Source organism: Liolophura sinensis, chromosome 6 (genome assembly GCF_032854445.1).
Source record: "Liolophura sinensis isolate JHLJ2023 chromosome 6, CUHK_Ljap_v2, whole genome shotgun sequence".
In the NCBI taxonomy this organism is placed as follows: domain Eukaryota; kingdom Metazoa; phylum Mollusca; class Polyplacophora; order Chitonida; family Chitonidae; genus Liolophura; species Liolophura sinensis.
Window position 1 is genome coordinate 73783386 of NC_088300.1, and position 72089 is coordinate 73855474.

General features: G+C 40.1%; 3 protein-coding genes across 4 annotated transcripts; 2 read left to right on the top strand and 1 right to left on the bottom strand.

Moving 5' to 3' along the window:
• Positions 1–2714: 2714 nt before the first annotated feature.
• On the top strand, positions 2715–10139 carry LOC135468581 (aldo-keto reductase family 1 member C1-like). Of its 2 annotated transcripts, XM_064746918.1 has the most exons (10): positions 2715–2870; positions 3435–3602; positions 5023–5139; positions 5417–5503; positions 6238–6354; positions 6744–6853; positions 7677–7758; positions 8348–8431; positions 8879–8961; positions 9489–10139. In XM_064746918.1, exons 1-10 carry the CDS (start codon positions 2745–2747, stop codon positions 9523–9525), a joined length of 1011 nt encoding a protein of 336 aa, XP_064602988.1. In that variant the 5' UTR covers positions 2715–2744; the 3' UTR covers positions 9526–10139. The 2 variants fall into 2 exon arrangements, with proteins under 2 accessions (XP_064602988.1, XP_064602989.1); XM_064746919.1 differs by lacking the exon at positions 5417–5503.
• A 3180-nt stretch (positions 10140–13319) lies between these two features.
• Positions 13320–30570, top strand: LOC135467612 (DNA topoisomerase 3-beta-1-like). The gene is made up of 17 exons (XM_064745388.1): positions 13320–13672; positions 14532–14609; positions 14940–15053; positions 15686–15853; positions 17403–17537; positions 18063–18175; positions 18943–19034; positions 19434–19542; positions 20050–20133; positions 20632–20752; positions 21243–21425; positions 21636–21845; positions 22378–22595; positions 23303–23483; positions 24033–24232; positions 25178–25283; positions 29028–30570. The coding sequence occupies exons 1-17, from the start codon at positions 13439–13441 to the stop codon at positions 29232–29234; spliced, it is 2553 nt and encodes an 850-aa protein (XP_064601458.1). The 5' UTR covers positions 13320–13438; the 3' UTR covers positions 29235–30570.
• Positions 30571–38440: 7870 nt separating this feature from the next.
• LOC135468452 (putative aminopeptidase W07G4.4) lies at positions 38441–55607 on the bottom strand. The gene is made up of 16 exons (XM_064746718.1): positions 55499–55607; positions 54915–55047; positions 49572–49637; positions 49168–49250; positions 48856–48964; positions 48321–48445; positions 48029–48128; positions 47681–47756; positions 46744–46829; positions 46012–46116; positions 45031–45106; positions 44326–44444; positions 43249–43332; positions 42619–42726; positions 41589–41720; positions 38441–39473 (listed from the first exon to the last, which is right to left on the bottom strand). The coding sequence occupies exons 1-16, from the start codon at positions 55504–55506 to the stop codon at positions 39330–39332; spliced, it is 1554 nt and encodes a 517-aa protein (XP_064602788.1). The 5' UTR covers positions 55507–55607; the 3' UTR covers positions 38441–39329.
• Positions 55608–72089: the final 16482 nt, after the last annotated feature.

Genomic DNA, 72089 nt, shown 5'->3' on the forward strand with positions numbered 1-72089 from the left:
AGCCTGCATGAGGTACGGGACAGGAATATCACAGCCTGCATGAAATACGGGGCAGGAATGTCACAGCCTGCATGATGTACGGGACAGGAATGTTACAGCCTGGTGAGCTACGGGGCAGGAATACCATAGCCTGCATGAGGTACGGGACAGGAATGTCACAGCCTGCATGATGCACGGGACAGGAATATCACAGTCTCCATGAGGTACGGGACAGGAATATCACAGAAGGAAATGAGGTACGGGACAGGAATGTCACAGCCTCCATGAGGTACGGGACAGGAATATCAGACTGAATGAGGTGTTGAAGGGCAACACAGCAGTCTTTATGAGGTTCTGGATATCAAGATTACAACGTGTATGAGCTGCTGAATGGTATAATTAAAACCTCTTTGAGGTGCTGGATAGCAAGATCAAGATTTGAATGAGGTGCTGAAAAGTAGAGCAAAAATTTGTACAGTCTTTGGTACGAGATTTGCATATGAGCTGCCTGATTCAAGATTACGGTCTGTAAGAGCTGTTGAGGTGTTGGCTAACAAGACCACTGCATCAGGTGCTGGATAGCGAGACCACGGTCTACATGAGGTGTTGGAGAGCAAGATCTTGGTCTGTGTGAGGTGTTGACCAAGAAATGGGTGACAGAATGTATGAGATGCCGACAGTAGCGTTTCAGCCTGGATGATGTGCTGGACATTTAAGAGACATGCTTGTGGTGCTAAAAAATGACGATACTACAGCCCGTTGGCCTACTAAATAGTAGAATCACAAGCTGGATAAGATGATGTACAATACCATTACAGACCATAGGAGGAGCTAGATAGCAGTCGGACGCCTAGTGTCGTCTAGTGTTCCGTACCTCATGATAAGATTTATTTATTTATTTGATTGGTGTTTTACACCCTACTCAAGAATATTTCACTTATACGACGGCGGCCAGCATTACGGTGGGATGAAACTGGGCAGAGCCCGGGGGAAACCCCAAGACCATCCGCAGGTTGCTGTAAGACCTTCCCACTTACGGCCGCATATGATAAGAGGCTGAAGGAAGTGCTGGATAGCATGGACGGCCTGCGTGACCAAATAAATAGCAGGATAACAGCCCGTATGAGGTGCTGGAGGGGTGCAGAACGATTCACTTGAGGTGCAGGAAATGACGATAATAGCCAGTATGTAGGTACGGGAAAGGGCAATCACATAGCCTGTATAGGGTGATAGGAGGTGCTGAGGGGCTGGATCGCCTGTATAAAAAAAAATGGGTAGTAACATGACAGCTGGTATAGTAAGGGGACAGTCTTAGTATCGTATTAGTAATGCTCAAGGTAAATATTGTGGAATATTAGGTAAATGGGCACAACCATGCATTTGATTACTAGCCGTGTTAGTTATTTTACGACGTTGCCAGGGTGAGGCTATAATACATGTTCCTTACATCGCATGCGTCACTCTCCACATTCGTATCACACCACTGTCGCCATTAGCAATTCTGTACACAAATCTTGGACAACGTTGAGGTCAATGGGGTTGAGCCAGGAAATAATGTCATGAAACGTAAAAACTTTGTATCAACCTTTGTTTCTAATTATACATTATACACAAGCGTTCTCTTCATCTGAGCCTTGCACAACATGATTTTAACCAATACCTGAAACAATTTTATCGATGAATGCTGATTACTTAGTTTCATGAAAGGACACCAGCGTTAAGGTAAAGCCTGAGCAAGCCTATGTGCATCGGGCAGAACCCGAAGATCAAGCTTGTCTAGTGGCTGGAGTGATGTAAAGCGGCACATGCGCTGTAAAGAGTGTGGCTATCGTATTGGTAACACAGCGTCGTGTATAGCATTATCAACAAGCAGTTGTCGAGGTCTGGTTTCCAGGTCTATACTGCTTATCGCCACTTATGTTGATCTCTAACTGCATGCAGTCTTCAAGAGATTTTCCTCCATAACGATATCCACTGTTTATCTATTGAATCTTTAAACTACTTACAGGTTTAGTACGAAAAACTTTGTTCTCCTTTCCTCGGCAATATGTAAAGACCGAGCATTTAACAAATGGAATATATATAGGTACTTTCAACTAATGTGACGATTTAATTGCCTTTTCTGGGGCCTCCGTGGCCGAGGTGGTTATGCAGGGCCGTGGCACAACGGCACAGAAGCCTCTCACCAAAGTGGTTGCTCTTAGGGTCCAGTTCAAGCTGGTCTCCTCTCCTGCGGATTCGTGGTTTCTCCCGGGCTCTGCCCGGTTTCCTTCATAATGCTGACCACCGTCGTATACAATAAAAAAATTAATCTGCTAATTTGAACAGAAAGCCTGTTGCCATAGTGATGCCAGAATGTGTTGTATTAGTACCCTGTACCCTGTTAATGTAACACAATCTTTTGGATGAATTAACAGAATGCGCGCGTTATACTAGAGTATTTAACAGGACATTCTGCTGCAATAGCAGAATACATTCTAGCATCACTCAGACAACATACTTTCTGTTAAAACTAACAGATTAAATCTTTGGGTGAAAGTGAAATATTCTTGAGTGCGGCGTTTAAACACCATTTAAATAAACAGATAGACAACTGCGTCCTTATTGTACGTAGTCTTTCTCATCATGTTATTGTGACCTATCTATTTTGGGACAGTGTGTTCTATCTGCCGCTCCATACATCACCAATACGTAAGTGGGTCACGTCATAACATACATATGTGTGCCCTGTATAATCGCCGATAAGGCTTGCCTTTATAACGTACATGAAGCGCTGTCTCACAGATCACTCTGTCCTGGCCAGGATGTCGACTTCGGGAACGAATCTACGCTTACACAATGGTGTAGAGATGCCTCTTGTTGGATTTGGTACATTTCAAGGATCGTATGAGGTTTGAAAGTTTTGCATGGGATGAACGGTTAATGTTAGAATGAGAGCAGCTTAGCTTGTCTGTAATGTATGACCCGATGTGTATTGCCCATGATACGAGCACGTACTGCATAGCTTTCCACAAACCCATGGTTCTATGTCCAAATCTGTTGTACGGAAGCCCTTTCCCACACCTGTCTCAGTTACTTCTCTTGGTAACTGGCCGGAGGGGAAGCCAGCATGCACACAGGTCTATTGTCTTGAGAATTAAAAGTATCTCCCCTTCCTGGTGACTACTTAATGACGCTTGAAAGCAAAGGAACATAAGTATCTGGTGTTTTATAACGAGACTATTAATTTGATATTTAAATTTGAGAAGAATTAAATGTGAGATTTATGTTTTAAGTTTACGACAGATCAATCATATCTTCAAGTTTATAAATATAAGGTATGTCCCTGTCGTTGAGGTACATACACTGGTTCCTTGTCGTAAATGACCCACTTGTACCTCGTCTGTGACGGTGGTATATCATATTACGTTCCCTGTTATCCCCGTGTTATCTCTCTTGCATCCCCGTGTTGACAGTGTGACCAGAATGTCGTGGTCAAGGCTACTAAAGAAGCTATAGATGCCGGTTATCGCCATATAGACACTGCCCAAGTGTACAACACAGAAACTGGGGTGGGACAAGCCATTAGGGAGAAGATAGACGAGGGCAAGGTGACACGGGCTGAGCTGTTTGTCACTACCAAGGTGAGACAGAGATGATGGTGTTGCATCGTTGTAGTAGTAATAGTAGGGGCAACAGTAGTAGTGCTTGCAGTAATGGAAATAACATTAGTATTAGCAGCGGTACGTAGTAGCACTAGTAGAAACTGTAGCCTTAGCGGCAAAAGTTGTAATAATACTATTAGCAGTAGTTGTAACAGTAGTAGTGACATTACTATTCAGGACCATTAGTAGTAGTAGGAGCAGTAGTACTTGTAGTAGTAGCACCGACAGCTGTATCGTTTGTAATAGTAGCAGTAGTAGTTATAACGGTAGCAGGAGCAGTAGTACTTGTAGTAGTAGCACCGACAGCTGTATCGTCTGTAATAGTAGCAGTAGTAGTTATAACGGTAGCAGGAGGAGTAATACTTGTAGTAGTAGCACCGACAGCGGTATCGTTTGTAATAGTAGTAGTAGTAGTTATAAGAGTAGTAGGAGCAGTAGTACTTGTAGTAGTAGCACCAACAGTTGTATCGTTTGTAATAGTAGCAGTAGTAGTTATAATGGTAGCAGGAGCAGTAATACTTCTAGTAGTAGCACCATGAGCTGTATCGTTTGTAATGGTAGCAGTGGTAGTTATAATAGTAGTAGGAGCAGTAATACTTGTAGTAGTAGCACCATGAGCTGTATCGTTTGTAATAGTAGCAGTGGTAGTTATAAGGGTAGTAGGAGCAGTAGTACTTGTAGTAGTAGCACCAACAGTTGTATCGTTTGTAATAGTAGCAGTGGTAGTTATAATGGTAGTAGGAGCAGTAATACTTCTAGTAGTAGCACCATGAGCTGTATCGTTTGTAATGGTAGCAGTGGTAGTTATAATAGTAGTAGGAGCAGTAATACTTGTAGTAGTAGCACCAACAGCTGTATCGTTTGTAATAGTAGCAGTAGTAGTTATAAAGGTAGTAGGAGCAGTAGTACTTCTAGTAGTAGCACCATAAGCTGTATCGTTTGTAATAGTAGCAGTGGTAGTTATAATGGTAGTAGGAGCAGTAGTACTTCTAGTACTGAGCTGTCGTTTGTAATAGTAGCAATAGTAATTATAATGGTTGTAGCAGCAGTAGAAGTAGTAATTATTCCGGGTATGACAGCAGTAGTACTAGTAGAAGTACTAGTAGCAATAGTAGTAGAAGTTGCCGTTGTAGTCATAGTTGTTGTAGCACTATGGCTGTGTCGCTTGTAGAAGCAGTAGAAGTAGAAGCAGTAGAAGTAGAAGCAGTAGAAGTCGAAGCAGTGGCAGTCTTGGGCAAAGTAGTAGCCGTAGTAACTACTTTAGTTGTGATAGTAGATTTAGTTGTTTAAGAAATTTGAAAACAAAAAAACTGTCCACATGAACCTGCAATAGTGACACTTTCATGTTTTCTCTTAACCAATCATTTAGCTATACCACTTTCTCGCTGCTTCTTTCCAGCTATGGAGTCACGCCCACAGACGTTGTGACGTTATACCCGCCCTAAAGAAGAGTCTGCAGACGATGGGCCTAGATTACGTGGACCTGTTCCTCGTACACTGGCCAGTAGCTCTCAAGGTATGATCTGAACGAGGAGGTTATCGTGCTGAAATCCTGTTATAATCTTGTTACTGGATTATTGGTCTGGATATAATCATATATTAGCTGAAATTAAAATAACTTGTATTTAAAACCAGCCTAAGTGAAAACATCTTTTTAGAATTAAAGTAGTTGTATATGTAAATGAAGCTATCACTGTAGATGGTTCGGTACCCAATTTCAGCTATGTGAAGTCATTTGGCTCTTCTTTACCGTGATGGCACCATGTATATTTCCACTTTAAACTTTATCTCAGGCGTCCTTGGATATTTTTTTCCCGCGAGATGAAAACGGGGAGCTTATTTTTGCTGACAAGGATATTGACTATGTTGAGACTTGGCAGGTATGTTGGTATTCATACGCACTTGATCAAGACTTGGCAAGTACACTAGTGTTCATACGTACTTGATCAAGACTTGACAGGTACGCTGGTATTCATACGCACTTGATCAAGACTTGGCAAGTACACTAGTGTTCATACGTACTTGATCAAGACTTCACAGGTACGCTGGTATTCATACGAACTTGATCAAGACTTTGTAGGTACGCCGGTATTCATACGCACTTGATCAAGACTTGGCAGGTACTCTGGGGTTCATACGCACTTGATCAAGACTTGCCAGGTGCGCTGGTATCCATACGCACTTGATCAAGACTTGGCAGGTACGCTGGTGTTCATACGCGCTTGATCAAGACCTGGCAGGTGCGCTGGTATTCATACGCACTTTTGATCAAAAGATCCCGTCACTACTATTATGTTGGGGGTTTCCATGGCGGGGGGGTGGGGGTGGGAGTGAGGGGTGAGCCCGCCAGCACGGCGCAATGACCCATGCGGTCGCTGTGAGTTCAAGCCCAGCTCATGGTGGCTTCCTCTACGGTCATGCGTGGGAAGGTCAGCCAGCCAACTGGATGGTCGTGGTTTTCCCCCGGGCTCTAGCCGGTTTTCTCCCACCATAATGCTGGCCGCCGCCGTATAAGTGAAATATTCTTAATTGATTACGGCGTAAAACACTAATCAAATAAATAAAAAAAACTGTTGTGTTCACATAATCATGAACACCTTCTGAATGCTCCTAGGGTATGGAAGACGCTTTGGAGGCCGGATTGACAAGGGCTATTGGTATTTCAAACTTCAATGAACGACAAATAGCGAGGGTCTTGAAAAACTGCAAGGTGAAGCCCATGAACCAACAGGTACGTGACCAGAAGCAGAGTAAACAGGTGCTCATACAGTTTGGGTCCACGCTGCCTGATCAATCTAAACAATAATATTAGAGATCACTAATGGCTTCTGGCTTCCAATCCCGTTATGATGAAAGGCGAATCGACAGTAAGGCTAACATGAGGGGTGAAATGTCTCTGAGTAAAACACCACGGAACAACAATTAAATTTCAAAGAATAGATTTTCTTGCGTTATGTTTTCAATTTTTTAAACTATTTTGGCGTCTGTGATAGAAGGTTTGAATGAATGATGATATACTGAAGACCTTATAAATTGTTAGATTTGTTTTTTTATTATTATTATTATTTACCTCGTTGTTGTCTGTTACCTGAAGGAAAATTGTCTGTGTCCCTTCCGCAGATAGAAAGCAATCCTTATTTCAACAATAATCAGCTGATACAGTTCTGTCAAAGTCATGGTATTACAGTAACTGCATTCTCACCACTGGGCAAGCCAGGACGAACGTGGCAGTGAGTACAATAAAGCTTTTCAGGAATGTTCATTTATTTATTTATTTGATTGTTAGTTGACCCCATACTCGAGAAGTTCAGGAATACCAGTGTATATATATTCAGTTTCTTATGTAAGACCGCACTTTGTTGAAGGTGATATATATACGTTATTAAATTACAACTGTATAAAGACTTGTACTTTGTATTCTAATTGCTACCCTGGATGTCTTACAAGCTCCAGTCTTATAATTTCAAGCATATTTGTATACAAACCAAAGAATAACCTGTTTGTAAGATCGTGTAATATCCTCGTTGGCATTTGAACCCGCTTTGTTGTCTGTCAGTTATTACTAGCATATTGTCCCATTGACGAGTGAACTGAATACGCCATGTGCTAAACGTTGAACTTGTCATTACGTGTATTTATGGTAAATGTCACTCGATCTATGTTAGAACATGGTTGACATATTTAATATATGTATATGGACGTGAGGGAAACATGCCCTTTACTACAGAAAAGTTGTGCTTGTGCATTTTTCTTCTAATTGCTGGTTTAACATCAGATACAAATGTACTAGAAGAATCCACCAAGGTGGACGATCGACTTTGCCTTTCTCATCAGAGCCAAGATGATAATAGGCTACCCTTACCGATAAGCTGTTATAACGCCTTTATCCTATTAAGTCAAATATTACCAAGTCTTATCATACTAAGTCAAACGTTACCAAGCCTTATCATACTAAGTCAAATGTTAAAAAGTCCTATCATACTTAGTCAAATGTTACGAAGTCCAACATTCCAAATGTTAAGCTTCGTGTTTGGTTTCATCTGCATTTGATAGGAACAACCCTGATGACCCTTATGTGGCCACAGATAAGGTGTTGATCTCGATAGGTGAAAAATATGGGAAAACTCCTCAACAGGTAACAGGTTGCACTACACCATTATACACGCAATACTAAAAATCTGTAATCTACGAATATGTCAGTCTATATCTAACTTGGAAAGAGCGATAACATAATATAGAAATGCATTCACTATGGCGCTGTCCTATAGTCTGCATGTTCAAATGTCACCAGGGTCAAAGTAAGCTCTACTATACACAGGAAATTGTGAGCTAATTTGCGGCCCAATTAGTAGTTTATAACTTTTTTTTTAATTTTTCAATAAGGCAAATCAATATTCATGATAACAATGCATGATACGGTGACTGCGCAAATGACGCTGATAAATATTTGGAATTTTTGTTAGATTTGTGTTCACAGCTGAGCCTGTTATATTTTCTCAAAGGCTCTTTTCACCTATTATCATTATCTTCAGCGAATATGCGTGTTTTGGGTTTGATTATCAGCCATCCCTTTTTGACGTTGATAAAATTAAGATTAAGGAACCTTTTCTTAAACGTGAGCTGACTGAGTGTAACAGAAGCAAACCTTCATTGGTGTGCAACAGACACCTAACTATTCTCGAACATAAATCAAGTTGATAGAAATGGAGTCTTCTGTTTTACAGATCGCTCTAAAATTCCAAGTTCAGAGAGGTGTGGCAATTATTCCTAAGTCTAACACACCGTCCAGGATCAGGGGCAACCGAGAGGTAATACAAGGCTCAGGGCAAAAGTGATTCCGAAAAAGAACTATAATCTTGACCACTTCCTTTTCTGGATACAGTTCTGTAGGCACAACGATCGTCTTCATTATTGATAACTTTGCAAGCTCTAAGCACAAGATGCACAAGCACTAAGGACATGCTTAACTTGATGCATGAAAACAACATTGAGTGTCAAAACTGCGCCATTGTCTGGTAAACTGTTCTTCCAACTTGATGACACGTTTTCACAGTTCAAAACCCCCGTAGGGTTTTTTGCAAACTAATTCTTTTAGACTGGCTTGAGACTGTTGCGTGGAAGTTGAAAAGAGTCCACAGAATGAACCAGCACATATTAAGCATATTTGGACAAATAGTCATGTCCTAAACCAGCCACCTCTCAACAAAATCTGTTATACTTTACGGCTGAAAATCTAAACACCATCTCATTTGCAGCTGTTCGATTTCACATTGACTGAAGAGGAGATGAAACAGATAGAAGGCCTGGATCGAAACTTCCGAATTTTATGGATAAATTTGTGAGTAAATTTCTGTATTTTCTTGAGCAGATTTCTATTATAAATTTGTACATAGAAAGTTTTCCAGAAATATATTAATCAAGCATTATTTCAATATCACCATAACGCTGGCCGCCCTAGTATAAGTGAAATTGTCTTTAGTGGGGCGTAAAACACCAATGAAGTAAATAAATAAATAAATAAATGTTTAATTATCTTGATGTTTTGCGATAGAGACTAATCAAGAATATTTCAGATTTATGGGAGAAAACTCCTCAACCTAGTCATATCTGCTAAATTATGTAATAAACAAAATTTTTGCTTTCAGATTTAATTTTGGGACTAAATGCTATAACTCAAAGAGATTACCATAGGCACATGTACCAAATATGTATAAAAACAGAACAAAATAAGGACTGCTAGGTTGACAGTTTAAAACAAAAATGATGTAAAAAAAATGTATTATTTGCCTATGTACGTAACAACTGACAACTTCGTTTTCAACCATTTTTATTGGGATCATTGTTTCTTGTTTTTCTCGATTTCAGCTTCCGTCCAAGTCGAGAGTACCCTTTTACAAGTTGACGTTTAAGTGATGTCGTGAATGTCAATCTAGTCCCATATTTTATGGCCAATATGCTGCTCCATATTATATCCAAACTAGAGTATATATGTTTATATTTACATGTCAGTATCAAAAAGCACGTGACACGTAAGAAACTGTGATTCATTTGACTGATAATTGATTTTAAAATCTAATGATAATCCTATGAAATGGTTGAATCGTTATTAGATAGTACAGGAAGAAACTTCTCTAGTGTTATTTGTCACAAGACCAAAAAATATATAGATATATAAAGTGAAGAGATATATGGCATATATCTGTTCACTATAGCATTAGTCATGAACTGGTGAAGTAAATGTATCCACGAACATTGGGTTTGTCAGACATAGAAGTCGATGTAGAGGCGTACTAATGGGAATGAAGATCGTGTAACTAAAACGTGATCACTTCAAAAAATACCGAATGTTCGGTCTAACTGACGCACCAAGGCAAGGATAGATTTACAACTTGGCGCAAAGTCGCAAAGGTTGTAATTGCGTAAGATCATAAAATTTGCATTGTAAAATGAGAACAATATACTCAGTAAAGATAATCTTCCTTCTCAAGATGAATAAATATAAAGCACAACTATTCCGTAGAGAATTGTATTGTTTATTGTTCTGATTTCTGTCTGTCTGTTCTGATTTCTGTTTCTTGCAAACATAGTTCAGGTAAACGCTGTCGCCATATACCTGTCCAGTCCTCTTGCTTTTTATCTGGATATATTTTTGAACAAGTGGGCCCAGAAGACACCGTCATATTCAGTGTCGACTGAGACAATGATAACTATCAGCATATACTGCACGAGGTAAACTTCCCAGTATAACACCACATAGCCGAGTAGCGGTAAAGCGTGGGCTCTATTCGAACGCACGACCTCCTTCGGAAGGTCTATGGTGAAGCGCGTTTGATCTACCCTTTGAAATAGGCTCGTGGATTGCGGGAGTTTTGTGAAAACTATAGATAACTCTTTTGCCAAGCTTTGGCGGCATGTACTCGCCCTGCCACAAGACACAGTATATGCACACACACCTAATGCCTCCTCGTCGTGATATGACTGAAAAATTAAGAACGTTACATCCTTTTACCAAGTTCAGGTGTACGCACACAGCGACACTGAAGACATCTATGTCTTAATTCTGTACACAGACCGTGTTTCAAACTCACGTAGCGTCATACGCCCACACAGCTACGATGCCGACGTTATGCCTTCAGCCCACAGACCCCGTTTACAAAACTCACGTAGCGTCATACGCCCACACAGCTACTATACCGACGGTATGCCTTCAGTTCGCAGACCCCTTTTACAAAACTCACGTAGCGTCATACATCCCCACACAGCTATCATATCCACGTTATTCCTTCAGTTCACAGACCCCTTTCACGAAACTCACGCAGCGTCATACCCCCCGCACAGCTACCATACCAACGTTATGCCTTCATTCCACAGACCCCTTCTACAAAACTCACGGAGCGTCATGCGCCCACACAGCTACCGCATACCCACGTTATGCCCTCACTCCACAGACCCCTTTATAGCCCTCTTTATACATAGCTGTCATACAAAGGTTATATCTCCACTAGAGAGGTCAGTTTTTCAAAGCTTAACCTACGTAGTTTTACGTGCACATGCAACATATCTACCGTGACAAAGCTGTCTTCAGCACAGAGATCGGTTTTACAACACTTAAGTAGCGTAACGTGCACATATAGCTGCCGTAATGACGTTATGCCTTCATTACAGAGGTCGTATTTGCAAAGCGTGTGCACATACAACTGTCTTCAGTACAGAGATCGGTTTAACAAAGTTTACGTCGCGTGTACAAATATAGATGCCATAAGAACGTGCCATAAGAACGGTTTTGATACACAAGTCGGTTGTTTTACAAAATTTACGTCGCGTGTGTACATATAGATGCCATAACGAAGTTATGCTTTCAGTACACAGGTCGGTTTCACAAAGCTTATATGTCGCGTGTGCACATATAGATGCCATAAGGACGTTATGGACAGAAGTCGGTTGTTTTACAAAACTTACGTATCGTGTGTACATGTACATATAGCCGCAATAGTGACCTCGTGCCAACAGTAGAGAGGTCGGTTGTAGAAAATTTACGTAGCGTGTGCACATGTATATAATATAGGGCCTATCGATTCCGTAACGACGTTATGGCTGCAGCATAGGCCCCGGGGTGATGAAGTGATCTTAGACTTAATTCAAAATTTCAAATGACTTTAAAATTGTTATTTCTTAAGCTACAAGGGCAAAATATTGCTTGATAACCTAAATTCTGGGTAAATTATTGTAAAACAAATTTCAGCTAAAATTAGGAAAAGGAACATACCAAGATTATTGATTAAAATTTTGACTTAAGTGTAAGATCGCTTCGTGATCCTGGGGCCAGAGGTAGCGAAGTTTTACAAAGTTTACGTAGCATTACGTGAGCGTTACGTGGGCATTGTAACATTACTGAACCATGCGTCCTTGCAGCATATGTCATGCTACCTGATTGAAAAGGTATGCAGGCACAGCTTGTGTTTGTGTCTGTAAGCCTGAACCAGCCGGTACCGGTCAGTATAGCCCGTGTAGCCAACATTTAGGCTATCTATTTGATCTAATATTTGTTTTTCCGCTTGTTTAACCGTGAAAGACTTTCACAAAATTTCGCACCCATTTCGGATGTTGCCGGGTGTAGCAAAGATATCAGACGTAACGATCGACATGGAGTTAGTTCTGATATCATGTATCGCTGAAGAAATTATATAAATGAGCATGTTGCGGTACCGGTACTATAGCTTTCCCTAACAAGCTACTTTGTCAGATAGCCTATATGGGTCGGGGTAAGTAGGACAGCAGAAATCAACCGCTATTCACAAACGTCCTCCTCGGATCAGCGAGATCTGGCGGATTCGAACTTGCAACTTCATTGATTGGGTGGCGATTGACAGCGTGACGAGAACAGTGGTTTGTAGGTAAACCCTTACTGACTCAGGGAGATTGATGTTGTATCTTTAAATAGCCATTTAAATTTGTTTTTCTTATCATTATCTATTTTCCTTACTATTCCCATATATGGCCTACGACATAACAAAAAAATGGGTCACCATAGTTTAAAGTGATGTTACAGGCCTACCGGTACCGGAGATTTTGTGAAAAGTCGGTATTTGCTAAACAATCAAAATGTCTGTACCAGTATTTTACCAAGAACAGCTCACAATTACTGCATTTCAGTAAATACCACACTCCCATCAGTAGGCCTACTATTAAATATTGTGAGAATGATTGGAAAAAGTTATAGGCTAATATGCGACCATCTTTATAAATTTTGGGAACTTTATTACCTCTTTTGAACGATGACACGTACACTGATATTTTGTTAAAAGGGGCCTTCCGTGGCTCAGTTGGTTAGGTCGCAAGCGCAGCATAATGGCCCAGGAGACTCTCACCAATGCGGTCGCTGTGAGATCAAGTCCAGGTCATGCTGGCTTCCTCTCCTGCCGTACGCGGGAAGGTCTACAGCAACCTCCGGAACTCTACCCGGTTTCCTCCCACCTTAATGCTGGCCGCCGTCATATAAGTGAAATATTCTTGGGTAGGGCGTAAAACACCAATCAAATAAATCAATCAATCAATCAATCAAAAAAAAAGAAGAGAAAAAATAAAAAATCTCCGCTTGCTTAAACTCCTACCAGTGTTTGTTTGAGTAACGCGGGTCTTTCCGAGATAACGCGGGATTAAAGATGGATGCGTCCTTGGGTTGACAAGTGCCGGGTAGAGCTCCATCAAACGTTGCTTCAAACTTGGGTTTGGAACAATAACAAACAACCGAAGTGACATGTGGCTTGTTAGGCTGTGCTAGAACTTTCTACGGCAAAAGGACAGTCAGATTCGTCATGAAGACGGTTCTAATGGTGGCAGAGAAGCCTTCGTTGGCCCAGGCGTTGGCAAAAATTTTGTCTAATGGAAACCAAATTTCTCGGAAAGGCTCGAATGGAGCTTGCTCTGTTCATGAATATAACGGCAAGTTCCAAGGAGAGACTGTCAGGTTTAAAATGACTTCAGTCTGTGGTCATATCATGGGCCTGGACTTCGTGGGGAAGTACAACAACTGGGATCGAGTTGACCCGGTAAGAAGCACAGAATGTCCAAATTTCGTGATCACATATCTTGTGGTGTTAAATACACGTTTTTAGAAATTAGTTTTCAGAAGTAATAAGAGAGGATAAAATTGGCCTAACCGCTAAAGCTGAGGCTGCTGTTCATTGTTTGTCTAAAGTTTAAAATACTTCAGCTAGGACATCACAACTGTCATATTTGAAGGCTAGGCACATTCTGATCACCTTTTCAGAAAGAATTTCTTTTATATGGTAAAATGGGATTCAGGCTAGTCTCACCTAGGTTAAACTCGTTTTCACCTCCAGTACTCTAGCCACGTGAACAAAGAGTGTGTTGATTGGCTCAGAGTACCTCTAGCATAACGGCAAAACTATGAATTCTTCAACGTGTATGACTGTAAGGGATCAGCTTTCCTGCTACTAGCTATGAATATTACTGCGGATGGTTGTGCTTGTTTGCCGAGCTCTGCCTGTTTTCCACTCACCATAATGCTGGCCGTTTTGATTCATATAAATAAATAGATAAATAAAGGAATAATTGCCTTTAGCTCAGTTGGGAGGGGAACCCTGTAGAGCTGCTGTGGCTAGGTCTCATGACATAGGCAGTGTATGGTAGTGTGGCTTTCTTAAGCTTAAAAATTACTTGTATGATGGTGTTAACTTTAAATGGGTACAAACAAGTCAGAGGCACTTTTCATTGTGCTCATTTTAATTTAAATATAAAGTTTGAAACTTCCAATACATGTTTTGCTTTATATAAAACCTACATATATATATATTTTTTTGTTTGATTAGTTACTAAAATATATTTTTACATTGTACTTAATCTTAAGCTTTACACACCATGACGTCTGATGTTTGTATGTTTCAGGCTGAGCTGTTCTCCGCACCAACTCAGAAGAAAGAGGCCACTCCAAATCTTCATATGCCCAATTTCCTTCAGAAAGAGGTTTGAAGTTTCTTTTACTAATTTGGCAAAATTGCTTTTCTCTCATAAGTATTAATTACCAGATTTAATGTACATCATTGAAACTCACCATGAGTATTTGAATGAATGATTGATTTATTGATATTTTTATTTATAGCGAGTTAATGACAAAATGTTAACAGATGTAATCTCATTCAACAATAACTAATCTGCCTCGAGGTCTTCTCTTTCATTCATCCACTGACTCAACCTTTCAAATTTGTTTAAATTATTTTACTTCTGCACCAGATGTTGACAGGATTCTTTGTAGAAATTCGCTGTTAAGTTAATTTGTTGTCTTCACTGTTTCAGGCTCGAGGAGCTGATTACTTGGTGCTGTGGTTGGATTGTGATAAGGAAGGAGAAAACATCTGTTTTGAAGTGATTGATTGTGTCATGCCTTCTATGAACAGGAATAATGGACAGGTATAAGAAGATTATGTAAGAATTCTTAAGTTAAGAGTATCAATTTTTTTATTAATATTATTTTTGTGATTTATTTATTTATTCAGTTGGTGTTTTATGCTGTACTCTCAAACATTTTGCTGATTTGTAGATGGCCACATTATCAGACCAGGAGAACCCAGTACCAACCACAAGCTTCTGGAATATTTTCTCATCTACATAACTATTATTGTATTATATTAGTTGTTCAAACCTTTACAGGCTATGTTTCTCTGGACAGTTGTAATATGACACCTTACAAAATTCATAATCTAATTTCTCCCAGTTTCACATGTTCTTACAGATACATGTATCACGCTTAATTCTTTACATCCTGTCTGATTGTCTGAAATGCAGGCAGTGGTTTCTTTATTCATGTTGTAAAACAAATTAAACAATAGGACTGACCTTGGCAGTTTTCTGAGATACAACATAAATGCACAAATACTAGGGCCAGTTTCACAGAGATATCATACATGTAGGATATCACAATTATAGGACAATGGTACGGCCATAGTAACTTACAATATATCACACGACAAATGTACCAAAAATAAATGTCGTACACCTCTGTTAAAGTGGCCCCTGAATAACTGTGTGGGTGTGATTTGTAGGCAATTTTTCGGGCCAAATTCAGTGCCATAACAGAGACAGATGTCAAGCGAGCCATGTCAACCCTAATCTCTCCTAACAAAAATGAAGCCATGTCAGTGGATGCTCGACAGGAGCTTGACCTCAGGATTGGATGTGCCTTTACCAGATATCAAACAAAGTTTTTTCAGGTAATTCTTTTTTATAAACATTTTATGTGGCCTTTTAGGCTGATTGTGAAGCAAAATTCAGTCTCTAGATTGATGAAGCCTGTCCAGTTAGCCAGATGGTGATACCCGAGAGAATAAAGTTTTAGTTAAAATGTTCATCTTGTGCTCAAATAATGGACACGTCCTGCGTATGTATATTGATTTACACTAACATGTATCACCCCAAAAAATTAAATATTGTTATGGCTGTTGCTATTCTATTGGTAACTGGATGCTGTGCTAATCATCATTAAATTTGGCAGAACACCTTGTCTTTGTCAGGCTTGATGCAACAGTATGTTATTCATGTCAGTCATGAATTACTGTAAGCTGTGATTAGTATCATATGTGATACTTATGATCACCACCCCAGAAACCATTCATGTCAGTCATGAATTACTGTAAGCAGTGATTGGTATCACATGTGATACTTGTGATCACCTCCACAGAAACCATTCATGTCAGTCATGAATTACTGTAAGCTGTGATTAGTATCATATGTGATACTTGTGATCACCACCCCAGAAACCATTCATGTCAGTCATGAATTACTGTAAGCAGTGATTGGTATCACATGTGATACTTGTGATCACCTCCACAGAAACCATTCGTGTCAGTCATGAATTACTGTAAGCGGTGATTGGTATCACATGTGATACTTGTGATCACCTCCACAGAAACCATTTGTGTCAGTCATGAATTACTGTAAGTGGTGATTGGTATCACATGTGATACTTGTGATCACCTCCACAGAAACCATTCGTGTCAGTCATGAATTACTGTAAGTGGTGATTGGTATCATATGTGATACTTGTGATCACCCCCACAGAAACCATTCGTGTCAGTCATGAATTACTGTAAGCAGTGATTGGTATCACATGTGATACTTGTGATCACCTCCACAGAAACCATTTGTGTCAGTCATGAATTACTGTAAGTTGTGATTGGTATCACATGTGATACTTGTGATCACCTCCACAGAAACCATTCGTGTCAGTCATGAATTACTGTAAGCAGTGATTGGTATCATATGTGATACTTGTGATCACCTCCACAGAAACCATTTGTGTCAGTCATGAATTACTGTAAGCGGTGATTAGTATCATATGTGATACTTGTGATCACCACACCGGAAACCATTCGTGTCAGTCATGAATTACTGTAAGTGGTGATTGGTATCACATGTGATACTTGTGATCACCTCCACAGAAACCATTCGTGTCAGTCATGAATTACTGTAAGTGGTGATTGGTATCACATGTGATACTTGTGATCACCTCCACAGAAACCATTCATGTCAGTCATGAATTACTGTAAGTGGTGATTGGTATCACATGTGATACTTGTGATCACCTCCACAGAAACCATTCGTGTCAGTCATGAATTACTGTAAGCGGTGATTGGTATCATATGTGATACTTGTAATCACCTCCCCAGAAACCATTCAATACTTTAAATGTGTCAGGCTTTAATCAATGAAATTTGTGTTTTGGAAAGCATTGCTGATGTGTTATTTTGGTTGTGTTATCAGGGTAAGTATGGGGATCTGGACAGCACACTGATTTCTTACGGCCCATGTCAAACCCCCACCCTGGGTTTCTGTGTGGAGAGGCATGACAAGATCCAGTCCTTCAAACCTGAGGCCTACTGGGTTATACAAGTTCAGGTCAGTAGATTGACATCTCATCTGTCCCTGCTTATAAAGTAACTGAGCTTTAATACTTACATGTACATTGTACTAGGGTAAATTCCTTGCTGCTGCAATCGGGATTGAGCATATTCAGAGCAGCATATGTATTAATTTATACTGGTTTCTACAAGGTACAATATTCTTTTGAACTGAATCAGAAGTGTACTCCCATACCATATTGGCTCAGAGACGAAGAGTATAGATTTTGGTTTCAGTTGATTACTTTAAATTGAAAAATTATTGAGTATGACACAACAATAATCAAATAAATCAATATTTGCTGTAAAAGGTTGCTATAGACATTTTGTTATAAGGAAACATTGCCCAGGTTTTGCATATATTTAGCACTACATTCTCATTTTTAGTTGGTCAAATTAGAGTATTGATAATGATTTATTTGTCTGAACAGCTGGTATTGAACTCTCTAAAAGTAAAAGTATCATGTAACTACATGTAACGGTCTACTTTCCTTCAACTGCCACATGTTGTCTGTACTGCCAGATCTCCCACCCCAGTGGTAAGGCCCTGATGCTTGACTGGGAACGTGTCAGAGTCTTTGATAAGGAAGTAGCTCAGTTGTTTGTTAACCTTATCAAAGCCAATGAGAGTGCTAGGTAAGACTGTTTCATTTTTACGTTAACTTTCTTATCTTAGTTTGTGGTTTTCTTGTGCACTAGACATTCCTGTGCTGAAAGCCTCACGATGCACTCTGTTAATGCTGAATTTATTTATATATTTATTTGATTGGTGTTTTACGCCATACTCAAGAATATTTCACTTATACGACGGCGGCCAGCATTATGGTGGGAGGAAACCGGGCAGAGCCCGGGGGAAACCCACAACCATCCGCAGGTTGATGCCAGACCTTCCCACGTAAAGCCGGAGAGGAAGCCAGCTGGACTTGAACTCACAGCGACCGCATTGGTGCGATGTTAATGTTGGATACATGGATTGCTGTCTATAGAACTCACATGTCCAGCCCATACTAACTTCAGTAGTTTTATGGGTGGGAGAATTTAGAGCACCAGGGGTATACCGCCAACCTATGGCAAATTACATGTATGTGGTACATTGTGCAAATTTGTTCACCATGTTGGTGGATGGGAAGTGATTATCAACAGGTGTGGTAACTTTGCATGAACGGCCAAGTGGGCAGCTACAACACTTAATGTCACTTAGGTCCCGGTGAGAGTTGTTTTTTGTTTTTGAGGGGATGAAATGTTGCACAGTTGTTTATGCTGAAGTCAGATGCTGGTGGATGATGTCGAAGCAGAGGAAATCCACCAAACATGGAGGGAATACAACATCTGTCATATCATACAACAGCAACATTTGGAAAATAGATATTAACAATGTTGAGTTTTACTCCTGTGTTGTTAAGGGTGATGAACATCCTACAGAAGGAGAAGACTAAGCCTCGGCCACTGGCCCTGAACACAGTGGAGATGTTACGAGTGGGCAGTTCTGGACTTGGTCAGTGGACTAAAAAACTGTGTTACTTAACCATTTCTACACATTGCAAACTTTAGCAATGTACATGTAGTTAGTATAATCATTCTAAATGAGTTTTGAACCATGGGAAATGAACTAACTTTGTGTAATGTTTGTGTCTGTGTGGTTAAAATATACATGTACTTAAAAAAGATTTTTATATTGTTATTGAATCAAATATCCGTATTCTATTACATTGTTTTTAAAAATTATTAATGCTGAGATCCATAATTATTGACATTACTTTCTCTGACACATGAGGTATTCATCGTGTAGGTATCCTGCTTCAGACTAGTCTAATATAACTACAGACATGTATACGAATGCTGGATGTATCAGAGTGACACTGAGTGAGTGCTGTGTTTTGTTGTCCCCCTGTAGGTATGGGCCCCCAACACACCATGCAGATAGCTGAGAGGCTTTATACCCAGGGTTACATCAGCTACCCCAGGACAGAGACCACCAGCTACCCAGAAAACTTCGACCTCAAGTTAGCCCTAACTTCCTTTCATGTTTGCCACATTTATTTTATATCGGTTTATCTGCTATACATAGAAAGTACCTTGCTTCAGTCAGACTGTGGTCTGGAAACAATTCATCGTGTTAAAGCAGATTTTAATATTTGTCCATTTTATGTAAAAATCTTGCAGGGTGTTTGTCTAAAATTACTTGCTTGGCATTGTTATGGTAACATGTGGACGATGTATGGTATTTGAGGTCACAAGAGTCACCTGCCTGGCTTAGCAGTACGTTCCATGATTACACAAGATGTAATTTGTACTAATTGTGTTCATATACATGGAATACAAAGTACATTTGATAAAGGTGTACCATCACACTGCTCAGGAAAATAGGAGAATCACGGCCATCTGAATTGTTTTAAATATTGAACGGAAATGTGGTATGGTTAGTATTACCAAAGCATGAATTATTTCAGGTTTTTGGTCAATGTTTGTTATGATGCTACTGTATTGAAAACAGTTGTTTACAATTTCAGAGGGACATTAAAACAACAGGCATCAAGTCGTGTGTGGGGAGAAGAGGTCAGAGAACTGCTAAGCCAAGGCATCCAGAAACCAAAGTGAGTCTGGGCAAAGTATGAGTTTTTTCAACATTTGTCAACATGTACTTGCAGTTGTTTACACACCAGTGTATAGGTCATTATAATGTGAAGGCTTTTTAAACTTTTCATCACTTTACTTCCATGTGAGGAATAGGTAGAAAAAAGTCGTACTGTATCATGTGACCTGTCAAAAATGTGAGACAACTATTATTGATTGCATTTCCTATAACATGGGTGTCTTCAAAAAGTTATTTTGAGTAGATGAACGATGGAGAAAACTTGAGAAGCTGAATGTTGGTGTACATGAGAAGTTTCTAAAGGATAGAAAGATGGTGACTGAGTGTGGTGTCGTGTCTGATGTCTTTGGCTTGATACTTCACAAAAGGACACCTTATATGTACACCCACCTAATGACTCCTGGCCGTCATGTGACTGAAAAGTTGCTAAGTACATGTACATCATAAAACCCTGAGCATTCAGTTATTCATTCTTATTGTTTTGTCTTGGGTAACTAAGGAAAGGTCATGATGCTGGAGACCATCCTCCTATCACCCCAATGAGAGCAGCCACAGAGGATGACCTAGGGCATGATGGCTGGAGACTGTATGATTACATTACAAGGCATTTTATCGGCACAGTAAGTCAGTCATTATCTATAGTAAATATTACGTAACATTACAGTACCTCTGTGATGGTAAATTATTACCACAGACAACAACAAAATGAGAAGTGTTAGAGAAAGCTCCCTACTCAGTATTAGAAGCACCATCATCAGTGTGGGTAACATGCTGTTGCTCAGGTACATAGTACTGTAGGGTGGAACACCAAATGATTGCACATGTGTTTATAAGTTACAATCTCTTTATACTTACAGATTTGAAATTAGATGAACATCTAAGTATATGGTGTTCATATGTGATTAGTCCGAGTGAACATTTCTTGGGTAGCTAATCAACAGTAAATAGAAACAAATAAATAAATATGGGATTAAATCTGTTATTTTCTCATAGTCATGCAATGTAATGGTTTTTTGATTCATCAAGGCTTCATTACAAATCTTAATAATTTTATAAAATCACTGTTGTATACATATGTACATGTACAATGATAGCTACTTGTGTTTACAGCTGTCCCCAGACTGTCGTTACATGCAGACAAAGATCACATTTGAGATAGGTAAAGAGAAATTTAGCCTCTCAGGTAACCGCCTTCTAGACCCTGGGTTCACATCCGTCATGCCGTGGCAGGCCCTGACCAGTGATGAGGAACTACCCACCTTTGAAAGGGGACAATTACTCGGCATCAGTGAGGTAACCAGAGTGTGCCAATCATTTCAGTAGATCTGCCTTCCCTTTTTGATATCTATTTATTTTGTTATGTCTTTAATTGGTGTTTCACCTTATTTAAGCTGTTGGGGACTAAATTGATTGTAGCTAGTTACTGTGTATGTGTATAGGTTTTCATTTTTTGTTTTCAAGGTAGCCATATTCAGTAGTTTTGAACTTTGTTCCTTTTTACAGGTGAAGATGGTGGAGCGTCAGACATGCCCACCTGACTACCTGACAGAGAGTGAGTTGATTACACTGATGGAGAAGCATGGGATAGGTACAGATGCTAGCATACCTGTCCACATCAACAATATCTGTGAGAGGAACTATGTCAACATCATTGCCGGGCGTAAACTCAAGCCTACCACACTGGGCATTGTCCTGGTTCATGGCTATCAGAAGGTAAAACCTTTCTTACACCTCAGTCTGATAAAGCTTTAAAGTTATCAGTGTTAAAAAGCCATATCTGTTCAAAATGGTTTGCATACACCTTTAAAAGGTAGAACCACATTAGCTGTGTACCCTTCTGCAATCTTCATGTGACAGAAGTTGGCAGTTCAGTATAAGGAAACCTCTATTTGCTAGTCTTCAAAGATTTTGTCTTTGAAAACAGTTTATTGTGATTTTTTTCTAATTTTGTCATGATAAACCTGCTTGCATGTCACAAGTTACACCTGTACATATGTTATGTGCTTTAAATGGCAGCCCATTTACGTATGTGGCATGTTATACATGTACCTGTTTTCTGATACATGGTGTGTCATCCCTGTCAGATTGAATGACTCAGATTTGGTTCGGTCCACCACCAGATCAACCGTGATAACTTATACCTGTATTTGTGTGTCTTTCTGTCAGATTGACTCAGATTTGGTTCGGTCCACCATGAGTTCAGCCATGGTAACTTATACCTGTGTTTGTGTGTCTTTCCTGTCAGATTGACTCAGATTTGGTTCTGTCCACCATGAGGTCAGCTGTGGAGCAGCAGCTGAATCTCATTGCCATGGGCAAAGCAAACTTTCATGCTGTACTCCAACATGCCGTGGACATTTTCACCAGGAAGTTCAAGTATTTTGTGGAGAACATTATGGCGATGGATGAGTTGTTTGAGGTGTCGTTCTCGCCACTGGCTGACAGCGGCAAGCCACTCTCAAGGTATGTATCGGCTTCTTAGTGATCTCATCTACACATCTCCATTTGGACTACTTAAGTATCTGTAACGTACTAGTGGGACTCCGTGGCCTAGATGCCATGGTGGTTCACTCCATCTTCTTCCATGTGTAAAACTAACCTTTGTGGCATTGTGAAATATTCTGCGGTCAACTCAATCATTAGGATCAGTATATTTTTAAAAGAAAGGAAATAACATTCTGAGTTTGTTCTTATCAAGAAGCTTTCTGTTCAGCAGATGTCCCCCACAACAGGGTGTCTGGGATCAGCTAATTCAACCCATAATGTCATAGTACGATAGTCAGTTTGTGGAACAAGCAGGTTTAGAGTGTGTGTGGGAGACCTCTATGGCTCAGTTGGTTAGCGCGCTAGCGCAGCGTAATGACCCAGGAGCCTCTCACCAATGCAGTCACTGTGTGTTCAAGTCTATCTCATGCTGGCTTCCTCTCCTGGCCATATGTGGAAAGGTTTGCCAGCAACCTGCGGATGATCATGGGTTTCCCCCGGGCTGTGCCCAGTTTCCTCCCACCATAATGTTGGGTGCCGTGGTGTAAGTGAAATATTCTTGAGTACGTCATAAAAAACCAGTCAAATAAATAAATAGAGTGTGTATGTTGTTCAAATCTTGCAAAGGTGTAAAGTGAAAGTTTTGATTAGTTAGTAACCTGAGCTCCTGACCTTTGACCTGACAGGTGTGGCAAGTGTCGACGTTACATGAAGTTTGTCCAGGCTAAGCCATGTCGCTTACACTGCTCCTCATGTGACGAGACATACACCCTGCCCCAGAATGGCAACATCAAACTGTACAAAGAACTCAAGTGTCCCTTAGACGAATTTGAACTGGTGCTGTGGACAACAGGCCTGAAAGGAAAGGTAACTCTCACATAGAATGATGTTTCCAATGTTCTTATTACATGTATTGTACAGTTATGTCAGTCGTTAGTTCATCTAGATAGACTCAGATGTGCTACTTCAAAATTCTGCCATTGTTATTCACTGAGAATTTGCTGTATATTCCAAAACTTGTGGCACTCAGCTCACGTTCAAATGCCACTCCAGTGCCATTTGTGATGAATCTTGGCCCCTGGATTACGAAGCAGTTTCAAATGAGTTAAAAACTCTTATTTGTGATGTAATTTGTGATGTAATAAGGTTAAAATATTGCTTGATAATTAAATTTTTTAGGGAGTTAATGTAAAACAAATATCAGCTAAAATAACGGAAAGGAACATTCCAATTTTGCCTTAAGTCTAAGATTGCTTCATGATCCCAGGTGTTGAAGATTAACTTCTTGATTCACTAGCCGCACCTTCTCGTTAGAAACCCCCCAGTTGACATATTAACTGCAAAAACTGATTGATACCCTACAACTTGCTGTTAACTGCCATTTTGAACCTCATTACGTGTACATTTCTTTCCTAGAGTTACGCTTTGTGTCCCTACTGCTACAATCATCCTCCGTTCAAAGACATGCGTAAGGGGATGGGGTGTAATGAGTGTACTCACCCTACCTGTCAACACAGCGTCTGCCAGAATGGCGTCTCAGAGTGCGTGGAGTGTGACAGGGGTATCCTCGTACTCGACCAGTCATCTGCTCCCAAGTGGCGTATGGCTTGTAATAAGTAAGTTTTTCATTCGGAGTCAGTGTAGCCTGACAAGTTCTTGATATTTATAATAGTAAGCTTATTGAGAGTTTGTTGAGTGCTCTTGTTGAAGTATAAAAGTGTTTCAGTGTTTCAGACATTTTCAAAAGATACATAAAAAAGACGAGTAGCAATACCAAAATGTGCTTGATTGCCTTCATTGATGAAATAAGATGAATTCTTTCAGGCAAATCAGGATGTCGTAGATGTGAGATACTTGGTAATTTACAGAGCCATCTATGGTAATTAAAAAGGTGTTTTAGATTATGAGTTTGTTTAAACATATTGTCATCACAATATGGCTACACTCTTTCCTGAAGTGGCATTAAACAATCATCATTCATTCATACATTTTTTTAGATTATCAGGCTTTTTTCACTATGAAAGGACCACATTAGTGTGTCTGTGGAAACACTGCTGACAAACTGTACATCATCAGAAGCACCTAAGATTATATTATTACATACATATGAGAGTCACAATGATATATATGAGGTGCACACCTAGACACCTGTTAATCAGATGGTGCGAGTCCAAACCCAAACCGGGGGAAGGAGTTTGACAACTCTTCCGGCTCTCACTGTTTATGGGGTGTTGGTGACAATATGTGGTCACCAACACTCTTGTGGCTGTCTGATGTTTGTTGAAGACCACCAGCCTTCCATCATTATAAGGTGCATATCTTTATATCACGCATGGAAAAGTTCACTGGTAATGTGCCAGAGGCTGTTGATTTACATTTAACATCCCAGTTTCCCACACTTCCTTAACTAACCGCCATTGTATAAGAGAAGAAAGTCTTGAGTATGGCATTATAACATCAATCAAAGGAGTGCCGTAAGTGATACATACATGTAGCAAGGTGCAAGCTGGAGTTTCCTCATACAAAACCATGTACATGTATCTTTACTTCCACTCCCACAGGTGTAATGTTGTTGTGAACTTTTTTGAGAATGCCCACAAAGTAGCTGTGTCGGAAGAGAGCTGTGAAGATTGTGGGGCCAGTCTAATGGACGTCGACTTCAACAAGGTAAATAAATTGTAACTCATTCAGGACAATGTCATACCACATTTATAAGGATTTTGGGCTGTTTGAAAATGTGTCACCTTTAGGAATGTCACAGTTTCATAACTTTTGTAGACGGTTTCAGTGGCCCTCCCTAACACGCCCTCACGACGAAGTAATCATTCGTAATTGAAGGCAGTTATAGGCTAAAAATTCAATCCTATCTGTCGTCTATCAATACAATTCTCAAGTTTCTAGGTACTGTAATTCTTTAACCTTTTCGCAAGTTTGCAGGGTGTTTATTGTATGTACATGTAGTCATGTTGTGATATAACAGACAATAATACACTATCAGTTCTCACCTTCAGACTATCACTGAGGTGTTGTATGTACATGTAGTCATGGTGTGATATAACAGACAATAATACACTATCAGTTCTCACCTTCAGACTATCACTGAGGTGTTGTATGTACATGTAGTCATGTTGCGATATAACAGTCAATAATACACTATCAATTCTCACCTTCAGACTATCACTGAGGTGTTGTATGTACATGTAGTCATGTTGCGATATAACAGACAATAATACACTATCAGTTCTCACCTTCAGACTATCACTGAGGTGTTGTATGTACATGTAGTCATGTTGCGATATAACAGACAATAATACACTATCAGTTCTCACCTTCAGACTATCACTGAGGTGTTGTATGTACATGTAGTCATGTTGTGATATAACAGACAATAATACACTATCAGTTCTCACCTTCAGACTATCACTGAGGTGTTGAATGTACATGTAGTCATGGTGTGATATAACAGACAATAATACACTATCAATTCTCACCTTCAGACTATCACTGAGGTGTTGTATGTACATGTAGTCATGGTGTGATATAACAGTCAATAATACACTATCAATTCTCACCTTCAGACCATCACTGAGGTGTTGTATGTACATGTAGTCATGATGTGATATAACAGTCAATAATACACTATCAGTTCTCACCTTCAGACTATCACTGAGGTGTTGTATGTACATGTAGTCATGTTGCGATATAACAGACAATAATACACTATCAGTTCTCACCTTCAGACTATCACTGAGGTGTTGTATGTACATGTAGTCATGTTGCGATATAACAGACAATAATACACTATCAATTCTCACCTTCAGACTATCACTGAGGTGTTGTATGTACATGTAGTCATGTTGTGATATAACAGACAATAATACACTATCAATTCTCACCTTCAGACTATCACTGAGGTGTTGTATGTACATGTAGTCATGTTGCGATATAACAGACAATAATACACTATCAGTTCTCACCTTCAGACTATCACTGAGGTGTTGTATGTACATGTAGTCATGTTGCGATATAACAGACAATAATACACTATCAGTTCTCACCTTCAGACTATCACTGAGGTGTTGTATGTACATGTAGTCATGGTGTGATATAACAGACAATAATACACTATCAGTTCTCACCTTCAGACTATCACTGAGGTGTTGAATGTACATGTAGTCATGGTGTGATATAACAGACAATAATACACTATCAGTTCTCACCTTCAGACTATCACTGAGGTGTTGAATGTACATGTAGTCATGGTGTGATATAACAGTCAATAATACACTATCAGTTCTCACCTTCAGACTATCACTGAGGTGTTGTATGTACATGTAGTCATGGTGTGATATAACAGACAATAATACACTATCAGTTCTCACCTTCAGACTATCACTGAGGTGTTGTATGTACATGTAGTCATGTTGCGATATAACAGACAATAATACACTATCAGTTCTCACCTTCAGACTATCACTGAGGTGTTGTATGTACATGTAGTCATGTTGCGATATAACAGACAATAATACACTATCAATTCTCACCTTCAGACTATCACTGAGGTGTTGTATGTACATGTAGTCATGTTGTGATATAACAGACAATAATACACTATCAATTCTCACCTTCAGACTATCACTGAGGTGTTGTATGTACATGTAGTCATGTTGCGATATAACAGACAATAATACACTATCAGTTCTCACCTTCAGACTATCACTGAGGTGTTGTATGTACATGTAGTCATGTTGCGATATAACAGACAATAATACACTATCAGTTCTCACCTTCAGACTATCACTGAGGTGTTGTATGTACATGTAGTCATGGTGTGATATAACAGACAATAATACACTATCAGTTCTCACCTTCAGACTATCACTGAGGTGTTGAATGTACATGTAGTCATGGTGTGATATAACAGACAATAATACACTATCAGTTCTCACCTTCAGACTATCACTGAGGTGTTGAATGTACATGTAGTCATGGTGTGATATAACAGTCAATAATACACTATCAATTCTCACCTTCAGACTATCACTGAGGTGTTGTATGTACATGTAGTCATGGTGTGATATAACAGACAATAATACACTATCAGTTCTCACCTTCAGACTATCACTGAGGTGTTGTATGTACATGTAGTCATGTTGTGATATAACAGACAATAATACACTATCAATTCTCACCTTCAGACTATCACTGAGGTGTTGTATGTACATGTAGTCATGTTGCGATATAACAGACAATAATACACTATCAGTTCTCACCTTCAGGCTATCACTGAGGTGTTGTATGTACATGTAGTCATGTTGCGATATAACAGACAATAATACACTATCAATTCTCACCTTCAGACTATCACTGAGGTATTGTATGTACATGTAGTCATGTTGCGATATAACAGACAATAATACACTATCAGTTCTCACCTTCAGACTATCACTGAGGTGTTGTATGTACATGTAGTCATGTTGCGATATAACAGACAATAATACACTATCAGTTCTCACCTTCAGACTATCACTGAGGTGTTGTATGTACATGTAGTCATGTTGCGATATAACAGACAATAATACACTATCAGTTCTCACCTTCAGACTATCACTGAGGTGTTGTATGTACATGTAGTCATGGTGTGATATAACAGACAATAATACACTATCAATTCTCACCTTCAGACTATCACTGAGGTGTTGTATGTACATGTAGTCATGGTGTGATATAACAGACAATAATACACTATCAGTTCTCACCTTCAGACTATCACTGAGGTGTTGTATGTACATGTAGTCATGTTGTGATATAACAGACAATAATACACTATCAATTCTCACCTTCAGACTATCACTGAGGTGTTGTATGTACATGTAGTCATGTTGCGATATAACAGACAATAATACACTATCAGTTCTCACCTTCAGGCTATCACTGAGGTGTTGTATGTACATGTAGTCATGTTGCGATATAACAGACAATAATACACTATCAATTCTCACCTTCAGACTATCACTGAGGTATTGTATGTACATGTAGTCATGTTGCGATATAACAGACAATAATACACTATCAGTTCTCACCTTCAGACTATCACTGAGGTGTTGTATGTACATGTAGTCATGGTGCGATATAACAGACAATAATACACTATCAGTTCTCACCTTCAGACTATCACTGAGGTGTTGTATGTACATGTAGTCATGTTGCGATATAACAGACAATAATACACTATCAGTTCTCACCTTCAGACTATCACTGAGGTGTTGTATGTACATGTAGTCATGGTGTGATATAACAGACAATAATACACTATCAGTTCTCACCTTCACACTATCACTGAGGTGTTGTATGTACATGTAGTCATGTTGCGATATAACAGACAATAATACACTCAGTTCTTACCTTCAGACCAAGTCACCTCTAGAAGATGGTGCCACTGAGCACTCAGGATGTGTTTTCTGCGATCCTGTCTTCAAACCACTTGTGGAAAAAAACCACGCCATGACAAGGTTCATCCACCACCGTCCTTCAGGTGGGAGAGGAGGGCGTGGTGGCAAGAGGAGGGGGCGTGGCCGAGGGAGGGGAAGAGGAAGAGGTCGTGGACGGTCGCAGTAATACTCTACCGTATACTTCACTACTTGGTACAGATGCCAGGTGCTTTACTGTCAGTTTTAGGGGGAGAAGTCACTGTTTCATGCCACGAACACAGCAAGAACCTTGAATTGTTTTGACAACCCCATATCCATATATACGTGTGTGTTTATTGTGGAAGGCAGGATGTCTTTGTACGCAGTGGACATGGATGCAAAACCACTGAACAAAATGGCAAACTTTAAATGTACACAGTTGGATGGTTTGTTTTCCATGTGAGAAATCCTTGCCAGATATCAGGATCCATATCAATCTACAAAACGGTTTTCTTACCCAGGCTGGGCTGTAATACCTTGCGCAAAATGAAAAACTACATGTAAAACCAGGCAGTCATTCATTCGAAGATATCAGGCCTGTCCATTCACGTGTTTGTGTTTCACCATATCACTTATGTTCCCTTCCATCAAACACAACGGAAACTCCTGGCAAGAATATTAAATGGCATCCCATTGAATCTCATAATAATAACTCGTACATTTATCTATAAAAATGAAGACTCCTGGATTTTACATTTTCTGTAATTTGAACAAGTACATGTGTAGTACAAGTATCAGATTACAGGTTGAATTTATGGCATTATTAACACTTAAGAATTATAGCTATGAAATTGATTGTGATGAATTTTATAATGATTTGATTGTTAATGGCTTGAGACACACATAACATAGAAATCTATTTTTAGGTGTACATGTATTCATGAATTATACATGTAATTATGAGTCTTTTTGATGATACATGTATATGTACAATACTTCCTAGCTCTCCATTGTACCTTCATATACATAGCTGACATACATAACATGACATATACATAAAATGCTACACATCATGATGTTGTGAAGATTTAACACAGTTGTACCCCAAAGAAACAAAGCCCACAGCAGAGTTTCTATCTTGTGCACTCTGATTGACTCCTGTGATGATGTATTTATAAACACTGTTATCCCTCGTATGTTCAGGACAGATATTAGTAGCTTTGATAGCCAAAAATTACATTTTTTTTTTTCGGAAAAGTAAACACATGAATATGTTGTTCATTAGATTGACTAATGACGCGAGATAGAAAAACTTTGTAGTTTTGTTATAATTGAATGTGTATTGGCTAAAAAGAGCAGACCAGATGTCCCTGAATTTAATATAGGGTAAACACTATTCAGCTGTCATTGGTGGCATATCCCTCATTCTTTGCCTGCATAACTAAATTACATGTAGACATACCAGTAGGTAAAGTTTTATGATGGATTTTAATGAAAATAACAAAACGAAACGACAAAATGCACAAATGATTTACATTTATGTCTGAATTTTAGTAAGTATGTGTATTCAAATACACTGTTCTTCTTATTATGCCAGACAAATACATAGATGTATTATATATTACATGTAGGTGTCTTTGATTTTTTTCCAACCCCAAATGCACTGCCTGGTTTCTGCAGTTAGGATAGAAAAAGAATTGTGGATTAAAATGAAGAATGAAATTTTTTTTTCTAGTTCAGACATATTTATGTATATATATTATATGCACACGCATATACCTTAGCTCAGTAGAATAGGTCGGTGAGGACTGAGTTATAATACATGTTATATATACTGGTATATATAAATGTGGCGTTCCCTGTTTTCATTGTTCTCTGTCACAGTCCTGATCATGGAGGGATGTACTTTTGCTGCTCTGTCACAGTTCTGATCATGGAGGTATGTACTTGTGCTGCTCTGTCACAGTTCTGATCGTGGAACGATGTACTTGTGCTGCTCTGTCACAGTTCTGATCGTGGAGCGATGTACTTGTGCTGCTCTGTCACAGTTCTGGTCGTGGAGCGATGTACTTGTGCTGCTCTGTCACAGTTCTGATCGTGGAGGGATGTACTTGTGCTGCTCAGTCACAGTTCTGGTCGTTGAGCGATGTACTTGTGCTGTTCAGTCACAGTTCTGGTCGTGGAGTGATGTACTTGTGCTGCTCAGTCACAGTTCTGGTCATGGAGCGATGTACTTGTGCTGCTCTGTCGCAGCTCTGGTCATGGAGTGATGTACTTGTGCTGCTCAGTCGCAGTTCTGGTCATGGAGCGATGTACTTGTGCTGCTCTGTCACAGTTCTGGTCATGGAGTGATGTACTTGTGCTGCTCAGTCACAGTTCTGGTCATGGAGCGATGTACTTGTGCTGCTCTGTCACAGTTCTGGTCATGGAGTGATGTACTTGTGCTGCTCAGTCACAGTTCTGGTCATGGAGTGATGTACTTGTGCTGCTCTGTCACAGTTCTGGTCATAGAGTGATGTACTTGTGCTGCTCAGTCACAGTTCTGGTCATGGAGTGATGTACTTGTGCTGCTCAGTCACAGTTCTGATCATGGAGCAATGTACTTGTGCTGCTCTGTCACAGTTCTGGTCATGGAGTGATGTACTTGTGCTGCTCAGTCACAGTTCTGGTCATGGAGTGATGTACTTGTGCTGCTCAGTCACAGTTCTGGTCATGGAGTGATGTACTTGTGCTGCTCAGTGTGTTGGACTGGGTGTACATGTGCTGCTAAGGAGCGATGTACTTGTGCTGCTCTGTCACAGTTCTGATCATGGAGTGATGTACTTGTGCTGCTCTGTCACAGTTCTGGTCATTTAGTGATGTACTTGTGCTGCTCAGTCACAGCTCTGGTCGTGGAGCGATGTACTTGTGCTGCTCTGTCACAGTTCTGATCGTGGAGTGATGTACTTGTGCTGCTCTGTCACAGTTCTGGTCATGGAGTGATGTACTTGTGCTGCTCAGTTACAGTTCTGGTCATGGAGCGATGTACTTGTGCTGCTCAGTCACAGTTCTGATCATGGAGTGATGTACTTGTGCTGCTCTGTCACAGTTCTGGTCATGGAGTGATGTACTTGTGCTGCTCTGTCACAGTTCTGGTCATGGAGTGATGTACTTGTGCTGCTCAGTCACAGTTCTGATCATGGAGTGATGTACTTGTGCTGCTCTGTCACAGTTCTGGTCATGGAGCGATGTACTTGTGCTGCTCAGTCACAGTTCTGGTCATGGAGTGATGTACTTGTGCTGCTCAGTCACAGTTCTGATCATGGAGTGATGTACTTGTGCTGCTCTGTCACAGTTTTGATCGTGGAGGGATGTACTTGTGCTGCTCAGTCACAGTTCTGGTCGTTGAGCGATGTACTTGTGCTGTTCAGTCACAGTTCTGGTCGTGGAGTGATGTACTTGTGCTGCTCAGTCACAGTTCTGGTCATGGAGCGATGTACTTGTGCTGCTCTGTCGCAGCTCTGGTCATGGAGTGATGTACTTGTGCTGCTCAGTCGCAGTTCTGGTCATGGAGCGATGTACTTGTGCTGCTCTGTCACAGTTCTGGTCATGGAGTGATGTACTTGTGCTGCTCAGTCACAGTTCTGGTCATGGAGCGATGTACTTGTGCTGCTCTGTCACAGTTCTGGTCATGGAGTGATGTACTTGTGCTGCTCAGTCACAGTTCTGGTCATGGAGTGATGTACTTGTGCTGATCTGTCACAGTTCTGGTCATAGAGTGATGTACTTGTGCTGCTCAGTCACAGTTCTGGTCATGGAGTGATGTACTTGTGCTGCTCAGTCACAGTTCTGATCATGGAGCGATGTACTTGTGCTGCTCTGTCACAGTTCTGGTCATGGAGTGATGTACTTGTGCTGCTCAGTCACAGTTCTGGTCATGGAGTGATGTACTTGTGCTGCTCAGTCACAGTTCTGGTCATGGAGTGATGTACTTGTGCTGCTCAGTGTGTTGGACTGGGTGTACATGTGCTGCTAAGGAGCGATGTACTTGTGCTGCTCTGTCACAGTTCTGATCATGGAGTGATGTACTTGTGCTGCTCAGTCACAGTTCTGGTCATTTAGTGATGTACTTGTGCTGCTCAGTCACAGCTCTGGTCGTGGAGCGATGTACTTGTGCTGCTCTGTCACAGTTCTGATCGTGGAGTGATGTACTTGTGCTGCTCTGTCACAGTTCTGGTCATGGAGTGATGTACTTGTGCTGCTCAGTTACAGTTCTGGTCATGGAGCGATGTACTTGTGCTGCTCAGTCACAGTTCTGATCATGGAGTGATGTACTTGTGCTGCTCTGTCACAGTTCTGGTCATGGAGTGATGTACTTGTGCTGCTCTGTCACAGTTCTGGTCATGGAGTGATGTACTTGTGCTGCTCAGTCACAGTTCTGATCATGGAGTGATGTACTTGTGCTGCTCTGTCACAGTTCTGGTCATGGAGCGATGTACTTGTGCTGCTCAGTCACAGTTCTGGTCATGGAGTGATGTACTTGTGCTGCTCAGTCACAGTTCTGATCATGGAGTGATGTACTTGTGCTGCTCTGTCACAGTTCTGATCGTGGAACGATGTACTTGTGCTGCTCTGTCACAGTTCTGATCGTGGAGCGATGTACTTGTGCTGCTCTGTCACAGTTCTGGTCGTGGAGCGATGTACTTGTGCTGCTCTGTCACAGTTCTGATCGTGGAGGGATGTACTTGTGCTGCTCAGTCACAGTTCTGGTCGTTGAGCGATGTACTTGTGCTGTTCAGTCACAGTTCTGGTCGTGGAGTGATGTACTTGTGCTGCTCAGTCACAGTTCTGGTCATGGAGCGATGTACTTGTGCTGCTCTGTCGCAGCTCTGGTCATGGAGTGATGTACTTGTGCTGCTCAGTCGCAGTTCTGGTCATGGAGCGATGTACTTGTGCTGCTCTGTCACAGTTCTGGTCATGGAGTGATGTACTTGTGCTGCTCAGTCACAGTTCTGGTCATGGAGCGATGTACTTGTGCTGCTCTGTCACAGTTCTGGTCATGGAGTGATGTACTTGTGCTGCTCAGTCACAGTTCTGGTCATGGAGTGATGTACTTGTGCTGCTCTGTCACAGTTCTGGTCATAGAGTGATGTACTTGTGCTGCTCAGTCACAGTTCTGATCATGGAGTGATGTACTTGTGCTGCTCAGTCACAGTTCTGATCATGGAGCAATGTACTTGTGCTGCTCTGTCACAGTTCTGGTCATGGAGTGATGTACTTGTGCTGCTCAGTCACAGTTCTGGTCATGGAGTGATGTACTTGTGCTGCTCAGTCACAGTTCTGGTCATGGAGTGATGTACTTGTGCTGCTCAGTGTGTTGGACTGGGTGTACATGTGCTGCTAAGGAGCGATGTACTTGTGCTGCTCTGTCACAGTTCTGATCATGGAGTGATGTACTTGTGCTGCTCTGTCACAGTTCTGGTCATTTAGTGATGTACTTGTGCTGCTCAGTCACAGCTCTGGTCGTGGAGCGATGTACTTGTGCTGCTCTGTCACAGTTCTGATCGTGGAGTGATGTACTTGTGCTGCTCTGTCACAGTTCTGGTCATGGAGTGATGTACTTGTGCTGCTCAGTTACAGTTCTGGTCATGGAGCGATGTACTTGTGCTGCTCAGTCACAGTTCTGATCATGGAGTGATGTACTTGTGCTGCTCTGTCACAGTTCTGGTCATGGAGTGATGTACTTGTGCTGCTCTGTCACAGTTCTGGTCATGGAGTGATGTACTTGTGCTGCTCAGTCACAGTTCTGATCATGGAGTGATGTACTTGTGCTGCTCTGTCACAGTTCTGGTCATGGAGCGATGTACTTGTGCTGCTCAGTCACAGTTCTGGTCATGGAGTGATGTACTTGTGCTGCTCAGTCACAGTTCTGATCATGGAGTGATGTACTTGTGCTGCTCTGTCACAGTTTTGATCGTGGAGGGATGTACTTGTGCTGCTCAGTCACAGTTCTGGTCGTTGAGCGATGTACTTGTGCTGTTCAGTCACAGTTCTGGTCGTGGAGTGATGTACTTGTGCTGCTCAGTCACAGTTCTGGTCATGGAGCGATGTACTTGTGCTGCTCTGTCGCAGCTCTGGTCATGGAGTGATGTACTTGTGCTGCTCAGTCGCAGTTCTGGTCATGGAGCGATGTACTTGTGCTGCTCTGTCACAGTTCTGGTCATGGAGTGATGTACTTGTGCTGCTCAGTCACAGTTCTGGTCATGGAGCGATGTACTTGTGCTGCTCTGTCACAGTTCTGGTCATGGAGCGATGTACTTGTGCTGCTCTGTCGCAGCTCTGGTCATGGAGTGATGTACTTGTGCTGCTCAGTCGCAGTTCTGGTCATGGAGCGATGTACTTGTGCTGCTCTGTCACAGTTCTGGTCATGGAGTGATGTACTTGTGCTGCTCAGTCACAGTTCTGGTCATGGAGCGATGTACTTGTGCTGCTCTGTCACAGTTCTGGTCATGGAGTGATGTACTTGTGCTGCTCAGTCACAGTTCTGGTCATGGAGTGATGTACTTGTGCTGATCTGTCACAGTTCTGGTCATAGAGTGATGTACTTGTGCTGCTCAGTCACAGTTCTGGTCATGGAGTGATGTACTTGTGCTGCTCAGTCACAGTTCTGATCATGGAGCGATGTACTTGTGCTGCTCTGTCACAGTTCTGGTCATGGAGTGATGTACTTGTGCTGCTCAGTCACAGTTCTGGTCATGGAGTGATGTACTTGTGCTGCTCAGTCACAGTTCTGGTCATGGAGTGATGTACTTGTGCTGCTCAGTGTGTTGGACTGGGTGTACATGTGCTGCTAAGGAGCGATGTACTTGTGCTGCTCTGTCACAGTTCTGATCATGGAGTGATGTACTTGTGCTGCTCAGTCACAGTTCTGGTCATTTAGTGATGTACTTGTGCTGCTCAGTCACAGCTCTGGTCGTGGAGCGATGTACTTGTGCTGCTCTGTCACAGTTCTGATCGTGGAGTGATGTACTTGTGCTGCTCTGTCACAGTTCTGGTCATGGAGTGATGTACTTGTGCTGCTCAGTTACAGTTCTGGTCATGGAGCGATGTACTTGTGCTGCTCAGTCACAGTTCTGATCATGGAGTGATGTACTTGTGCTGCTCTGTCACAGTTCTGGTCATGGAGTGATGTACTTGTGCTGCTCTGTCACAGTTCTGGTCATGGAGTGATGTACTTGTGCTGCTCAGTCACAGTTCTGATCATGGAGTGATGTACTTGTGCTGCTCTGTCACAGTTCTGGTCATGGAGCGATGTACTTGTGCTGCTCAGTCACAGTTCTGGTCATGGAGTGATGTACTTGTGCTGCTCAGTCACAGTTCTGATCATGGAGTGATGTACTTGTGCTGCTCTGTCACAGTTCTGGTCATGGAGTGATGTACTGCTCAGTCACAGTTCTGGTCATGGAGTGATGTACTTGTGCTGCTCAGTCACAGTTCTGGTCATGGAGTGATGTACTTGTGCTGCTCAGTCACAGTTCTGATCGTGGAGCAGTGTACTTGTGCTGCTCTGTCACAGTTCTGGTCATGGAGCGATGTACTTGTGCTGCTCAGTCACAGTTCTGATCATGGAGTGATGTACTTGTGCTGCTCTGTCACAGTTATGATCATGGAGCGATGTACTTGTGCTGCTCAGTCACAGTTCTGATCGTGGAGCAGTGTACTTGTGCTGCTGTCACAGTTCTGATCATGGAGCATTGTACTTGTGCTGCTCTGTCACAGTTCTGATCATGGAGCAATGTACTTGTGCTGCTCTGTCACAGTTCTGATCATGGAGTGATGTACTTGTGCTGCTCTGTCACAGTTCTGATCATGAAGCAATGTACTTGTGCTGCTCTGTCACAGTTCTGATCATGGAGCAGTGTACTTGTGCTGCTCAGTCACAGTTCTGATCATGGAGTGATGTACTTGTGCTGCTCTGTCACAGTTCTGATCGTGTGGCAGTGTACTTGTGCTGCTCTGTCACAGTTCTGATCATGGAGCATTGTACTTGTGCTGCTCTGTCACAGTTCTGATCATGGAGCATTGTACTTGTGCTGCTCAGTCACAGTTCTGATCATGGAGTGATGTACTTGTGCTGCTCTGTCACAGTTCTGATCATGGAGTGATGTACTTGTGCTGGTCAGTCACAGTTCTGATCATGGAGCAATGTACTTGTGCTGCTCAGTCACAGTTCTGGTCATGGAGTGATGTACTTGTGCTGCTCAGTCACAGTTCTGATCATGGAGTGATGTACTTGTGCTGCTCAGTCACAGTTCTGGTCATGGAGTGATGTACTGCTCAGTCACAGTTCTGGTCATGGAGCGATGTACTTGTGCTGCTCAGTCACAGTTCTGATCATGGAGTGATGTACTTGTGCTGCTCAGTCACAGTTCTGGTCATGGAGTGATGTACTGCTCAGTCACAGTTCTGTCATGGAGTGATGTACTTGTGCTGCTCAGTCACAGTTCTGATCATGGAGTGATGTACTTGTGCTGCTCAGTCACAGTTCTGATCATGGAGTGATGTACTTGTGCTGCTCAGTCACAGTTCTGATCATGGAGCAGTGTACTTGTGCTGCTCAGTCACAGTTCTGATCGTGGAGGGATGTACTTGTGCTGCTCTGTCACAGTTCTGGTCGTGGAGCGATGTACTTGTGCTACTCTGTCACAGTTCTGATCGTGGAGCAGTGTACTTGTGCTGCTCTGAAACAGTTCTGATCATGGAGCAGTGTACTTGTGCTGCTCTGTCACAGTTCTGATCGTGGAGCAGTGTACTTGTGCTGCTCTGAAACAGTTCTGATCATGGAGCAGTGTACTTGTGCTGCTCTGTCACAGTTCTGATCATGGAGCGATGTACTTGTGCTGCTTTGTCACAGTTCTGATCATGGAGTGATGTACTTGTGCTGCTCTGTCACAGTTCTGATCATGGAGCAGTGTACTTGTGCTGCTCTGTCACAGTTCTGGTCGTGGAGCGATGTACTTGTGCTGCTCTGTCACAGTTCTGATCATGGAGCGATGTAGTTGTGCTGCTCTGTCACAGTTCTGATGTACTTGTGCTGCTCTGTCACAGTTCTGATCATGGAGTGATGTAGTTGTGCTGCTCAGTCACAGTCTATAAATGGGTCAGTTTATTCACTGCTGCATGAACAGCCCAATCACTGCAGTCCACCAGTACTGACCAATAATGTCATTTTGCTTGAATGAAAGAAAACTTTCTTTGAGATAACCTCCTGTTGGGAAGTGGTTTCTGCTTATCTCTGCCTGGTTTCCTTCACACCAGCCTGCAATACCAGTGAAATATTCTTGGTTACTGTATAAAATGCCTATTATTACATAAATAATAACAAATCATGTGAACCATGAAAGTGATTCAGGGAACCATTTTTTTTTTCATCATAGAGTACATCATTAGAAGTCTAGATGTTCACATCACAAAACACGCATAATGACAGAAATTAACAACTGCACATTAATAGTACCATGATTCTATGTTATCCTCATCTAATTTTGGCATTCTCTCAGTTCTGAAGACTCCAAGCAACTGGACTCGCCAATCATTGTCAGACCTAAACACCAAGTCATTATTGACTTCTTTCGTGGCTATAAAACCATCGCTTCCTCCTAAAATTAACAAGAATACACAGAAAAATGTATACCAATGTCAATGTGCAATATATTAATTAAAAATATCTAATACACTAGATTTTCCCCAAAAGGTATACTTTCTTCTTTTGGCTCACTTAAATTCATAATTTTATAGATTAGAAAAAGAAAAAGTAAAAATTACATTGTAAAGCACTGTATGCCTTTACATTGGAAAAGCATTTACAGTGTATAAGTGTTAATGTTCTCTAACATTTTGCTATGCTATAGCTGCCAACAGTGCACCACATTTTGCTACGGTATAACTGCCAACAGTGCACCACATTTTGCTATGCTATAGCTGCCAACAGTGCACCACATTTTGCTATGCTATAGCTGCCAACAGTGCACCACATTTTGCAACGGTATAACTGCCAACAGTGCACCACATTTTGCTATGCTATAACTGCCAAAAGTGCACCACATTTTGCCTTGGATACTTTTTATTACATGCATTAATATACACTATAAATTTTAACAGGCTCTACACAGTTTTCAAATACAACAGATAAATTCAAAATTAAATTGTTCTTGAGTCATATGCAGATTACAGAAGTTAAAAATGCGGAAAGTCCTTGGCTGAAAACACAGTAAATTGTTGAAAAGTAAACGTATCAATTTCTATAAACCAAGTGATCTGGGCTTTATTTTTGTTGCAGACGGTTCAAAACAAAATGTGTTGCTAAGGCAACAATAGGGGCTCCTGTGGGGATTCCTGGGAAGGGTCCTGAGGATCCAGCTATGTCCATGTGAGAATATGGCAGAGGTTTCTCAGAGTCTATCCCGTGCTGTAATGAGACAAAATCACAAACATGTGAGAATATGGCAGAGGTTTCTCAGAGTCTGTCCCATGCTGTAATGAGACAAAATCACAAACATGTGAGAATATGGCAGAGGTTTCTCAGAGTCTATCAGGTGCTGTAATGAGACAAAATCACAAACATGTGAGAATATGGCAGAGGTTTCTCAGAGTCTGTCCCATGCTGTAATGAGACAAAATCACAAACATGTGAGAATATGGCAGAGGTTTCTCAGAGTCTATCTGGTGCTGTAATGAGACAAAATCACAAACATGTGAGAATATGGCAGAGGTTTCTCAGAGTCTATCCCGTGCTGTAATGAGACAAAATCACAAACATGTGAGAATATGGCAGAGGTTTCTCAGAGTCTGTCCTGTGTTGTAATGAGACAAAATCACAAACATGCGAGAAAATGGCATAGGCTTCTCAAAGTCTATCCCATGTTGTAATGGGACAAATTTACAAACGTGAGAATGTAGCGGGGATGTCTCAGTCTATTGAACCCGTGGTGTAATGAAACAAATGTGGAATCAAGTAGTCTCTGAAAAATGTGCCTCATTTCTGTCTACACCATTGCTATGGGGAACCAGGCCCTGGTAATAATACCTAAACCTTTTTGCATATTACGAAATGACCATATGTTTGTGTTAAACATGCATGTCAAGAAATGACCATATGTTTGTGTTAAACATGCATGTCAAGAAATGACCAGATGTTGGTATTATACACGCATGTCAAGAAATAACCAAATGTTGGTATTATATACCCATGTTAAGGAATGATCAAATGTTAGTATTATTTATGGAGGTGTATCACTAACCATGGTCAAGATGGCCAGATTTGTAAGTAAAGCTTTTGTGTATAGATTATATGGTTCCAGCTTAAAACAACACCCACATCTAGGTCGAGTCCAATAGAAAACAAAGTAAACCCATTTTGTTTTTATCTAGTGTGGTCTAGCCCACACAAATCTGAATCGGATGGCTGGCTTGCGCTGAGACTGGCCATATCATGGTCTTGGCTTTGGTGAATTATGTTCCCAGTTTCCTTTACACGTTATACCCCAACCAAAAAACACCTGATAACTGCTACTATCAATTATACCCCAACCAAAAAACACCTGATAACTGCTACTATCAATTATACCCCAACCAAAAAACACCTGATAACTGCTACTATCAATTATACCCCAACCAAAGAACACCTGATAACTGCTACTATCAATTATACCCCAACCAAAGAACACCTGATAACTGCTACTATCAATTATACCCCAACCAAAGAACACTTTCTTGTTAAACTAGAAAACACTTGATAACTGCTACTATCAATTATACCCCAACCAAAGAACACTTTCTTGTTAAACTAGAAACACCTGATAACTGCTACTATCAATTATACCCCAACCAAAGAACACTTTCTTGTTAAACTAGAAACACCTGATAACTGCTACTATTAATTATACCCCAACCAAAGAACACCTGATAACTGCTACTATCAATTATACCCCAACCAAAGAACATCTGATAACTGCTACTATCAATTATACCCCAACCAAAGAACACTTTCTTGTTAAACTAGAAAACACTTGATAACTGCTACTATCAATTATACCCCAACCAAAGAACACTTTCTTGTTAAACTAGAAAACACCTGATAACTGCTACTATCAATTATACCCCAACCAAAGAACACTTTCTTGTTAAACTAGAAACACCTGATAACTGCTACTATCAATTATACTCCAACCAAAGAACACTTTCTTGCTAAACTAGAAACACCTGATAACTGCTACTATCAATTATACCCCAACCAAAGAACACTTTCTTGTTAAACTAGAAAACACCTGATAACTGCTACTATCAATTATACCCCAACCAAAGAACACTTTCTTGTTAAACTAGAAAACACCTGATAACTGCTACTATCAATTATACCCCAACCAAAGAACACTTTCTTGTTAAACTAGAAAGCACCTGATAACTGCTACTATCAATTATACCCCAACCAAAGAACACTTTCTTGTTAAACTAGAAAACACCTGATAACTGCTACTATCATGTGAGCAGTGACGACCTATGACAATGCAGTTCACTGACTGACCTTGTCCAACCCAGAGGCCATAATCATGAAAGCTGATGGTGACTGATGACCTCTATTTGTCCTTGAAGATGGTTCATTGTTAGATGACAGTAAGTCTTCATACTCTGACTTCCCACGATGGAAATCATAATCCTGCCAAGGTAAATAATAAGTAAATGTAAGAAGATATCATCTGACAAATTTCTATATTGATAACATTGTCCAATGATTTAACTTTATTGACGTACAAGTACATGTACATACAGTGTATCTGTAGAACGCTGGATTCCTGTAAGATCAAAGCCTGTCATACAAGAGCAATCTTCCAAATGAATATTTAGAAACTTTTTAGAATTTATCAATTCACTATTTTAAAAAAATGCACATTTTTTCACAATAAAAAACAACAGCAATTGTGCAGCATGAAGGCTGAGAGGTGGTAGAACTAACTGTAGTATCCAACAAAAACATTCTTTTCTAATTCTGCTAATTCTTTTCCCTCCATGCAATAAGTCAGTAGCTTGAACAGTGGTAGTGCACAGTACCAGGCAGCCATATTGAGCTCAAAAGTGACATACTGAACAGGCAGCAAAATTCAACAAAGGAAGGACACTGTTACTGCTGACTGGATTTTTGCTCTGAATACAGCAGTATGGTGATATCAGGCTGTATTACAAGCTTACAAACTAGATGTACCTGTGTATGTACTCACCAGACATGCATGATATGATGATTGAGAAGTAAATATAGGATAATAATTTAATTGGTGACATGTACGTTATCACATCTAGTCTCTGATTTACAGCCCAGAGCACTGAATACTATTGAAGATGTCTAACATTTAAGCAGCTGCCAACTTAATGAATGCCAATAAGCTTGGTGGGTGTTTGTAGTGTTCCCTGAACTGTTAACAATGCTCAGACTTTAGAAAAGCCATCAAATATTTCACGTACATTCTGTGGCCTAAATTGGGTATGGTACATGTATATGATGTATATTGATGTCACAGTCCTTTTCTCTAATTTCGTATAAGTCTGAAAATGTTTCTTACGTCTCTCCTGATGGTGGAGATCTCAAATGGGTCACCCATTATGTCACCAGCAGCCTGCACTTTCTGTGCAGTGTTCAACTTCCTTGCTGGGCCATTATCCATAATGATCTAAAACATCAGACATGTAAGCAAATTTTGTGAAATATTAATTTTAAACACCGTATAAACATGTACATCTTAAATAATATAGTCTTAAATCGTGTCTATCTTATTTCACAGACCAGAGCAAAAGTGGAATGTTGTTCGCTAATACCAGTGTACTACCATGAAGTTAACCACTGTTTTCTGTGGCGATTAAATACCACAAAGAAAAATAATGCTACAAGGAAATCAACAAAGAACAATCAAATGGACAAGGCAAGCAGCTGTAAACTTTTCACTTGATTGATTTAATTATTTGATTGGAGTTTTGTGCTGAACATTTCACGTACTGGCAGACCTTCCCATGTACTGGGGACCGAAGAGGAACCTATCATGACCTAGACTTGAACTGACTTGAGAGCACATTGTTGAGAGGCTCCTGGCCACAGTGCTGCGCTATCATGCTAACCACTAGGCAAGAAGCTCCCCCCCCCCATAGTACATGACAGTAATCCTAACATAGTAGAATACAGAAGATTCAGAACTTACGGAATAGTTTGGTCCCATACTCTTAATGGCGTGCCCAGTCAGTGTTGCTATGGTGAATAACTGTGGGTTGACTGCCTCAAGAGCCTAAAAAGTAAAATCAGTAACAGTCCACATGTACATGTACAATATTCATCATGTACATGTAGAATTTTCATCGTGTACGTGTACAATATCCAACATGTACAATACTCAACATGTATGTGTACAATATTCATCATGTACGTGTACAATATTCAACATGTACAATACTCAACATGTATGTGTACAATATTCATCATGTACGTGTACAATATCCAACATGTACAATACTCAACATGTATGTGTACAATATTCATCATGTACGTGTACAATATTCAACATGCAGGTGTACAATATTCAACATGTAGGTGTACAACATTCAACATGTATGCGTACAACATTCAACATGTGCATTATTCAACATGGACTGAAATAGGAGCTTGAGGACACTGATAATGAGAAAAACAAGCATTCACCTTGTTGATTAATAGCAAAACAATACTGTAAATTTCTCACAAGGACATAACATCCACCTGTATGTAGGAATCTTACGTCAAAAAAGCTGATGTTACAATATTCAATCAAGAAGACAACACCAATGTGCTAAAATTAAATTGTATGGTTATCTCCTTTTAATCTACAAATAGGCCAGCTTCAGAAATAAATAATTTAACTCTTTTCAAATTACTGACAGCACCACATGTACGACCATCAAAGTTTAAAATTCGATCAAATACTGTGCCCATGTCATTAAAATTGGGGACATCTCATCCCATGAAGATATTAATATTTGAATGTCAGGGGAGATAATCACCTTCAATTCTGGAACAAAGACACTTGGCTGTATGTTTTGTTTCTTTTAATTCAGAGTATTTTTGGCACATCATTATGAAGCTCTTTCTGATCTTCTTTTACACATGTTTAAATAAATACTAATTTAACTGGTTTAATTTCAATAAAAAAACTGAAGAATTAAAATTTGCTCCATATTACCATGCCTGCGTATAAAATGTGCCGAAACACAGATATGTTTTTGTGCATAGAGTTACTTCCCCTTACCCTCTCTTTCATCCTGCAAAGAACATCTGTCATGACCATTCGGCCCTCAGCGTCAGTATTACCCACGCGGATCCTGACCCCAGCCCGTGAGGTGATGATCTCATCAGACACATAACCCTCTGCAAACATGGCAAAGGATTACATGTCAAGAATAGGGTAAAACAGAATAACAGTACCCAACTAAATGCAGCAAGGAAACGGAATTCATCAAGAAAAACAAGAACAGAATCTCAGACGTATTATTCACCGTGCAAAAACAGAAATCATCTTCACGGCTGTGTGTTCAATCAGACATACATGTAGTTATGTACAACTAGACTGCCAAGATATGTTAAAGAATGGGTGGGACATATGGTTGTATGTTTCACAAAGTGAAATAACGTACAGGTACATGTAACTGCATGTTCTGTTCAGTCACCTGGCCCAACACTGTTCACTCACCTGGCCCTACGCTGGCCCTACACTCTTCACTCACCTGGCCCTACACTCTTCACTCACCTGGCCTCACACTGTTCACTCACCTGGCCTCACACTGTTCACTCACTTGGCCGCACAATGTTCATTCACCTGGCCCTACACTCTTCACTCGCCTGGCCCTACACTCTTCACTCGCCTGGCCCTACACTCTTCATTCACCTGGCCCTACACTCTTCACTCACCTGGCCCTACAGTGGTTACTCACCTGGGCCTACATTCTTCACTCACCTGGCCCTACACTGTTCCTCACCATGGCTAATCCTCCTACGACCTTCAGGCCTTTAGGTTTAGCCAAGGACAGCATCTGTAACAAGATACATGTACATATTACCAAACAAAAACAGCTCATGGTTGCCAGAGATCTTTCAAAATAAGAATTCCTGACTTCTGATGAACTCATAAGATCAACACTCATGACTTAATTGAACAAACTGGTAAAAACTGTAAACATGTTTGAGTGTTAACATGATTATTTTGATTGCATATTGGTACACACAACACACACACACACACACACAATGTCCCTACACTATACATTTATTATCGTTTTCAATAACGTAAGACATTTAACCAGTTATGGGTAGGGTTGAACATGATATGTCATACTCAATTTTAGTAGAACACACAACTCTTCATGACAATTTACGAGAAGGAAATCTATTCATGACAGTGCAGGTTTTTTCATGACTATGATAAACTTGTTGCTCAATTCAGACTACAAGACCCTACCTATGAGGTCTTGCTTTATTTGATTTTGATTTGATTTGATTGGTGGTTTTACGCTGTACTGAAGAATATTTCACTTATACAATGGCAGCTGTATGGTGGGAGGAACCTGGCAGAGTCTGGGGGATCTGACGTCCATCCACAGATTGCTGACAAATCTTCCCACACATCTCACATTAAAATCAAACACACTGTCTTCAGCTTACCCTCTGGAGATTTCTCAGGTACACAGTAAAACTTCCAACACACTGGGCTGTATGGTATCAACAAAGTAGCAGACAGTTTCAAACTTTGCAGTGTTGCTCAGCAGCTGCATGCCAATTGTTGCATAATGCTGTATTTCTCACAACAGAACAATGCTGTATGGCTCACAACAGAACAATGCTGTATGGCTCACAACAGAACAATGCTGAGCAGATGCCACAAAGTACCATGAGATTCATGTGCTCAACCTCAAGATCCTGTATGTCACTGATAACTCACCTTGAAGAAGCCAGCCACAGCAGCTGCCCCACACTTGTCCCTGTGCATGCCAGCCATGATCCCCCCTGCCTTGATATCCAGACCCCCTGTATCATAGGTGATCCCCTGGAATACATGATACACATGTAGTGTTTTAGCAGACTCTTATCTTCACCATACTTTATATCTATGCAACCCAAGAGGTATATTTTTATATTCCACGTTGCAACAAAACTTGTCCATTTGCACATGAAAAGATTACACAAAGCTCAAATGAAACAACCTGTTTCTTTGAAGCAATACTCTCAGCAAGGCACACAATGTGACATTAAGCCAGAAGATACCAACTCCTTTTGACTTAATGTCTTGGCATTTGATATAAGCACTGATTTAGGGTAGGATAATTGCAGCCCCCTTAAACACTCACTTTTACTAGTTAAAATTTCGTATCTTAACAACTCCTACATTACAACGGATAACTGGAATCCCTGGAGCCACAAACCAGGTAAACTGTCAAGATTTTAGGTTCTGTCTTTAATAAGCCAAACACTACTTCATGGAATCACCCTCAGTTGCTGGTTTAACACCAACAGTGTTGCAAGTTCCAAACCATCACAAATGTAAAAATTTGAAAAACTGCAAATATATACAATGTACCAAGTAAATACAGCCATAACACGAAGACAGCTAAGCTATCTCCAGCCAGGACTTCCAGGGATTACCCTAGCTGTTAACACAATACTGACAACTCACTTTGCCCACGAAGAAGAGAGTGGTGTCTATCGGACCTTCTCCTTCATATTCCAGGAAGATGACCCTAGCTCGATGACGCTCCACAACTGTTGAAAAAAATTAGCAGTGGGTAGTTCCACTTGTCAAGTGCTACAATGCATCCATACTACAAAAATACGTGGGCACATGACAAAATTTAATACATGACTATTAACTCCGTTCTGGCTGTGATTTGCATCAAATCGGAACACATTATAATGTAAATGATACTCACTGTGACAGGGAGTATACTGGCTCTGGCAGAAGGCATGTTGGCTGTGTATTGCAGACATAAGGGCTGAGGCTGGCATTTACTGGGCAGAGAACTGTGATGTTTGCCATTGCCTGGGGACATATTGGCTTTGACTGTGGTTGGGGACATTCTGTATTGTCTGGCTGACAGTGGTTGAGGACATACTATATTCGATGGGGTTGACAGTGGTTGGGGGGATATACTGGCTGTGACTGGAGCGGTTGGGAACAAATTGGCTGTGACTGAAGGTGGTTGGGAACAAATTGGCTGTGGCTGAAGGTGGTTGGGAACAAATTGGCTGTGGCTGAAGGTGGTTGATGACATACTGCCTGTGACTCAAAGTCGTTGGGGAGATATTGACTGTGACAGAATGTGATTGAGGATATACTGGCTGTGACAGCATGTGGTTGGGGACACACTGGCTGAGACTATTTGTGGTGAGGTTAAACAGAGTGTCACATTCGTGTGCACATGCACAACACTTCTCTCAAGGAATGCTACAAGCTAAAATCCAAAGGCATAGGCTAAATAGCTATGTGTAGAAATGAACTTATCCAGTGCAATGCATTTTATCCTTCACACAGAGACGCAATATCAACCTCCAACTCCCCCTTAGCCCTACCCATAATACCACATGTGTACCCCTGCCTGTGATGTCATACTCACCACTGGCTGCCCTGTTCACAGCGGCCAAAACAGGAAACTCCTTTTCTATTGTTGCCAGGTCTGAAATTACCTCTACCTGTGAACAGAAAATGACACATGAATTTATCAGGGGTGTTTCATGTCTATTTTACACATACATGTATGTCAAATACAGTGCTGTCAAGAAATCTACATTAGGATCAGCGAGTTCAGTAACAACAGGGTTAGGCATCTTCCCAAGAGCTCAGTCTATTTTTATTCATTAATAAATCCAAATTCGATCATTGCTAACATAAATAGGGAAATTAATCTACCCAGGTAAGACGCTGGATAAACAATCAATGATTGCAGCAGTTCATATTTTAATACCTTTACTGCAGTATCCTTGAAGATATTCTGGATATACGCTGCAACATTGGGTGCGGCCATTTTTTCGGGATCAGATCCTCCGATGTCTCTGGCAGCAACCCTGAAGTAATACAGGATGTTATTTCATGATCATCTCAGATCAGGTTAACAAATGGAAAGTCATAAATATACGTACAATTACATGGGACATTAAATTGGGTTCACAACAACACATATACTGAATGTAAAGTCTCTTCATAAAATTGCGTTCAATGTTTAATTGCTGGTGCCAACCAGATTCTAAAAAATGCACCTTCCTGCTTCCAGTGCTGTTGCCACGGCAATTCCATTTTTTACACGAGCCTCATCATTACACCAAATACCGAGTTTCTCAGCTTTTGATGCTTTCTCAGGAAGATCATCACGGATTTCTATTGGCTGAAATAAAAATCATTTCGCCATGAATTTTGTACAATTATTTCATATTTAGAATTTAAAGAAAGAATACAATATCTAGCACATTTCGTTCACTAGTCCTGATGTTATATAAATTTCAAATTTTCAGAAATAAACATACTGGTACACAGATTTAAGATGTAAAAATATTTGGTACAGTAATACAAAAATCACAAGCTGTGTTCATTTTCATATCTTAAAGTCCCTTCATATGTCATACTTAAACCTAAATTTTAGATAGAACCAACACAGGCCAATTTTCGAAACAACAACTATTGTTATAATTACAGTGATAGCACAAGTGTGCCAACATCATACAATGCATTACATGGAAGTACAAACCAGACAGAATTTCAAAACAAGGTTGTCAGCTGTCATGACTGTGTCCTTACCACATAGAGAGCATGCAAAGCTCCCAGAGTTGCCACACTTCCTGCGAACTGGAAACTCTCATCAATAGGACGAACCAACAGGGGCTTCTTACATCCGGCCTGCAGGGCCCTGAGGATTAAACAGTAGCCATCAGTAACATACATCAACAAATACTCATCCATCACATCCAGCCTGAGGTGTGCTGGCTGGGATCATCTTTTACTACTGCACAGGTTAATTAAACAGCTTGAGAAAACTTAGCGAAGATAGAGATAAATAAACATACTTATCACCCAACAAAATTTATTTTTCCCTTTATTTTTTATTGTTACCTCTTAATTCCTTTCTGAGCTGCATCTCCAAAACGCCTTACATCATCAAAATCTCTGTTCAGGGGTCCAGTGGGTGCATATATCTGAAGCACATCCATAACAGAGTTTAACTAGAAGCAAAAATGGTCAAAAACTTGCTGAAAATAACTTCAAGTATTTCAGTCAGCGTTCGAGAACATTGTTACTACATGAGTACAGTCTATCCACCTCATGCAACATCATTTACACAAGAATTTCATTTGCATTAGGATACAGCAAAAATTAAATCACAACCAGCTTTCTGTACTCAGGTGAAACATTACAAAACTTGAAACAAGGCTTTGTCAAAGACATACAGTTTCTTCTGTGATATGCTAGAGCTGGGGTGTGTGGGTGAGTGAAGAAAAGCTAATCCTTGACCTCACCAATCGCTTTGAGGGTACAGCATCAGTCTTCACAATAACCACTTCCCTGTTGAAAGCACTATCCACCTAAAGAAAGAAAATAAACAAATGTGCCATTTGAGAATTTGTTTCCTTACTTTTCAGTTCTGTTACCTTACCCAGTCATGCAGTTTATTTCTTCCACTGGTATTTTATTCCACTTATTCTGAAACGTACCAGGATATGATTTTTGTGATATCAAACATGATTTTTCAGTATGGGGAAGCTGTTTAATGACAGAATTACATGACAGAACGTTTTACACATGTAGGCATCAAATTATGGAACTGCCTCCCAATCAACGTAAAATAAGCCTCTTCTCTATCAAGCCTTCAATCACACACTTAAAACACACAGCTATCTTCAGACAACAACTGAAATGTACATGTATGCTTTCACTGTATCAACCAGCTAGATGATACCCTCTTATCTCTCTTAACTTTACTTGTTTAGAATCTAAATGTTAAAGCCCTAAAATGTTCTTTATTATTATTATTTATTTTTCTTTTATTCTGAGATGTACTATTATAGAAAACCTTTTTGTAAGGTTAGGTACCTGTAACACTCTTGCACACATGCACATTGTTCAAACCAAACAGATGAGGGGAAAGGGCCCATCACCCACTCACTTTGTTTGTTCTCATTGTTCACACATGTACATGTGTGTGTGTGTGGGGGGGGGGGGGGGGGGGGGGTTAAAGCCAGCAATGGGACAGGAAGGGGTCAATAATCGGCCGCCTCTAACTACCCTATTTCTCCTCCTGATTGTGTCGGTTCTGGGAACAGCACTATTGGTTTTGTTGCTGCTTTTCGTATGTATGAATGTATGTACTTTCACTTTTCCACCTACACAATGCCTTATCTTGTTTTATGTATAATGATGTATTTTTTGATTGGACTCTGAAGTACATTATTCCTATATATTGTTTTCTCTGTGAAAGCCCTGGAGAAGAACAGTTTCACTGTAAATTGACTGAGCTACCTTTGATGAATAGAGATATCATTATCATATGGTAGTTTACAGTTGGAATTAACCGGGCAGAGCCGGAGGAAATAACAGAGCCATTTTTGCTTTACATCCTGCACACATGTACAATTTTAACTGCGTAAAACCTAGACCTCAGGGGGATATAACCATTGTTCCTCAAACTGATGGCCCATACACCAATGAAATAAATAAATAAATAAATAAATAACGGCTAGCTCTATAATCAAATCCAAGGGGTTCAGGAGAAAAATCCACAAAGACTTTTGGTCTCATTAATATTATCACATCACTATTAGGCTTGCCATGGACGTAGAAGAGAAGAGATTCCACCCCCATAGGCTACTGACCGAACCCAAAAACGAAGGAACAAAACCACCACGACTTCCAGGATTACCAGGTAGCCTGCATACTTAGCTAAACACATCTCCATACCTACAAAATCATGTAGGCCAACATGTAAACCCTTGGTCTCTGCTCAGTGGCAACAGCCTCTGGCATAAATACATAATATTTTGCATAAGAAACTTTATCGATCACCTGAAGAAGAAATCCACATTGCCCGCTAATCAGCATTTATGGAGGCATAACGAAAACAAAAGTCAAAGCAAAACCTTGTAAATCGCACCAAAAATATAGACATACTGGTATATAAAAACCCTAATCTGGATATAGCTGGACAGTATTGTAAATTTGCAATACAATAGCACACTAACAGATGTGAGGAGAGTTTCTATTTGACCTTCTTGGGAACTGGACTGTGTTCCTGGTGTTGGCTTAAAAAAGAAATGCGTGAATGTTGATAATTTGCTCTTGATGTGTTGTAAATATAATGAGTCCAAAATTTAGACAGCTTTCACAAGTCGGTGCTGCTAGTGGCATTTTGGTTAAATGTGATTCTTTTTCGCCAGTGAAATTCACATCTCTTCACCGTCAGGTATTAACTGTGTTACCTTGACACACTCTGCAGTCTCCAATAGGTTTCTTTGAATAAGCTACGACAGTACTTCACCCTGTCTGTCTGTCCGTCAGTCGGTAAATCTTTCAGCATGGGCCATGAGGGTCATCAGTGTAGGATTCCATATACTGTTTACAATGTCACCGAGGCGTCGTAGCTATAACCAATTTGTGCCTGGTCAGATAGCACTTACAGTCAAGTGTATCTCCATAATGATATATCAGACAATTGTCTTGTGGTACCGGTAGTCTACTTGACAAGAGCTATCTATGTGAGTTATTTTTTTATATTACATAGATTACATAACACCTGGTTGTTATTAAAATCTATTTCACTCAACGGCACAAAAGCAAAGGTATCCTGTTCTGTCAAGCAAAGGTTTCCTGAAAGGAGAGTGTTGAAAACCTAATAACTTCCAAAGAATTTTGAGTGTTCATCAAGGCATGTAGCCTGTGAAGAATCTATTACCGATATTAAGGAAGAAAGTCAATGTTTACAGATAAACGGCACTCCTTGCACTTTTTGCATGTATGTGTTGTGAAAGTTTTTCTTTCTGAAAATACTTTTACTCAAAGTTTTTAGTATATATTTACAGTTCTCTGTAAAACCGAAAATGCTGACAATCAAAATAAAGTTGTAACCTTCAGTTACTGAGAATTTTGTAACATTATCCATGGATCTCAGAAGTTCCTTGTCATAAGAACAAGAAGTGATGACATCCCCAGGAGGACCAATGGTATATCCAACCATTAAAACATAACAAGGGGACATTCAAAAATTAGTATTGTATCAAATTAAAAAGACAGAGTGCATGCTCTCTGAACCACATTTACGTCTTGCTGTCGCAACAGACAACAGAAGTCAACATGAGTTGAGGGCAGACATACCTGATAACCCATATGAATGTTGTAGAAGTACAACTGTAACGCCAGAAGACACTTATATCCCAAAACACAATGGTCTGTGTAACATTGTGAGGTCAGAAAGTGTTGACATTTAAGCTGAATGTGGTGTGCATTCCCTTTTGAAGATGGAAAGTGTTGACATGTTAGCTGAATGTGATGTGCATTCCCCTGTGAAGACGGAAAGTGTTGACATGTTAGCTGAATGTGGTGTGCATCCCCGTGTGAGGACAGAAAGTGTTGACATTTAAGCTGAATGTGGTGTGCATTCCCTTTTGAAGATGGAAAGTGTTGACATGTTAGCTGAATGTGATGTGCATTCCCCTGTGAAGACAGAAAGTGTTGACATGTCAGCTGAATGTGATGTCCATTCCCTTGTGAAGAGAGGAAGTGTTGACATGTCAGCTGAATGTGATGTGCATTCCCTTTTGAAGATGGAAAGTGTTGACATGTTAGCTGAATGTGATGTGCATTCCCCTGTGAAGACAGAAAGTGTTGACATGTCAGATGAATGTGATGTCCATTCCCTTGTGAAGAGAGGAAGTGTTGACATGTCAGCTGAATGTGATGTGCACTCCCTTTTGAAGATGGAAAGTGTTGACGTGTTAGCTGAATGTGGAGTACATTCCACTGTGAAGACGAAAAGTGTTGACATGTTAGCTGAATGTGGTGTCCATTCCCTTGTGAAGAGAGGAAGTGTTGACATGTCAGCTGAATGTGATGTGCATTCCCTTTTGAAGATGGAAAGTGTTGACATGTTAGCTGAATATGATGTGCATTCCCCTGTGAAGACAGGAAGTGTTTACATGTCAGCTGAATGTGATATGCACTCCATCTTTTGAAGATGGAAAGTGTTGACGTGTTAGCTGGATGTGGTGTACATTCCACTGAGAAGACAACAAGTGTTGACTTGTCAGCTGAATGTGGTGTTTGATAAAGAGTTTCTCTTTACTTCATTCTGGCTAATGTCATGATAAAGATTGGGATTTTAATGGTAAAAAGAAAAAAAATCAAAATCCCAATTAATAAAAATTCAGAGTCCCTTTTTTGAGAATCAGTCCCACTACAATATTTGGATGGCCTGAATCTTCTCAACACGTTTGTTTAATATATGCTGAAAGCTATGTAGTCATACATTCAGGAATGCCCAATACACTGACCAGCAGTTTTGGTCTACTTTCAATGATCACAACCTATGTGTGTGTGTGCTGAAAATCCAGCAGCTTGTCAAAACCAAATGACTTTGTCCGGTCCTCTTGCCTGTTATTCAGTATTATTTCAGTCATCATTTCAGGATTTTCAGTGTTGCCACTGTTCCAAACTACTGATTAAGGAATTAAAGGGTACAGTTGTATGAGTGGTGTGCATGTACTATAGATGTACATCCAGTAATTTTGTGTGAAACTAGATGTATTTCCACACATGGATAGCGCAGATCCTACGCGCAGAAGTAGGATTCTATTAGGACGAAGTAATCTTCCGTTATGTAATGAAATGTTGTCTTCAATGATACATGTTAAATTCTATTGGTGACTTCCACATGCAGCCATGTTGGATATCTAACAAAGGAATTTCATCGTCCTGGGCACAGAGTGGATGGCACAGTCCAGGGGGGACCATTAAATTCTTCAGTGGCAGTAAGTGCTTGTCACCCATAGCTCACACCCACGTCTTAAATGTTAAATATTGCCAAAGGTTTTAGTTTGTCCAGTTTAGCTTTGCAATGAAAGGCAGAAATTCATTTACGTGGATTGACAATGAATGCATATCCTGTTCAAATGATATTTGTTTATTTAATGGTTATTGTTTGACATTCAGATGTTTTGTGTGACTGGAACATCTCCCAATGAAACAAACACTTTCTTTTTTCTCTAGGTTAGGCTTCATTTCTCACACACACAAAAAATGCTGGATGGGTAGACGCAGAATATTTGTTTTGATATTTTCTTTTCATAATGTTCAAAGGGTGTGCTTTTAAAGATGTAAACCCTGAACGTGTGTATTTGTTCGTCATTTCATCATTGGTGAAATCAAGCTTTAGTAAAGTCTTTGATCAGTCAGTTCATCAGTGCTAAGTTTTTGATCTGCCAGTCCATCATTGGTGAAGTCTTTGATCAACCAATCAGTTCATCATTGGTAAAGTTTTTCATCAGCTAGTCCATCATTAGTGAAGTCTTTGATCAGTCATTTCATCTTTGGTAAAGGTTTTGATCAGCCAATCCATCATTGGTAAAGTCTTTGATCAGTTAGTCCATCATTGGTGAAGTTTTTCATCAGTTAGTCCATCACTGGTGAAGTTTTTGATCAATCTTTAATATCAATGTTTGACTCTCGTTGACCAGTCAGTGCAACAAGAAACCGTCTGCATCTCTTCTATCACAAAAGATTACGCCCATACCCTGTGCATGTTTGGATTTATCAATGTATTCTTCATATACGCATTACACCTGTTCAGTGATTACCTGGACCACCGTACTCACCTCTCCGTATTCCTTCAGGGGCCGTTGTAGACATTGTAAGTTACCAGTTAGTTTGTCCACAGTATCTGTCACCACGATAACCCCGTCAAACTGATCATCCTGCACGTCAAGGTTTGGAACAAGGGGAGTAACTCTGAAACAACAGATCTGCGTACATTCATGGCAACCTAGTAGCATACAAAAATGCTACTAAGCACTTTCTTTTTCAAGTACATCCCTACATGTACAATACAGACAAACTTATCACATGAGTTTTGACCAAAAAGGCCGCAGTATCGAATCCAGCTCTTGTTGAACCAACTTCGGCATTAATTCAGGAGGTTTGACGGATACCAGTAGGTTTATTCGGACTTCTCCTATTTTCTACACACATGAACTAGCTGAACGTCATTCCGTGGGTGGAAAATTCACGAGTACAGCCTGACACATCAAACCAGATACCGGTAAATGACTATATAATTCGACCAGTGATTGATCAGCACAAATGACGTGTAAGATATACAGGCATATCATCTAGGTCTACACACTGGCAGCTGGCCCCACCAAATGTCTGTCTCGGCACAGTATGTGAACACCAATATTACCTGGCCATGATCCCCGTGTTACAGTTCACGTTATGAGCTCCCGGCTAGTATCCACTGCAGACCTGCACACAATGCTGGGACTTGATCAAATATACTGCATGATGTATTGGTACAACAAGTGAAATCGAGATATGACAGAACTATGATTTACTATATAGTGTTATCAGTTTAATCGTAATGACAGTCTGGCCTACATGTAGATAAAATAGATAAAAAAAATGTTTCTATTTGACTAGGATTTAACACTGTAGGCCTGATCAGCAATACATGTATTTCACCTATAAAACGTCCGTTAGTTTTATGGGCTGAGGAAACCGCGGGACTTTCTGAAAACTACGGTGTAGGCCTATATAGCAGTAGTACACACTACTGTGACAAAACACGACATCCACATAACTTATGAAAAAAAAACTTTTCCAATTTGTGAAACACATCTGTACAATAACATGTACCAGCACTTGCCGCGATTATGACGTCTGTCTAAATTCCACATAGTAGGCTACACAATTTGTGTACACCTGGTACACGTCATTATGGATGTACAAATTTGCAACAGAGAGCAGACCAGCTGTGTTTCATGAGTTATTGATGAAATACTTAAATGATACGACAAATGTAGATGTATAGGCCTGTGTTACATGGGTGAAAGCGAAGTGATTTCCAACGAACATCACATACGACCACCAAAACGGTAAGACCACCCTACGAGAGATGTTGACAGCTTATAACCAGAAAGGAACAGAGAACAATGAATGGAATTTCAAGGATTTCTCGCCAGAGGCTGGGACTGAACTAGTGCCTAGCGATTTAAACAAAATAATAATAAACGAAAGAAAAAAGCACCATAGGTTTCGGGATATGGCGGGGTGATTCAAAACAAATTTAAAGTTAGCCGGATTTGAACGCGGCGTGCATGAAATGCAATTTGTTCTATTCTCATTTGCTTAGTCCAATTCTTTCATCTAAATATCATGATGTGAAACATGGCTTAATTAACACGTAGTAAATCACATGCATAGCTGATCTAACATCCTGAGCATGCATCGTGTGCAAGCATTGTAGTTTGTCACATTTAGAGGAATCCTTGCGAATTCCTGCTCTCATTCGGCCAGACCTAGGGCTAATTACATATCTTCTTTTATAGCCCCAGCCCAGACGTAAGCTGCCAAACACGCTTGCAAACAACTCGTTCCCTCAACTAGCCTCTGGTAGCCAGTTTTGCCGATGATTTACACGTTCGAAATCATAAAAGGCAATAGTCATATACATTCATGATACCTGGTGAAACCAACAATGGGCAGCAAACAATGGGTGCCGGTAACTTTTGCAATAAATCTTATCTGGATTATACCGGTATGTAGGCCATTCGTAAATTGTTTATTGTTGAATTGCAGGAATAGGCCTAGGCCTACAAGCATAAATCTCCCATTGCTATCATAACGAACGCCACCGTCTGCTTTACGAATGACCGATATCGTAGTACTCATGGAAAAGTATGTCAAGAAACGCATAGACAGCCCCCCCCCCCCCCCACTTCCCCCCGAATCATAAAGTACTCATTTACCCAGATCCTATATACGGAAATGGGTAAATCTGCTGAGCCGGAAGTGAATCAGAAATGACTGAGATTTTTACGTGTCCCCTTTCTTCGTTCGTGTGGCCATCTGTAACGCTCCTTGCATAGATTCTTTGACTCCAACCAGCGTAGTGCATGTGCATATGTATAAACTTCCCGGTTGGGAAAGCTCGTCAGCAACTTGGCAAAGGCCGATAGTTTACCACGGGCAATCCTGGGCTTCCTGCACACCTCGAACGGACCGCCAACGTATCAGTGAAAAATTCTGACCTTGTCTATCCTGGATCACAATATATCATGCAGAAAAAAGTGACTGGCCGCCGATTTTTTCCAGAAGCGACCATCCCTGCAAGTTGGTTTCTACGTTTTAGCTTTCGTACACCAAGAGATGAGAAAAGTGGAGTTTGGGTATTATAAATAGTTTATATTCAGAAATTTTATATTATTCAGTGGGAATCATTGTTCTTTTAATAAGTCTTTGTTTATTTCCCTGTATAGATTATATTTTATCCTGTTTTCTGTGGCTCCTGGATCCTAAAATTTTAATACAGCCGTTGGCCATACTTTTTTTTAAGCACCATTGACCGTTTTGAGGAGCCTCAATGTCATTTCACAAAGTTACTCCCCTTAGTTCGTGTGTTTATCTCCAAAAAATCCTAACAATTCTCGAACCATGCACGCAGCATGGACATCGTGTACAGCTTTAGCTTCCATTCCACACTGCTTTACCACTGTCCAGGTATTTACACGATATCTTATTAGAGCCTGAGGATATAGCGCATCGTCTTCAGCTTAGTCTGAAATACAGGCGATAAAAGGACTTGTTTTGAAAATGAGGGTCGCCGTGACCCGAATCCCATAGCCTTACAAGCGTATCCATGTATTTGGAACTTTATCATGAGCATTTTCACTAGCAAAGTAGCCTTCGACAGATATATGTAATGTAATATTGCGTTAGAAGACAACTTTTAAACTCGGCTCAAATGATTCTCTTTATCAGTATGCTGTATATGAGTACTTACGCTGCGCCTGCCATAGGCCTTCTGCTGGACACGCCGTCTATACCTTGGTCACCTGACTGACCCTTGACCCACGGTATAGTAACCTAACATGATAAGGACACAGACCTGTGTCCCCGGACTCTCAAACTCAGGCAGAACTACACTTACCTGTAGCCACAAGTTATTAGTCTGCATGGATCTCCCAGATCAAATCATGGTGTCTTTAAGTCGTAGGTTTTCTTCACACTTTCACGCTTGTACAATAGCATCTACAATAGACAGCTGTATAAAGACATTCACCTGTGTACTGTGCATATGTAGGTATCCGTGTCTTTAACTTGTCGCCTGTATTCAGCTGTATCTATAAGATCACTCATCGTGCACTGCAATTACCAAATTGCTCTTCGCCATTCACGCGCAATAAACACAATCTGCACGCGTGAATGCGTTGCATTTCAATGTTATTGCACAGAATAGGCAGACAGAATTCTTCTTAGATTCATAAGACTCAATAAATAGTTTGTTTTCGAGATTATTCATTAACTCCATTGCCACTGGTGACATATACCGTATAATGATTATAACAGAAGTGACATTCACTGGACAAGGCATTGCTTATAGATTTACAACTTCTTGGTTTATTGTCACGACGTTTCGATGCAGATACTAGCAGCACTTGATAACGACGCTAGTATCTGTATCGAAACGTCGTGACAATAAACCAAGAAGTTGTAAATCCATAAGCAACGCCTTATCCAGTGTACTTCCGTGCCAACTTCTAAATGCCACTAAAACAAGAAGTGACAGCGGCACCTCAAGCAGCGACAAATCCTTTGCAAGACTGTCTCTTTATGAAGGCCACATTGTCTTCCTTTTATAATCGAATTTCCTAACATTGAATTCCGGAACCATAGTTTCGTTAGATCATATAGCTACAAGACATAAAATAAATCTCATTTTTTAAGGTTACTAGTATGTTATGACAAAGTTAAAAACAATTTCAGACATGGTAGTATCAGAAACAAGGCTTCAAATAAACAGTTGTCACTCCAAAAAAACATCACCGCCCATTGTTCAAAAGGCGACTTGCTTTTGTGACATCACTGAGTCATTATGGTGTTTATCATTATGAATTAGAAAATGTATGCGCTCTCTACTTGCAATAGAGAAAGGTTATTATGTACATCAGGGCCTGACAGTCGCAGCGTTTTCACAAAGAGTGAGCCGTTCCGAAATAATTAAAGTTAAATAATTTGTTGTTTTTTAATTTAACGGTCTGAGTTACGCAATACACCTGTACCAGGTTTGACTAATAGAGATACGTCTTTCTGAACCTATTCAAGTACTCTCTCCTGACCTCAGTTGATGTCGGTCATTGTATGGGAGACTTGAGATTGGAACCGCGGATTCCGTGATGTGGGAACGGCCGCTAGATCAATAGCTCCTGTTACCCAGGTATATTAGATTAGCTACCCTCAGGTGACTCCACTGACAGATGTCCCCCAAACATCAAGCACGATCGCTAAATGAATCAGACGAGGAGACTTTAGGCCCCGTCCAGACTATCCAACATCTATACGCCTTAATCCCTTGTTATTCTTTAATCATGTTTTTTCGAATTCTTTCTTTCCTGTCAAGACAACAGAAACAAAGTGACCATGACAGTATGACAAACAAACGGCTTGAAGCGATACAGTTAAAGCCTTTGAACTCAAATCTATCTTTTTTAGCACTTATGAATATGCACATTTTCACCAGTCACACATAAACACGATATACATCCTTCAGGTTTCGCCCAAATAATATTTTAGGAAAGACGTGGAAGAACTGAATCATCTATATTTAATGCTAATGGTCAAGCCCAGCTTTAATTCTGATTTGGTGCAGGATATGTTCTCACTGGATATTAAGAAACCATCACAGCACTACATAAACCACATATAAGCTTCATGTGCCAAAAGTCACGGACTAGTGGATATTCTTTCTGCCCAAACTTACTGGGTAGTGTAGAAATTATACACCTCATGCAGTACAAATCGTCTCTACGGGCTGTCATATGCATGGTCATATACATGTGCCTTATGCAGTTTTACTTCCACTTTTCTCTATACCGACTACAAAGAGTTACCTTTCCTGTAAGTCAAAATGTTTTATGTAATGAATTCGGTTGTTTGCAAACTTCCAAGTGCTTGCATGTATGCGTATTTCTCAAGGCTATTCCGAAGAAAGAATTCGTTCTCAAATTAAAACTTCCTTATTTACTAAGAATAGCTCAAATTATTGTCTTCCAGCAAATGTACTCCTTGTACTATTTTGTTGTGTTAGAATATTTCTAATGTAAGAAAAAGTTATAATGCGACCTGCTTTATACGTTTTATGAACTGTTTTTACAGATTTTAAACGGTAAAGCGTGTATAGACGAGACTGATAATTTATGAAAGGTAATTACTTGGGCTATTTTAAAATAATAGCGAAAATTCGGCTGAATTTGCGTTGATCTATGCTTTTCAAATTCTGTTTGACCGGGATCCTTAACAGTATCGAAGTATGTGTAACCAGAGAGGTTCTAAAAAGATTTGAAATCGGATGTGGAAGTTATGCTGATGAAGCTTGAATAATGTTAACAACGAACAGATGGCAAAGTTATTGTTTGATTGAGATGATACCCGTTACAACTGTGTATCAGGGGTAAAGTTCACTCGATGGATAACGAGAGAATGCCGTTTGACCATTTCATCTCTCCGTTTGACCATTCACCATCAGACAACAATGATATATTCTGACTATAGACCTATATACATTTATACATATATACAGTACCAGATTGATAGTCTAGATTCATTCGAGTTTAGGAAAACAACGCGACATTCCGACGCTATTCTCCAACGATATTCAGTCGAAAATCTCGTGTAAATCTCTGGCATGCATCTGAATCTCGCTTTGGCGACTAAATCTCGCGCCTTCATCCAAAGTTTACCTTCTTGTTCATTTCTTGACCAAATCGCCTCTGAATCTAGATCAAATATCGCACAGTGCATTGATTCTCGACTTAGTCTCATCAGACTATCGCCCATATTCTACAGCTCGTCAAAATGTTGCGGTGTCCTCGAGATCAGTGATCTGAATTTTCAAGCTTATGACTTGTAAGTCAGCTTGAGGAAAGCGACATTCGGGCTCCCAACAGGAGACGAACTAAGTCTCGACATAATCTCGACTAAATTTCACATTGTACACTAAATCACGTCTGAATCTCGTTCGTATCTCACGCTGTCGTGTCAGTCTCGTCAGAATGTCGCTTTCTCATCAGGCTGGTATGAAAATATGTGTAAAGTAGGATCAGATCAATTATTTCAATTATACCGCAAACATTCTAACGAGATTAAGAATATAGGCGACATTCTGACGAGATTAATTTTAAGTAGCATTTTTCGAGCATTTTAAGTACTGGACGGGATTTCATCGAGATTCAGACGAGATTTGGTCGAGAAATGAACGAACAGACGAGATTCGAGCGAGAGTGCGAGATTTAGTTGACAACACGAGATTCAGACATATCTCTCGATGGAATCTCGTAACAAAATCTGGTTGTCCTATCTTGACTAAATCTCACAGTGTCGTTCTAATATTGTTGTCACTTGGGTAACGTATTTGAAAAAGAGCATGGCAGCATCAGGCTTTCATAGAACGCTGACTTCATACAAATATATGCCCACTAGAATACGCCTCTCGCATCAGAACAGTTGTAAGTAAAACGGATTGTATTAACGATTCTATATCAAGCGCCATTTTGGAGAGACCAAAGCTGCTGATCCCAGCGTGGGTATCAATAATAACAGTATATATTGAAAACTATTTGCGCAGATAATCTAAAAACCCGAATGTCCTTCTAAATGACATCTTTCATTTCCTACGGCTTTGTAGCCTCTGAAATTATAAACCTACACAGTCTCCGAAACGCATATGTAACCAACTAAAAGATGTGCCAGTAACTTTCACCAGGAATCAGACAGTAGTTTTTTTTCCGTTACACTCTTCTCTGTGTTTCCCTCTACCATGCGGGAATCACTGAAACAGGCGTCGCATTAGAGTTTCACAAAGGGGAAAAAATCGTATATAGTCAGGACATAAACACGATCCCGAGTAAGCACACGCCTCTGCATATCGTTTGCACTTGAACGTGTCACGGTTTAGTGATTATCGGATATAAAATTTATTTATTTATTTTTTTATTATCTTTTCGGTACATATAAGCTGTGTTCACCCATCTAGCACATATTTTGGCCTGTCAAATAAGGTCATCACAGGACACACGGTGAATTCATGCATATTTATCAGCCTTGTAGTCATGGAATTACGTGTCTAGTGTAATTATGCAAAGTGAGGAACCCAATTCGAACAAGCAAATTATATCTGAAATAAATAAAACTACCCAATAACAAAATGTCTACATGGTATTGGTTAGTTCTTTATGAACTTGTCAATATTGATTAACTGTGGAGAATTCCTTACAAGCAATAGTTGATGACAGTTTATTATTGTAAATTTGTAAGAAAAGATCTTCATTACCTGTGTACATACAAACCTTGCAGATAAACGGTTTCAAAATCGAGACCCAGGGAGGGAAAATTTCTCGCGTGTGATGTGGTTACACGTTCAGGCGTTCATATTCAGCATGAAGATGAATCAGTTTTTGGCCATAATTTTAAATGAATTCATTACCAAGAATTGTGGACTACTACTAATTAACTACAATAGCCCATACGAATCTGTCTTAGCTGGTTTAAGAACATGTGCAATTTTACTGTAAATAACAGGAAGATAAATTATGATGTTACCTGGCTTTTGTACAGCTTGGAAATTGCTTTCCTTGAACAAGCCTGACTAGTTTGATGACTACTGAATCAATGGACCAGTGATGCGACAGGGTGAAATACGATCGATATAGAACAGAGGAAAACTGACTTTATCATGAAGAAGTCAGTCAGACATAATGTAAAACTACAGTTCCACGTTTTTATTACATCTGACAGGCCTGAAAAAAAAAACACATAGGTCATTAATTGTTCAATGTCTTGAATTAATGTCCGGCAATTCCCCCAACAAATGATGGCTGTCGCTAATTTTAAATGTCCAAAAAATACTTGAACATGTCATCCGTGCAAGGTTTGATGGTGATTCGAAAACGTGAAAGCTTTTTCTGAGATCTGCCAAACTATAGTACGACTATCATAAAACTGGGCCGAGAACAACAAACGATGAAAAAATTCCGTTTCAAGAAAACTGTTATCTAGTGGTGTGAACTCCACAAATCGATGAAAGTAGATATTACATGTAATTTTAATAGTTGACAACATTTTCGTACATAAAACCCTAACGTAATAAAGATTTATAAAGCGGAAGTATAAATCCTGGCGTTAAAGCAGACATTCGTTCTCCAGCCGTCAACAAAAAATGGACGTTTCAGGGTAATAATTTCAATGCCAATTCCAAAAGCAACGTTCAGCACAAACCACCAAAGAAGTCAGAAAGTATATAAAGTGTGAAATTAAGACAGATGCATGGAAGGAAAATCATTTAACAGTTTTCAAAAAGACGCAAATAATGCTCTAAACTAATGATTGAAGTCGTTATCCAAACGGTGTACCATGCCAGTTGTTATAATATGAAATTATATAGCCTATAACGGACGATATTATTCAAACCCTATTTTGTTGTCAACTTATTTCTAGGACAACACGTGAGGCAGTTAGATTGTGTGCAACAAAAACCTGAAGTCAGAGGTTTACTGTCTTACAGTTACAGTCCAGTTCGTTCAGACATTTTGCGACAGATTTCTTCAGACATTTTTTTCCAAGGAATTCTTATTCCTTATCGCCTCTTCTCCTTGTACATCTTGTTAGGCAACCGTTTACGAAATAAAATAAAATATTAGATGTTCAGAACATGTATACGTTCAAGGGTATTTATTTTACAAGAAGCTTGCAGATACAGAATTAACTGGGGTGGGTTAATAGCGACGGTTTGACTGTCGTACCTGGGATTATATTTCATTTACAGTACCTTTGTCCTCCCTTGTATTAGCATAACCTCCTGGTTTTCCGGTTACATACATATAAATAAATTTGACGTGAACTGATATAGGGTCTCCTCAGATGGTTTTCGTACACACGTGCAACTCTTGTCCGGCAAGAGAGTTTACCGTGTAAATGTGACCCGCCAAAGAAGAGAAGCGAGTATTGGAATGCCAGGCTGTGGGAGAAACAGTTACCGCACCTTCTGACAGACCCATTCCCAAATTTCACACAGCTCACGGCGTTGTAGTTATACAGTTACAGGGGCCTCCGTGGCTCAGTTGGTTAGCGCGCTAGCGCAGTGCAATGACCCAGGAGTCTCTCACCAATGCGGTCGCTGTGAGTTCAAGTCCAGCTCATGCTGGCTTCCTCTCCGGCCGTACGTGGGAAGGTCTTCCAGCAACCTGCGGATGGTCGTGGGTTTCCCGCAGGCTCTGCCCGGTTTCCACCCACCACAATGCTGGCCGCCGTCGTATAAGTGAAATATTCTTGAGTACGGCGTAAAACACCAATCAAATAAATAAATAAAATATACAGTTACAACGACATATTTAAAGTCCTGTTCACACTTAAGCCATTACCGTCACGACATAAGATTCGTAATGCATCGTGAAGCAAGAGGTAAATTGGCGTGAATTACACGACAGGCCTACGACAGTCACAAACAAGTAGAGAAGCCTTCGGGAAGATTCGTAAATCATTCGCAATTGATTCGTTACAAAGGGAAAATTAGGTACAAGAAAATTCTAATTACTTCGTAAGTCTAGTGTAAATTCGTATTCATTCGCAAGTATCAATTCTGCCTTAATCGGCTGATTTTGATAAGCACTACGCCATAGCGATGCTTTTACAATGATTATGTTACCTTTACGATTGCAACCAACAGCTCCGCGAATATTTAAAAAGCTTTTTCGAATGCTTACGAATCATTACAAACTTACTTTCAGTTACGAAATTTTTGAACTTTTTGAAATTGTCACCGATACAAGCACGATTACAATACGATGTCAATTCATAACAGCGTCACAAGCTATTTTTCTGGACTTATTTCTGTTCTTAGAAAAAGCACTACAGGTATCAAAGCATTAAGCGTGTAAAATGTCGAAACGACTTCTTAAAACACTTGATGGATCTTTTGAAATAATTTCAGAGAATTTTGTCGTTAATTTGACATAAACATATCGAAGCCATTCGTAAAAGCTATTCCAAACTATGGCTAACGTTATTCTCCTACAGTCGGGACAATGATCGCGTAAAGGTTACTGTCATAGCAGCAGACGACAAGTATAACTACTCCGGAAACAAGATAAATCGTAATCCTAGCGGCAAAGACAGGGACCTATTGATTTGTCAAAGCTCCATTGCCTTCGCCCGAGTACCAGTATATGCAAGCTTATAAGATTGTTAATTTGATTCAACAGTAACATGACACACCCCAGAATATGTCGAGAAACTAACAAGCTGGAGATTCTTTGAGCCAAATATTTAATGAAAACTTTACAGATAAATGTGAGCGAGTTAAAAGAAAAAGCCAAATTAGGAGCAAGGTGCGACTATGCGACCACTGGGACAGTGACGACACCGGCAGACAATTGGGATAATGTGACAAGTGAGATAATGTGTCATATAACATGGTTGATTAATTATTAAAAATAAGATTTCGGCGGCGGTTAAGCCTGAGTGCTTATGTGTAGCGTATCATATCAAAATCATCATCTAGTATAGACATACTTGTTTCACTAGTATTAGAGTTCATTGATACATTTATTGATTTGTTTAATGTCTATAACGTCGCACTCAAGAAATGGCACTCAGATTTGAGCCATACAGTTTCTATCTATCTCATCAAGTTCAGACTCTCTCTCTTCTAACAGTTGATATCAGAAGAGAGACAGATTTGTCGTCTGTTGGCGATGCCAGTGTTTAGATTTATCCCCGGGGAGCCCTTAATCTGACAAGAAATATGAAATTGAGCTCGCTGGCGGACACCGTCGTTGTATTTTCAGGTCATTAATACCAACCGTCGTATTCCGGTCAGCAACAGAGGGACAAAATTAAGGCTGGGTTAAGTCGTTCGTGATCTAACTTGACACCCGGGGAGGGTGAAGGCTTAAGGCTGTGGGCTGTAGCCTGCGTGAGGTAGGAACGGCCGGTTAGATCAATAGTCCCCGTCAACCAGTATTACCCAGGTATATCAGTTAAGCTACCTTCAGGTGACTCAGCTAACCGATGTGCCCCACACATCAGGCACGCCCGCTAAATAAATCAGATTTGGAGACTTTACACACACATTAGCCTGATAATTACACCGTATCCCGAGGAGCCACCTTCACGTCTGATTCCCCAAATGACACTTCACTCCACTTCCATTTTCTGTACAGACCATTATTAAACTAGCTCAGCTCATTTGTGAAGAGTTTAAATTTTTTAAATTGTGGAATAGTGTTAGCGAAGAAATACATCTCCATTAAATTTGTTTTTATACACCAAATTGCACCAATTATCCCCATGGAAAAAAATTAATATAGGCCTCATGTGATCACACACGACTATGACTGATTGATGTGGGTATGTTCTAAATTCGTCATTCTCCTTTACCAATTTGACAAAGACATTCACCATGCAAAAGGATCATAAAAACATGCAAAACAAATAGACGTTACAAAAGGCCATCTCTGGGGGAAGGGATATTCCTGAAGTCATTAATCTGAATTTTTGGCCTTTTATTGTGCAATAAGCGTAAGAATTTTTTAATCGGTGCTATATGGGCGAAACAGCTGCGAATATGGCGTCGAACATGTGATGTAACATTGTGACAACTTTACTGGGCTCTTTTCACCAATGATTCTATATGGGCTAAACGTCAAGGATGGTGGCATTGTCCCATGGATGAATGGAATCATACCTAGAAAGTTTAGTCCTGCTTATCTATAGTTGTGGCTTCGTGGCCTGTTCACATCACGCGACATTGTGATAATTAAACTCGGTTAAGTCGAAGACCAGGAGATTCACTGCTTTCACCGTCTGGATTTCAATGACATACCCGTTGAAACTTGTCGCACGTGATAATTGTTGTGTGGAAGAAGTATCTGTCTTTCCTCATTTTCATATTTTCGGTGTCGTGGTGTCGATTTTAGGGATACCTGAGCGGCCGTGGTCTATTTCAACGCCATAAACCGGTCCGTATTAGGCACAGTGTTTCCAAATGCCTATCTGGGGTAAACTTCACTCGCAAGATAAGGATAGAATGCGCTGGATTGTGTGACGACCGTGTCATTGTAGATCTTGGGTTATCTCTCTCAGAAGAATCCGACAACACTGTTATATTCTGTCTATATGACTACTGTTCATGCATGGTTTTGTATTCAGACAGATATAAAATACTGAAGCTTGACTTTTAATCTGCCTGAATTTGACTCCCAGATAAGAGCAGTCGTAGGTGAAAGGAATTGTAACGAATCTCATTTTTGGGCAACATCATTTGTTCATTTCAACGTGCGTACCTCTAATGACAGTATAAGCTGAAAAATGTCCTACTAAATAAACTCTTACGAACCATGTTAGGTTATTTATAATAAGTACATTGTTAAATGATAAACCATATAGTCTCAGAAGGTTTACATCCTCAATTAAAAGATATTCTTATATATTAAAAGATGAGCACTTTTTTTTGGTTAAACTGTTTTCTATGGTTCCCTCTACCAGTCGAGAATCGTTGAGACAAGGGTCGCATTAAAATCTCACATCGGGGAAGAGAATGGTACAGCGGAAATCTAAACACGAGCATTAAACACACACCGCTGTATATCATTTTTAGTTGAACGTGTCATGGTATAGAGAGAATCGGCTATACGTTAAAGCCCTTTACAACTTCTTTTGTGTTTTTGTTGTTGTCAGATCACTTTTTTGACAGTACTGATAATATATATGCTAGGTTCCGCCTAAAACTACCCATATGTTGTAAGTGTACTTGGCCTGTCAAATAAGGTTATCAGAGAACACACAACAAAATCATGAATATATATCAGCCTTGTAGTTATGACATTACGTGTATTGTGTACTTATGTAAAGCGAGGGACCTAATTCGTCCACATATTGTTATTATTTGCCGAAAATGAAAGACCTTTATCATCTATGCATGTGCATACAAACCTTCAAGGTTATTGAGTTTCAAAATCAACACCCAGGGAGAAAAATTGGTCACGACTGATGTGGTTATAATATAGTGCGTGCGTGTTCAGTATGAAGATGAAGGAATTCTTGGCCATAAATTTAAATGACTTTTCTAGTCATTATCCAGTCCTGGGATAAAAATAGCCATAATCTGTCTTAGCTGGTTTAAGGACATGGGCAACTTTACCATAATTAAAAGGAAGACAAATCATTGTGTTACCCGGCTTTTGTAAAGCCTGGAAATTGCGCTCCTTAAACAAACCAGGCCAGTTTGATGACAACTGAAAAAATGGACAAATGATGAGACAGGGTAAAATGCGCTGTAGAACAGAGGAAAGATGGCGATTGTCAATGGGCAAGAATGAAGAAAAAATCCTTCAAGACAAAATAAAACTGACTTCATCATTGAAGAAGTCAGTACTAAACTTTAAATCGTAATGCAAACGTATGCTGCCACGTTTTTATTGCATCTGGCAAGGCCGAAAAAACCCAAATGTATTTAATTGTTCATTGTCTTGAATTCGAGTCCGCCATTCCCCAACAAAGAATGCTCTGTCGTTAATCTTAACTGCCCCAAAAGCCGGAGACATCACATCACGTGCAAGATTTAATTGTGATTTAAAAACGTGAAAGCTATTTTTTTTATGATCTGTCGTACTGTAGTATGGCTGCTATAAAACTTGAGCCCAGAATAACAATCGAAAAAAGGCTTGATTTCGTGGTGAGACCTCCTCGAACCCATTTGCATTTAGGTATTTTGTTATCTTCATAAAAAAAAAAAATTAGGGCAATAAATAAACCTGGAATATAAACTCCTTAAAATTAGATCATGCGATTAATACTTTACTGTAGAAAAGAAAATATATTTATGTTCATGGCAGGGCTTACAATAAATATCATTTGATAAGAGAAACATTTTATAATGTAAATATAATAAACACATTAAAACCCTGTTACAAAAAATAACTCCAACCACACAAACAACTCACAGTGTAAACCTTGCAGGACAGCTTAAAATACGCCCCTAACACATTCCGTGATTTACTGGCTATATCTAAAGAGCTCTGCATGTCTACTTAGGGCATCGTAAAAATTCAGGGCAGCTTAAAATACGTCCCTAACACATCCATGATCTATTGGCTGTAACTAAATACGTCCTGTATGCTATTGTGAAAGTATAATCTTTGTAAATTTATTTGTTAGTCCATTACATTTTCAGGGGCCAATAGCGTTAATGGCGAGCAGAGATACTGACGAATGGCAGAGTGAAAATGGCCTACATTGATTTAGACGTTTCCTCAGAGTTATCTTTATATGGGATTTTTTTAACACCCTATGCAATTATAGCGGTGCAGGCTGTCTTTGTTGGGCGACCCTTCTGTGGGATACTTTTAGAGGTACATCTATGGGTTGAGAAAGTCTGTATAGTTCACTGTAAACAACTTGACCCATTACTATGTAGGGTATATTGTTCCAGAGAACATTTGTCATTGTCGAAAGTAGTGCCGTAGCAATGTTCTGGATTCGTTAACCCATTTCTTGATTCTTTAACCCATTTCCTTGTCATTCTGTTGTCAACTCATTTACGTGACAACCTGTGGCCTAGTTAGCTTGTGTGTTGCAAAAAACTATTGTGATGTCAGAGGTTAACTGTCCTGCAGATATAGTCCAATTCAATCAGACAGATTACGGCAGAGTCCCTGAGACATCCATTCTTGGAATCACTATTCCATTTCTTCTCTTCCTCCCTCAATGCAAATGACACCTCTTTCGAACTTGCGTAAAGTTTGCCGGTGTGCTACTTGTACGGCACAGATGACGCCGGAATACCAGCGAGATATTCACCTAGAATTTTGTAATTTCTCCAGCATTCATGGGGGAGTGTATCAGACTTGTATTTGGCCCAAGGTTTCTGGTTTTCAACACTGCTCTTGGCTAGAGCATAATAAGAAACAGTTTATCTACACGTTAATTGTATTCAATGACACTGCATTTTCCTTGCAACAGTATAAATGTACAACATATCAATGTGTATACTTTGTGGTGTAACGTGTCACTTTAACCTCGGGCAAATTTGGTAGCTAGTATGATTTTACCGACAGCTCAATATATGCGACTGGTTAAAGAAAAATAGATTATAGTTCCGCTTCCTGTGTGTACACGCTTAAGTGTAAACGCTCGACGGTAAACAAATCCATATGGGTATGTATAAAGTACTAAATAATTATCAGTGGCCGAAAATGAAAATATTGACCACAATGCACTACTCTGGCCATGTATTCTTCGGAGGGCCGGTCACACCTAAGACCTTAAAAGAGGAAGTTATAACTTCCTCGCTTGGCGATCAGCATGAAGAGGATAGTGAAACGACTGGTTGACCCTTATCACCATAATGGCTTGGGAGGGGCGGTTTACTTGCCTTCGGTAAGATTAATAGATTAGTTGTGGAGAGGGCAAGGCTTTAAGCGCTGAGCCAGCAAGGGCCCCGGCAGATAACTGAGTGAATATGTCATATAACATAGATGATTAATTGTTACACTCAAAAATTAATCTATTAATTTTAACAGAAAATCTGTTGTCTGAGTGATGCTAGAATATATTCTGCTATAGCAACCGATCATTCTGTTAAATATAAAACACATATTCTATTAATTCAGCATAAAGATTCTATTAGACCAACAGGATTTTATGTTGAATATAACAGATTAAACAGAACAAATTAACAGAATACCTTTGTGAAGTGTAATATACATTATTTTAGCATCGGTTACAAGTCTGAGGGCTTATGTGCGGCGTATTGTATGAAAAAGATCCTTATAGATTCAGACATACCTGTTTAACCACTATCAGATTTGGTTGATAGATTTATTGCTTGTGTTTAATGTAGCACTCAGTTTCTATCTATTCCATCAATTTCAAACTCTCTCTCTTACCTAACCTCACTAGTTGTCTGACGCTGAAGAGAGACAGATTTATCGTTGGTTGCAGATGCCAGTGTTTAGATTTATCCCCGGGGACCCTTAATCTGACAAGAAATATGAAATTGAGCTCGCTGGCGGACACCGTCGTTGTATTTTCGAGTCATTAATTCCGACCAACGAATTCCGGTTAGCCACACAGAGACAGAATTAAAGCCGGGTTAAGTCAAGTTCGTGATCCAACTTGACACCTGGGAAGGGTGAAGACTTAAGGCTGTGAGCTGTAGCCTGCGTGAGGCGGCAACGGCCGGTTAGATCAATAGTCCCCGTCAACCAGTATTACCCAGGTATATCAGTTTAGCTACCCTCAGGTGACTGATGTACCCTAAACATCAGACAGGTGTGCTAAATAAATCAGATTAGGAGACTTTACACACACATTAGCCTGATAATTACACCGTATCCCGAGGAGCTACCATCACGTCTAATTCACCAAATGACACGTCTCTAGATAGGTTAAACTAGTTTATCTTATTTGTGAATTGTGAGTTTTTATTTGTAATTTTCTGGAATAGCTACAGGTGTAAACAAATACACCCCCATGGATATATTATACACCAAATTACACCAATGTCTATGACTGAAAAATTATTAAGTACGACGTGAAATCCCAAGCATGCATACACACACACACACACACCAACGTATCTCCTTACGGACAGAAATAATATAGGCCTGCATGCTGACCACACAAATAACAAAGACGCAATGATGCTGGTATGTTTGAAAGTTTCTAAATTCTTTATTCTCCTTTACTCAAGACAACAACCAAAAGTATGTATTATCATAACA

Bases quoted from the DNA above. Each gene is read 5' to 3' on its own strand.
- LOC135468581 (XM_064746918.1), top strand. From the start codon at position 2,745: ATGAAGCGCTGTCTCACAGATCACTCTGTCCTGGCCAGGATGTCGACT. The intron at 6,355-6,743 runs GTACGTGACCAG...TCCCTTCCGCAG, and splicing joins TGAAGCCCATGAACCAACAG to ATAGAAAGCAATCCTTATTT. The intron at 7,759-8,347 runs GTAACAGGTTGC...TCTGTTTTACAG, and splicing joins ATGGGAAAACTCCTCAACAG to ATCGCTCTAAAATTCCAAGT.
- LOC135468452 (XM_064746718.1), bottom strand. The intron at 42,727-43,248 runs GTAAGTTCTGAA...CTGATGTTTTAG, and splicing joins GTATGGGACCAAACTATTCC to ATCATTATGGATAATGGCCC. The intron at 39,474-41,588 runs GTCAGTCAGTGA...GTCTCATTACAG, and splicing joins TGGCCTCTGGGTTGGACAAG to CACGGGATAGACTCTGAGAA.
- LOC135467612 (XM_064745388.1), top strand. From the start codon at position 13,439: ATGAAGACGGTTCTAATGGTGGCAGAGAAGCCTTCGTTGGCCCAGGCG. The intron at 19,035-19,433 runs GTCAGTGGACTA...GTCCCCCTGTAG, and splicing joins AGTGGGCAGTTCTGGACTTG to GTATGGGCCCCCAACACACC. The intron at 22,596-23,302 runs GTATGTATCGGC...TTGACCTGACAG, and splicing joins AGCGGCAAGCCACTCTCAAG to GTGTGGCAAGTGTCGACGTT.